Below are 72,089 nucleotides of genomic sequence, written 5' to 3' on the forward strand. Positions count from 1 at the left end.
AGACAACCAGGGGAGGGGGGGAAATTAAATAAATAAATAAATCTTTAAAAAAAAAAAAAAAACAAAGCATACATGCATGACATCATACAGGGGTCCCATACATCAACCCACCACCACCACCCTGCACTGTTGACACATTTGTTACAAATTATGAAAGAGTATCTTCAAAATCTTACTACTAACTATAGTCCTTACCTTATATTTGTTGTATTTTTCCCCCAACCTACCTTATTTTTTAAATACATTTTTATGACAAGTTGTAATCTTACAAAACAATCATGCACATGTGCAGAATTCCCATACAACACCCTTCTATCAATAGACCACACTGTGGTGGCACATTTGTTACAGATTATCAGATAATATCAGATTATTACCAGATCCATAGCATATGTTTGGCACACTTTTTCCATACTCCCCCATTATCAACACAGTACATCTTTGGCTTAGATAAATGAATATTATGTTATTACTGTTAACCACAGTTCCTAGGTCACTACAGTTGTATTTTTCCCATGCTTCACCACATTCCCACCACCCTGCAATAGTGATGTACATCTACTCTAGCTCACAAAGGCCTCTCTTGCATCTGTACCATCAACCGCAATTCTCATCCGCCTCTGGGTTTACTGTTACTCAGTCCCTAGATTATTCTCTAGCTTTCTGTGAATTGGCATTTACATCCCTAGACTACCTTTTCAGCCAGATTCCCATTTATAAACTTGCTGTTACTCACTATAATGTGTTACCATCAGCTCTATACATTTCTACATTTATACAGTAAAGTTAATTAAAACTTCTACATATATTAAACATCTGTAGTCCATTTCAGTCCTCCTCTTATCTCCTTTAAGTATCTACCACCTACCACCCAGTCTTGAAGATATTTTCCTACATTTTCTTCTAGAAGCTTTATGGTTCTTTTATATTTAGGTTTTTTTTGTTCCATTTTGAATTGATTTTTGTATAAGGTGTGAGATAGGGGTCCTCTTCTTTTGGCTATGGATATCCAGTTCTCCCAGCATGATTAGTTGAATGAATTCTTCTGCCTAAGCTGGATGGGTTTGACAGACTTGTCAAAAATCTCTTGACCCTAGATGGGAGGATCTGTTTCTGAACTATCAATTCAGTTCCATTGGTCTATGTTTCTTTTCTTTATGCCAGTACCATGCTGTTTTTACTACTATAGCTAGGTAATATGATTTAAAGTCTGAAAGTGAGGATCCTCCAACTTCGCTTTTCCTTTATAAGATGTTTCTGGCTATTTGGGCCCCTTACCCTTCCAAGTAAATCTGATAATTGTGTTTTCCATTTATTTTTAAAATGCTTGTGGAATTTTTATCAGAATTGCACTGGATCTGTATATAAATTTGAGTAGAATTGACACCATAATGATAATTAGCCTACCAATCCGTGAGCATGGAATGTTCTTCCAATTATTTAGGTCTTTTTAAAATTTCTTTTAACAGTGCCTTACATCATTGGTAAATTTATTCCTAAATATTTGGGTTTTATCTGTCACTTTATTTTCACCACTCTTTTGAGACTTTGTTACTTTTACAATATCTTCATTTCTAGGCTTGCTTCTAAGCCTCTCTCCCCTGTTTTTTTTCTTTTCAGGCTGTAGCACATCCTTTAGTATTTCCTGTAAAGCCAGTCTCTTGGTTATAAGCTCTCTCAATTTCCATTTATCTGTGACTATTCTAAACTCGCATTTATTTATTTATTTATTCCCTCTCCCTCCATTGTCTGCTCTCTTGTGTCCATTCACTATGTGTTCTTCTGTGTCTGCTTGTATTCTCATTAGGTGGATCTGGGAACCAATCCTGGGACCTTCTGGAGTGGGAGACAGGTGATCATTCTCTCATGCCACCTTGGCTCCCTGATCTGCTTCATCTCTTATTATCTCTCCTCTGTGTTTCTTTTTGTTCCGTCATCTTGCTGTGCCAGCTCTTCTCAGCGGGGGAGCACTCCTGTGCAGGGCAACACTCCCCACCGGCAGATCTCCACATGGGCCAGCACTCTGCATGGGCTAGCTTGCCATACGGGCTAGATTGCCCTCATCAGGAGGCCCTGGGTATTGAACCCCGGACCTCCTATATGATAGATGGGAGCCCAGTTGCTTGAGCCACATCTGCTTCTCTTGTCCTCATTTTTGAAAGACAATCTTGCTAGATATAAGATTCTTGGCTGGAAGTTTTTCTCTTGCAGTATCTCAGATATATCATACCACTGTTTTCTTGCCTCTCTGGTTTCTGATAGGTAATCAGCACTTAATCTTATTGGGTATCCCTTATATGTTATACGTTGCTTTTCTCTCGCACTCAGAATTCTTTTTGTCTTTGGCATTTGACATTCTGATTCATATGCATCTCAGAGTTGGTCTATCTGGATTTATTCAGAAGGCAGTACATTGTGCTTCTTGGATATGGATATCCATGTCCTTCAATAAGGTTGGGAAATTTTCTACCACTGTTTCTTTAAGTAGTCCTTCTGCCCCTTTTCCCTTCTCCTATGGGGCACCCATGACACATATATTTGCACATCTCTTGCTATCATTTAGTTCCCTGAGATTTTGTTCAATTTTTTCCATTCTTTTCTCCATCTGTTCTTTTGTATATTTGCTTTCAGAAGCCATTTCTTCAAGCTCACCAATCCTTTCTTCTGCCTCCTCAAATCCATTACATGATTTCAGTGTATTTTTAATTTCATTTATTTTGCCTTTCATCCCAATAAGGTCTGCTATTTTCTATGTATGCTTTCAAATTCTTCTTTGTGCTCACCTAAGGTCTTAATATCCTTAATCTCTTTAGCCATCTCATTGAATTCATTAAGGAGAATTGTTTGAACATCTGTGATTAGTTGTCTCAACTCCTTTTTGTCATCTGGAGGCTTATCTTGTTCCTTTAACTGGGCCTTATTTCCTATTTCTTGGTGTGGATTATAATTTTTGTTGGGATCTTGGCATCTGGCTTATTAGATTTATTTACTCGGTGCATTTTCTCTATTTTAGGGCTTTCTTGTCTTTTCTCCCTTGCTGGTTGTGTAGTATGAGCCAAGGATATAGTTGGTGTTGCAAGCTGTGGAGGCTCAAGATGCCCTCATTTCCCCAGGGACAGATGAAGCTTCTCCCAACTTTCTCCCTTGACAGGGAAGGGACAGAACCACAGCTGTGTGTAATAATCTAATAAGTCGTACAGGTCTAGATTGTAGTTGCCCAGAATGATTCATGAAGCTTCAAGGCCCTCTCCCCTCCTAGGGCAGGGATGGAGCTGTAGGTGTGGGCAGAAATCTATGCTGTGCGGGTCCAAAATGACCACAGCTGCCCCGGTAGAGTTCCGACTATTCAGTCTGCCTACCAGATGTACCTGTAATTACCGGGAGAGGCTGGCACAGAGTCCACCACCTTCCTTCCTGCTAGAGGTGGGACTGAAGCTTAGGCTAGGGCTGCAGGCCAGTCTCGGTGAAAGAAGCCAGTCTCTACCAGAACTGTGATTTTCAGTCAGCTGGACTGCCCCATCATGCTGGGGGTGGAGTAAAAATGGCGGCTACTGGCCTCTTTCTGACTTGGACAAGTTCAAACTTTAGATGTTCTTAGGGTTATACTTTAGCCAGCTGAATTTACTAATCAGTAGCTGAAGTCAATGACCAACTGACTCTTCCTCCTCTGTTTTTGGGAAATGGAGTTTCCAGGTCCAGCCACAGAAAATCTCCTGAGGAGTCTTGCATAGCCAGAGTAGGATGCACCAGCCTCCGTGGCATGGCCTTTATTTCCCTGGAGAGGCTGGTGCAGGTCCCCCTGCTGGAGGTGGGACTGGAGCTTATGCTAGAGCTGCAGTGTGATCTGGATGAAAAGAAGCTCGCCCCTACCAGCATTGTGATTTTCATTCTGTCCCACTTCTCCTCTGCCGTGGGTGGAGTTAAAATGGCGGCTACTGGCCTCTTTCTGATTTGAACAGGTTCAAACTTTAGCTGTTTTTAGGATTATACTTAAACCCAAATTTACTAACCAGTAGCTTAAGTTGGTGTCCAATCGTCTCTTCCTCGCCCGTTTTTGGTAAGTAGGGCTTCCAATTCTAGCCACAGAATAGCTGCTTAGGCGGCTTGTGCCTCCAGTGGAGGATGGGACTGTCTCCTCTGTGGCATGGAGCACTCTACTTACGAAGTCTTCTCTGCAGATGGGCAGTCTCCTCCTTCCATTCTTTCAAGGATGCCCTGCTGGTCTCCTGGAGCTCCCAAACAGGTGCTTTATCTCTGACGTTTTGTGCCACTCCCATCTGTTTTATCTTACTAACTCAGCTTCTGTCATACATGCCTTCTTTCTGATACTGAAATTGCCCAAGCTTATCCCTGCTTTAGTCTCTTTGCACTAGCTGTGCCTTCTGCTTGGACTGCTCATCTCCAGCCTGGCTTCTTTACATTTGATTCTCTGCTTAAGTGTCTATCATTTCTGCAGAGGGACCTGATTATCCTATCTAAAATAACTACCCAATCACTTCACATTATTCTAATATTTTGCAGAGTAGTTATCACTTAACCACTCCACCCCACTTATTTGCCCCAACTCCTGGGATGGAAGTTCCATGTTAAGGGAAATTTCATCTGTTTTGTTTATTGCTATAAAGTTCCTAGAACAGTTCTGGTACCCAGGAGACATTTAAATGTAGGCCCTTAAATAAGAGAATGAACAAAATTTTTCACAGCCACAGTAAGGGAAGGGTCTACATAATGACAAAGATGTGTCAGGAAATGTACAAGTGCACTTAGAGTTGTGGGGCTTATGTTATTGAGATGTTTGCCCTTCAAGAATCAGATGAAATTGCCTTAAACTACATCTCATATGTGGTTGGACAAACACCTCCCTCCACACACACACACACTCTCTAGGGATTTAAGGGAAATTTGTTAATCTTGAGATGATCATTGAGGCCAGTAGAACAGATGCAGCAGAAAGTATATAGAGAAAAACAAAGGATGGAGGACTGATTCTGGGATGTGGGCCACAATGAAGTCCCAAATAAGGAACAAGGAAAGATAGTTTCAATGTATTGGGAGGAAACCTAGGAAAAAGCGGTGTTTCAAAAAGGAGGATAGAAATTTTGGAGGAAAAGTTGGTGAAGGTAACCTTGAGAATAGGTAGCTATTGTCTTTTATTAAAAGGAGTAGTTATTAATGAGGCTACATTTTATCATTGAAAAACATTGAAATAGTGATGTGGGCTATGGGTGGGAGGCTCTTCATCTCTTTGTAGATAACCTAAGCTGTCTGTGACTTGTGGGTGTGGGACGAAAGAGGCTGCAGTCCTGCCCTTGGTGACCATGGCAATGACTGCAGTCCCAGGAAACAGTTTAACAATGCAAACTCTATAAACTTTAAATATTCAGGGAAAATGCAAACCAAATGTGCTAAAAGCTTATCTAGAATGTATAAGGTCCATGCTAAACGCTTACCTAGGATGTGGATGATATATGCCAATTAAAGCCTATTGAGCACTGAAAAAAAAAAACCCAACAATTTAACCCTTCCTCTCTGTATAAAAGGAACTCAAAATTCTTGTTCAGGGCTTGGGTTTGAAACAGAAAGCTCCCGAGTCCGGCCAGCCGTCAATAAATCATTTTTCCTTCTCAAACTCAATCTTGAGTCCTGGCCTTTCTATATGGAAATAATTGAACCTCTCTCAACTTCTACAAAAGTAGGAGTCAGAAGACCTGGGCTTGATTGCTGTAGATTCTGTATTACAAAGTAGCTATAGGGTACTGGGCAAGTTAATTCATCCTCTCTTGAGCTTTAGTTTTCTCATCTGTATTGTAGAAATAATAACAACCTGCTTTGCCAACTGTAGAGTGTTGTTATGAGGGTTGTTGAAGATGGGTTACGATGGATGGGTATTGCAAACTCTTTAAGTTTTATTCAAATAAAATCGTTAAACTTGGGGTTAGATGAAGGAACTAGATTATGTGGAGAATATACCATAAATTCTAGGAAATGGCGGAAGAGAGGTGGAAACAAAATAATTGAAAGGGTGGTTTGACGGTTAAAAGGAAAACTAGTGAAAAGCAATGTTTTGCCCACTGTAATTATTGCTTGTTTGGCCATTCAGCTTAGTTTATCACTGCATTCAATTCTTCCTTATCTTTTTTCTTTTTTTTTTTTAAAGATTTATTTATTTATTTAATTTCCCCCCCTCCCCTGGTTGTCTGTTCTCTGTGTCTATTTGCTGCGTCTTGTTTCTTTGTCTGCTTCTGTTGTCGTCAGCGGCACGGGAAGTGTGGGTGGCGCCATTCCTGGGCAGGCTGCTCTTTCTTTTCGCGCTGGGCGGCTTTCCTCACGGGCACACTCCTTGCGCATGGGGCTCCCCCACGGGGGGGACACCCTTGCGTGGCACGGCACTCCTTGCGCGCATCAGCACTGCGCATGGGCCAGCTCCACACGGGTCAAGGAGGCCCGGCGTTTGAACCACGGACCTCCCATATGGTAGACAGACGCCCTAACCACTGGGCCAAAGTCCGTTTCCCAATTCTTCCTTATCTTAAAACTTTCTTGAACCCACCCATAATCTTAATTTCCCATCTTAATTACCTAGCCTTTCTCTCTCCCCAGCCTATCCACAAAAGAGCTCTTAGCAGAGTCAAATTCAGATTTTCAGCGCCCTGGGAGTTGCAGGTGCTGAGTAAAATATTGACAATATTCTCGTTTTCTGGGATCCTCCCCTGGATACTCATACATCTTTCCTACCTAAAGGATCATCGGTTAGGGGAATTTAATAACAAAATGTGTAAAGGTGCCTTGGAAAAGGCGCGCTACTAAATAAACTAATGCGTACTGCTGCCCCATAAGAAAACTGGGGCCCTCCACGGTTGGCAGATTCACTCAAAATCACAGCGCTAGTTAAAGGATAAATTCTGCAAGTCCCCCAAGGAACATAGGTTCAGGCACACAACCTTTACCACCACAGGTAGTTCCCGGGAAAAACCCGACTGCTCCAAATCTCGCACTGCTCGGGCTGAAGGAGGCGGGGAGCGCGAAAGATCGCGAGATGACAGCTTTTTCCCGCGAAGGAGAAGCGCGCGTTTTTCTCTGACTGGAGGTTTGCGGAGAAGGCTAGGGCGGGCTTCCGCTGTGAGGAGTTAGCGCGCGGCCGTTGCAGGTGCTGAGAAAGGGGTCTGTTCCCGCGTGTGTGTCCAGCCATGCCAGCGGAGCCTCCCGCGAGTAGTGGCGGTGAGTGAGAAGAGCCTTCCGGCGCTGTGGCGGCATCCCGAGCAGGGGCCAGCATGCAGGCTGCAGCAGAGCTTGGGGGAGGGAACCGACCCTGGCACGGGCTGAGGAGGGAAGGAAGGGAAAGCAGCAGTGGAGAGGTGAGTGGAGAGCACCCCAGATTCGCACATATTTGTATGACCGAGAAGATTTTCCACGGGGGGTGGTCTCCGTTTTCTCAAGCATCCCGAGTTTAAAGTGGGGCAAGGCAACTTGTTGGCATTGCCAAGACCTCGGACATCTTCTGAAAGGTGATGCTGGGCGTCCCCGTGCATCTTCAACTTTTAGTCCAAATATATTTGGGTAGGGGAGGGAGATGTTTAATGCAATAGTTTAGTAACTGATAGTCTTTTTAAACTACAAATTTAAAAGCCTTTTGCCCTCGTAGGGTCCCTCGCTCCAGGTATGGTTGAGCAGCTGGAGACTGCCGTGATTACCCCAGCCATGCTAGAAGAGGAAGAGCAGCTTGAGGCTGCTGGACTTGAGAAGGAGAGGAAGATGCTGGAAAAGGTAGTTTGGGAGTAAGGCTTTTCATAAACTTCACAACGGCTTTGTTACTTATTTGTGTGTTTACAGATACTGGTATTGAACACCTTTACACATGCTTTGAATGATATCTTTGAGAATCTTGGTGTACTATAAAATGGTCTTATCTCTACTGTAAGAGAGCATTTGAAATTACTTGCTTTGCCATCATAATTGCTTCCGAAGTCTGTAGTGTATTCTGTCATCCTTATTTCCTTTAATTAATACCTTAAATACAAGCCTGATGGTAAACATTAATCTCTAAAACCTGTAGTGATAATGTGCTAGACTGAGAGTAGAAGTTAGCCTCAGTCAAAGTCTGGGCTGGAATCCAGGTCTGCTGACTTCAGTTTAGTGCTGGATCCCTCTAGATAAGTTGCCCTTTTTTTAAAGCTGCTTTTGGACTGTCTTATTGTTAAATAAGATTCTTTATCTAAAAATGCGGGGTACTTTTTCATTTATAAGTATGTGCTTCTGGTTTTCTTGAAGAGTACCAGCTTGCTAAAAGCAATGTTAGCCTCTGGCAGATTGAGTTCCTGTTAGTTATATTCGGAAGCCCCACCCTGCTGCCTAATTGTTGGATATGCAGGGGGAGAAAATGATAGCCAGCTCCTACGTACTGCCTATTCAGTGATATACTTGTATTAATTTGCTTAGCCTTTTCAATATTGTAATTATCTTCATTTACAAGTGAAGAAACTGAGACAGTCGGGATGACACTTCGGTGTCCAAATCCAGATTTGAATTTAGGATTTAAGTCACATTAACCTCATTTGCTTCAGGGAAGTTATGAATTAATAGAATTGACAGTCTGCCCTGAACCACTTTTCCTCGTTCTTGTATATTCCCATAGTTCTTTGTTCATTACACAGTATTGTGATTACTTCTTTGATTCTCTCTCACTGAGCTATAATGTTCTGGAGGGCAGCACTTACTTACTGTTTTGCTTTTATAGGCTGAGTACCTAGCAGATAGTAGGCAACCAGTACATGCTTATTGAATAACTATAATAAAAGAATATTCGTTATGTAATAGATATAATGTTATGTATTATATAACATGCTTATTGGATATATTAAACATAATAAATATATTTACTAGCCATGTAACAGGTAAATTGTGAAGTACATATCCTGGGGTAAGTTCACAGAATAGAATCAACTTCAAAGGTTCTAAGAGCGATCTTGAGTAGTGCATCTTCGGTTTTACTGTTTCTTCCTTTTGTTGGGTAGCAAAATACCATTTGAAGAGCGGTATCCCTGAGGTACAATGGGAGTACATTTCCAAAATACATTACTTAAAGGGAAGAAATGTCCTTTCCACCTACAAAAGATCTGTCAGAAGATCTTTATAGTACCACATATATTTGCTGATAAAATTTGGGGTCAAAATGACTTCTGTCAGCGAAACATTTAAGCTTATGAGCAAACATCTTGCAGTCCTAAAATTTATTATAATTGTTATGTTGAGGAATAGATGTAGTACTGCTAGTTTTTCTTTAGCAATTGGGCATCTAGAACCTATAATAGCACTTAACAATTCTGTATAAAAGGGTATAGTTCTTTTTAATCCTTCTGCTAACTGCAAGGGTATAATTAAAACGTAGTGGTGTTGGTGGTCCATTTTTATTACATAATCTTTTCATGTACAGGTATTGAAAGAATTTGATTAATTTTTACAAAAAGTTATTCCCTATTTGAGATTAAAATATATGGTAATGTCTTTGGCAGTCATGAAACTCACTATACAAAAGTAAAGGTTTCTTTTCTTTTTGGAGAATATAGTATTTATGTGCATTATATAGAGGTACTTAATGAAGAAAGAGCTAGCTTAATTCCCTTAATGGAAGCAATTACCTTGCCTTAGGAGATTCTGAGGTTGTCAAGAACCCAGAGAATTGACTTTGACATTCATTTGCTGGAGTTGTTTTCTTTGAATTTTCACCTGCATTTCCTTTTGAAAGCAGTCATTGTTAGTCTGGAAGACTTAAGCAGTGCTTTAGTGTGGTATGTAATGGGGGGTGGGGAGCAATCTGAATTAGGGGATTTCTTAGAGGTAAAAAGGAAAATGGTTCATATCATGTAGACTAAAATATAATGAATTATGAATTGAATGATGTTTTCCAGTCCTAGAAGAGGAAAATATTCTTTTTCCTCAAAATATCTTAGTTTTGGGAGAGAGAAGCCAGTAGACAGTGGGGAATTTCTGTTCTGTGTCCATTGGTATCCTCTTTCACCCTAGCCACTTGATGGTCCTTGCCAAGCAACTCAGTTCTTTCTACAAATGGAACTGTAATTTATCTGATTGTAACAAATAATAAATTGCTAAATCAAGAAGGAGTAATGGTAGGAAGATTTACTGCAAACTTATTTTGAAATATGGGAGACTGGCTTTTAAAACTAACCACTGGTATTGAATTGTTCTAATTTTATTAATTATAAAATTAATTATAAATTATTCCATGATGACATCTTAAAGTGCTAACTACTTTAAAAATATAAATGCCAACTTATTCCCAGCAGGATTTAAGGTAGCAGCGATGTCTAAATTAAACCCAGAATATTTTAACTAACTTTTAAACAAATTAAAAAGTGAAAATTTAAGAATTATTTTTTTAAGTAATTTCCCTGTTTATAATACCAAACAACTTTGCTCATTGACTGCCTGTTGTAATCACTTTGTTATACTGGTAATGGAGAAAGAAAGGCTTTCCTGAAAATAGTTTGAGAAGCTTTTAAGAGGGATTATCTGTGTGGGTGGGATTATGGGATTTATGGGTTTTTTTTTAATATTTAATTTTTCTGTAATAAACATGTATTTTGTTAGATTTTTTCTTGATCTATTATTGTCATTGCTTTTTTAATAGGGAAATTTATTTTGAAAGATAGCTGTAGAGAGATAATATCTAAGAAAATAAAAATCAATATACAGTGATATTTAATTTTATGAGGTCATGGGATAACCACTACATTAAAGTTAATTAGGTTATGCCAATCCCAGAGATATATCGTGACAAGCTGGAGTATCAAATTACTGGGGCATTATTTAGGATATAAAAATGAACTGGTAGCCCCCCTTGCAAACCTGCTTTTAATTCCCAGCTGCTTTTATCTAAATTGAAACCACCAATATGGGGTGGTGGTTAGGTTTTTTGTTGTATTGTTTTTGTTTTCCCATTTATATTGGTTGAAAAGTAGGTGGCTTGGTTTACTAGAATATGCAAAATACTAAATATGTCAGTAAATAGCTGTATAAGTTGACTAAGTCAGGAGTTTCTCTCTCCTGTGTAAAATGAGGGAAATGTACTACTTAATCTATAAGGGTCCTTTTAGTTCTAAATGTACTTAACTATGATTCTTAGTGCTCTTGCCAAGACCAGTGTAGTTTAATGCATGGACTGTTTATTACAGTAACTGGCTGAACCCTGAGTCTTTTGCTCTTTCATTCTTTCATACAGCTTATTACTTTCTGAAATCTCTGACTTCTCCAACCTTAGTGATTCTTTGAGTTTTTCAGAATTTACAGTTTATACCACACAGTTTAGTGCTAACTTGTATACGTGTCTTTTAATGCTTGTCATTTTCGGGTATTTTAGTGTTAACCTCATCTGTGGAATAAGTGGACAACCAAAGTGTTTGTGTACTTCCCACAGTAATTTTATGTAATGCATTGTAGATGAATTGCTCGATGTGTTTATGAATTGACTAGGCTGAACTGGTGTTAAGGAATTTGTATTAAAGAGATAATCTTGGCTAAACATCTGTCTTGAATGTCAGGCAGTATAAATTGTGTTTGACAGTGTTTTCCAAAATGTTACATCCAAATATTCTCTAAAGTATTTGTCAGTCCTGGCTGCCTATTAGAATTTCCTTGGAGCTTTTAAAACGTACTGGTTCCTTTCTCCTCTGTGGCCTGGACATGAGTGTGGGCTTGCTTTCTCCCTCACACTACTTGCTAAGAAGTGGAAATGCTGATTGTTAAGGTTTGCGTATGTTTAGCTTTAGTAGATGAATTCACTTGACTCACTTCGGCTCACTGGAATGCTTTTTTTTTTTTTAATATTTCAAATTATATTATTGCCTATCCTAAGTTGGCAAATTGATGACCAGATTTGGCCTGTACCTATTTATATAAATAAAGCTTTATTGGAATAAAGCCACACCTACTTATTTTTGTATTATTTATTACTTCTCTTTTGGCAGAGTTGAGTAGTTGCAAGAGACTGTATGGTACTAAAATATTCACTATTTGACCCTTACCAGGGAGTTATTTGTACCTTTATGTTATTCTGTCTTAAACCCTCTGGTATTGTTCTGTATATAACTTTTCTTGTCATTGTAAATTGAGAGAGGGCTTCTTTCTAGCTACTAAAATATTGTAGACTCTTAGAAGACACTCAATGAAATGTCCTGGAGGAGTGGATGTATATCAAGTGGTTGGGCACCTGCTTCCCACGTGTGAGCTCCTGGGTTCAATCGTCAGAATCTCAAAAAAATAAATAAATAAAATGTTCTTTAAAACAAACAGAGTATGGCACACAAAGGTTTTTAATTGCAAGGTTATAGAAATGAAAGGTAAAACTGTGGGAGTAAAGGAGAACTAAGGGATATAAGGACAAAACTTAGGGGAGAAGACGCCTGTAGGGGATCACCAGTAGACATGTTGAAATACTTCGACAATACAGTTTTAAAATTGTAAAATTGTAGATTTTCTAGTCCCTAGCCAGTGAGATTTTAAAAATTTTAAATTTCTCAAGTAAAATGTACATGAAGACTTTCTTTCTTACAGCATTTGATTGTTTAAAAACTTATATCCAACTTTAATTATTTTCCTTATTTCAAGTGTTTTTTAAATGGACCTACCTCAATTCAGTAGATGCTAGTAACCATGTGTCTGGTTTCTGAAATTTCAGTATTTTGGAATGTATGCTACATCTGTCAAGTTGCCTCTTGAATCCAAGAATAAATATTTTTCAGCTGTTTGTTCCAGTTTTTGGTATAGAAAAATACACTATCATTAATAAATGGATTTAATCCTGTAAAAAAATTTTTTTTTTTTTAATTTACAGACAACATTAAACCAGAAGAGTATTCGTATGTCCATTTTCTTTAAACCTTATGCAAAAGAAAAACCCAATGTATATCTAAACCTTTAGTAATTACGGAAATTTTCTTTTGATAGGCTCGCATGTCTTTGGATAGAGAGTCCATGGAAATTCGGTACCGGAGACTACAACATTTGCTTGAAAAAAGCAATATCTATTCCAAATTTTTGTTGACTAAAATGGAACAACAACAATTAGAGGTAAGTATGTGTGATTAACTATAGCTAATAGCTTAAAAATGTTTTTCAAAACAGGTTTTTTTTTTTGAGGCACAAAATTAATAGAAAAAAATACATATGTTTTAATTGTATAATTTGAATTTTGACAATTTATACACCTGTGTAACTATCAGCACAATGAAGATAAAGAACATTTCCATTACCCCAAAAAGTTACCTTGAGTCAGTGATCCCCATACCTGGCCCCAGGTAACTATTGATCTGTTTTCTGTCACTGTAGATTATTATTGCCTTTTCTAGAATATTATATAAATGGAATCTTGTGGTGTGTATTCTTTTGTGTCTTTTTTTGCTCAACATATTTTTGAGATTCATCCATGTTTTGTGTTTATCATTGGGTCATTCCTTTTATTCCCAAGAGGTATGCCGTTATACATTGATCCATTAATGTGCTGAGTGGTGTTTTTTTTTTTGCTTGTTTTTTGTTTTTAAGATTTATTTATTTATTTTCCCCTTCCCCTCCACCCACCCTGCTGTTTTTGTTGTCTGTGTCCAATTGCTTTGTGATCTTCTGTATCTGTTTCTCTTTTTGTCTTCTCTTTTTCACTTTTTCTCCTCTAGGATTCACCAGGATTTGATCCTGGGGACCTCTGATGTTTAAGAGGTTCCCTGTCAGCTGCACCACCTCAGTTCCTCGTTTCTGCTGTGCTTCATCTTAACTCTCCCCTTCGTCTCTTGTGTCTTCTTGCTGCATGACTCACTTGGTGGGCACTGGCACCCTGTGTAGGCATACTTTCTCTTCTTTTTCACCAGGAGGCTCCAGGGATCGAAAGCAGGTCCTCCCATATGGTAGGTGAAAGCCCTATCACTTGAGCCACATCTGCTTCCCCGCTAAGTGGTTTTGTTTTTGTTTTTAGGAGGAACTGGGGATTGAACCTGGGACCTCGTACATGGGAGGCAGGCACACAGCCACTGAGCTACATCTGTTTCTTCTGCTGACTGTTTTGTGTTTTTTTTTTTTAGCTTTAGTTTATTCCCCCCTTCCCCCCCCTTGTTGTTTATGCTCTCTATCTGCTCTCTGTGTCCATTCACTGTGTGCTCTCTGTGTCTGCTTATCAATTTAGGAGGCACCGGGAAGCGGGCCTGGGACCTCTCATGTAGGAGAGAGGCGCTCAGTTGCTTAAGCCACCTCTGCTGCCTGCTTTGTTGTCTTTCTTGTTGTGTTTCCTATTTTTGTCTCTTGTTGCGCCAGCTTGCTGTCTTGCTCATTTTCTCCAGGAACCAAACTCAGGACCTCCCATGTAGGAGGCAGGAGCTCAGTCACTTGAGCCACATCCTTTTCCCTGCTGACTGTTTTTTTTCCCTGCTTATAGGTTTATGCTTCTCCTCATGTCTAGTAATTATTTCGGAGGCTGAAAATTATGTATTTTATGTTGCAACCAGGTTTATTGAGGTAGAATTGACTGCACACATTTAAAATGAACAATTTTTAAAAGTTTCGACAACTCCTGAAGCCACTGCAAATTAAGATAGTGAATATAACAACACCTATCATCCTCAAAAGGTTCCTCCTACCTCTTTTTTTTTTTTTTAATTTACTTATTTATTTTAGGGCTTTCTATTTGCACTTACTTTACCTTAATTCCAAACAACCCCAAGAAATAGCTACTATTATCCTCCCATCTTAGAGGTGAGCAAACAGTCCTGGAGAAGCAAAGAAATTTGGCCAAGGTCACAAGCCAGGAAGTGGAGGAGCTGGGATTCTAGTCAGGTTGCCTGAATTCCACTGTGGCATTGCTACTTACTCCTCTTGGAATAATTTGAGAGATTTCATTTGTCTTTGCTTTCTTACTTGCTCTGAAAATTTTAAAGTAGGTGGAGAAACAGTAGGAGCTCTAGAAATAACATGTCTGTATATTTTTAAATGACTAAAGCCAGAAAATTTATCGTGGCACCAGGCCACTTGTTTCGTGCCAGCAAAGGGAATGCAGACCATCACAGTGAGTGGTGTCTGGAGCAGTGTTCACTGGTGACAGATGCGCCAAGTGAAGGCCAATCCAAACTACAGTAAGAGAAGGACAACGAGGGAGCCGGCTGTGTAGGACTGGCCAGAGATTCTTGAAGCCAACACTCATCTGGTTGGAAAAGCCACAAGTCAGGTTGCAACTACTGCGGGGAGGGTGTTGTGTAGGAAGGCAACATTTTAAGTTCAGGGTGAAGGCTGGCTGGACTGACCAACTTGTTAAAGCTGAAGAGGGAGGGGATGGTATCCTTAGAGGAAATCTGAAAAACAAACACTCAAGCTCTATTACCAAGTAAGAGGGTGTGAAAACAGGAACACGAGGAAGACACGAGGTACTGAAGGGTTCTAGGAGCCACCACCGTTCAAGGCAACCACTGGATGCTGCCCTTGGCTATCCCTTCTTAAAAATTGGGCCGCAGGCATACTTAAATCAGAAAGGAGGGACATTTCCACGTGGGGAAAGACGGAGAGGATTCAAAAGAGCAGGAGGCCTGAGAAATCATGCTCCACACAGGCCTGGGAAGAAACTCGGTATAGACCCTTAATCACACACCCTGCTCTGGGTCCCTGCAAGGCCAGCAGAGCAGGGAGGTCACTGGCCTACAGCCGCAGGAGGGCCTCCCTCGCTGCCCACAGATGGGCCCACTCTCCTGCCTCTTTTTAATTCCCTCCTACCCTTTCCTGCTTGTCTCCCATCTTCAGGTAACCACTGATCATTTTGTCACTGTAGATTAGTTTGCGTTTTCTAGAATTGTAAATAAATGGCAATATTATACTATATACTCTTATTTTGTTTGACTTCTTTCATTAGGTGTAATTTTGAGATTTATCTATGTTTTTGCACATACTAATAGTCTGGCCTTATTTCTGAGTATTTCATTGCTTGGATAAATCACAATATGTTCAGCCATTCACCTGTAGATTATCATTTATAGTCCCAGTTTGGTCTATAGCATATAAAGCTGCTATGAAGATTTCAGGTACAAGTCTTTGTATAGACATGTGCTTTTATCTAGAGGGGATTTAAAGTGGTTTTACCATTTTGTATTCCCACTTTCAGTGTGTGAGAGTCCCAGCTCTCAACATCCCTACCAACATTTGGTTCGGTCGGTCTAATTTTAGCCATTCTAATAGATGTATGGTGGTTTATTAATGTGGTTTCCATTTTTATTTTCTTTATACCTAATGCTATTGAACATTCTACCTGTGCTTATCTGCCATCAATATATCTTTGATTAAGTGTCTTTTGCCCATTTTTAATCGTTTTCTTATTTTTGAGGTTTGAGAATTCTTTATAGATTCTGAATACAAATCTTTTTTTAGATATGTAATTTGCAAATATTTCCTTCCAATCTATAGCTTGTCCTTCATTCTGTTAATTGTGTAATTATTTTGAAGAACAACTGTTCTTATATTTGTTGAGGTCCAGTTAATCAGTTTTATTTTCTGTGGATTGTATTTTAGTGTCATAATCTATCTGCCTGGCTCAAGACCCAGTGATTTTCGTCTGATTGGGATTATGTTGAATAATAGGGGGGAAGTGGCATTTTAACAATGTTATTTAATTTCAATCTCTGATTATACATTTCTATAATACAGAAGTACAATTGATTTTTGTATGTTGATCTCATCATAATTAGTGGTAAACTTTCTGTAGAGGACTATATAGCAAATACTTTAGACTTCCTGGGCCTATTAGGGGCACAACCATTTAGGATTTTTTTTTTTTTTCTTTTTAAGATTTATTTATTTATTTCTCCTCCCCCCCACCCCGGTTGTCTGTTCTCTCTATTTGCTGAATCTTCTTTGTCCGCTTCTGTTGTTGTCAGCGGCATGGGAATCTGTGTTTCTTTTTGTTGCGTCATCTTGTTGTGTCAGCTCTCCATGTGTGCGGCACCATTCCTGGGCGGGCTGCACTTTCTTTCGCGCTGGGCGGCTCTCCTTACGGGGCGAACTCGTTGCGCGTGGGGCTCCCCTACGCAGGGGACATCCCTGCGTGGCAGGGCACTCCTTGTGCACATCAGCACTGCGCATGGGCCAGCTCCACACGGGTCAAGGAGGCCGGGGATTTGAACCACGTACCTCCCATGTGGTAGACGGACGCCCTAACCACTGGGCCGAGTCCGCTGCCCATAGGATGTTTTCTCGATGAATGTGCCACTGTGTCATTATAAAAAACATCTTCTTTATCTCCAGTAATATTCTGTGCTCTGAAATCTAATTTGATAAAATAGCTACTACAGCTTCCTTTTGATTAATGCATACTGGGTCGTTTTCCATTCTTTTACTTTAATCTATTTGTATCTTGATATTCAAAATGGGTGTCTTGTTAAACAGCATATAGTTTGCTCTGGCTTTTTTATCTAATCCAAATGGCTCCTTTTCACGTTGTGTTTTGATCATTTGTATTTAATATTTACTTTATTATGGTTGAGTATAAATCTACCCTGTTGCTATTTGTATTTGAATTGTACTATTTGCTCTTTTTTCCTCTTTTACTGCCTTATTTTAAATTGCACATTTTCTGTGATTCTAATTTGACTGCATTGATTGTTAATTAGCTATAACTCTTTGTTACGTTATTTTAGTGATTGCTTTACGGTTTGTAGAATACATTCTTAACTTACTGCAGAATGACTCCAAGTAATATTTTGCTACTTCATGTGCAGTGTAAGAATGTTTTTATACTTTACATATATTTCTCCCCTTCTAGTCTTAGTGCTATTGTTGTGTAATGCCTTTTATTTAGCTTCTTTATATGTTAAATAATCCCCCCAAAATACCGTATTAGTTTTGCTTTAAGGTGGTTGATTATCTTTATAGAGAATTAAATAACTTAAAAATTCTAGTTACCATTTCTTATGATCTTCATTCCTTCATATAGATCCAAATTTCCATATAGTCTTATTTGTCTTCTGTTTGAAGAACTTTAATATTTCTTGTAGTGCAAGTCTGTTGGTGGTATATCCTTTCAGCTTTTATGTATCTGAAAGTTTTATTCTCCTTTATTTTTTAAATTATGTTTTCTGGTAAAATATACATAACTGAAAATTTACCGTTTTTTCTTTACCTATTTTACCTTACAGCTCTTTGTGACCTATTCTACTTTCTGTCTCTATGAATGTCAATATTCTAGATATCTCATATAAGTGGAATCAACACTATTTGCCCTTTTGTCTTCTAGCAATAAGCGCTTAGTATTGCTTCTATCTTTTGGTGATTGTGAATAATGCCTCTGTGCACATCAGTGTACAAATATCTGTTCGAGTCCCTGCTTTCAGTTCTTTAGGGTAGATACCTAAAAATACGATTGCCAAGTCATGGGGCAATTCTATACGTAACTGAGTAACAGCCAAACTTTTCCACAGTAGTTATACCATTTTACTTTTCTACCAACAGTGAATGAGTGTTCCTTTTTCTCTACATCCTCTCCAACACTTATTATTTTCTCTTTATTTAATAGCCATTCTAGTGGGTGTGAAATGGTATCTCGTTGTGGGTTTGAGTTGCATTTCCCTGATGGCTAATGATTTTGAGCATCTTTTCATTTGTTTTTTGGTCATCCATATGTCTTTGAGAAATTTTTCTTTATTATGAATGTAAGTTATTTGAAAGCTGAGATGTTTATTTTATACTTTGTATTTTCCTCTTGTGTCATTAAGAAAACATTTTCTTATAGGAACAGAAGAAGAAAGAGAAATTGGAGAGAAAAAAGGAATCTTTAAAAGTTACAAAGGTAACTAGCTAGAATTTTTATCACCTTAAATATTGAGAAAATTCAAATTCCTTTGTAGTCTTATAACTTTTTGATCATCTATTATTTGAACTTTATATGATAACCTACCTTCCTTTATGTTGCATGCTGCATAGAAGCATGTGAAATTTTTTCCTTGGTATTTTACATAGAGAAGGAAGGCCAAAGTATGATCCTTTCATACTTTCTTGCATGAAAGACTCTTGCAAATATTATACTTGGCAGCATTTTATTAGTAGCCAGCTCTTTTGAAGGCTGTAATGATGGCTACTTCTACTTTATGCCTCCACATCATCATGGCAGCAGCCTTTTGCATCCCTAAAAATATAATCTGAGTAAAACAGACTTGGCCCAGTGGTTAGGGCATCCGTCTACCACATGGGAGGCCTGCGGTTCAAACTCCAGGCCTCCTTGACCCGTGTGGAGCTGGCCCATGCGCAGTGCTGATGCGCGCAAGGAGTGCCACGCCATGCAGGGGTGTCCCCCGCGTAGGGGAGCCCCACGCGCAAGGAGTGCGCCCCATAAGGAGAGCCGCCCAGCACGAAAGAAAGTGCAGCCTGCCCAGGAATGGCACCACCCATACTTCCCATGCCGCTGATGACAACAGAAGCGGACAAAGAAACAAGACGCAGCAAATAGACACAGAGAACAGACAACCAGGGGAGGGGGGGAATTAAATAAATAAATAAAATTAAAAAATATATATATATATAAAATCTGAGTTTTTATCTTTCAGGTGCAGTGGTGGGGCCATAATGGAAGTTCTCTAGTACATATGCTAATATTTTAGATATTAGAGCATTCGTTTAAAGACAGCTTGAATTTTAGAATTAGATCTGTTCAGAGGCTGTATTTTGATATGAAGTTGTTTAATGCCTTATTGATAGGAATTGTCTAAAGAACAGTTGTGCTAATGAAAAGAGAAATAATAAAGAAAGTGTTTATTGACTACTTCCTATAGGTTGGATGTTCTGTGCTTTACCATGTGTTCTCTTAATTCTCAAAACACTTCTATTAGGTAGAGATACTGTTATGATCATCCCCATTTTATATATAAAGAAGCTGAGGTAAGAAGGTAAAAATAACTTGTTGAAAGGCACTTATCTGATAAATAGTATCTGGATTTGAACCTAGGATTTCTTTGAGAGCCCTCAATCAGCTTCTACACTAAGCTTCTACACTGAGCTGCTTTTATTAGGAAATGTCAAAATACCAAGAGGCAAAATGCTTAGGGTATCTTGATATCATTTGGATAAGTGTACTAAAATCTATTTAAATTCAGTTATTTGGTTCTTAGGCTGGTTAGTGATATAATTGAGTTGGGTTTTTTTTTTTTTAAGGTAAATTGCAAAATTCTTTATTAAAAACTGGTATTTTTGACTCGATTGCTATTTGATTTATCTGAAATGGTTGAAGAACATATTTATAAGAAAATTTTACAGGCTTAGCTATTTACTCCCTGCCCTTTAACTTCTTAATATCATGCATTCTTTCCTTTGTGCCAGCTGATTTTTTATATTGGGGTTTTGTTTTGTTTTCTCTAGTATTTTTTTATTGTCTTTTTCTTTTTTAAAGATAAATAGATCACACAAAACATTATGATAAAAAAATAAGAGGTTCCCATATCCCCACCCTTTGTTTTGTTTTGATTCCTGTTCTAAGTGTGCCAACCATTAAATTCTACTTATTCCATTTAAACAGCCCTTTTTGGGATTTTCAGGTTTTTTACTTAAAATTTTAATTTCTTATTTCTTTTATGATTTTTCCTATCTGTGTACCTATTTTCTAATTTTCATTTTGAAACTTTTTGACACTCTTTCTCCTTTCTCTTATCTCCCCACTCACTATATTTTTAAAATCATTATTCTCTTTCATTTCTACTTTCAGTTGTATTAAACTTACAGATTTTGCTGAAAATGGGTACTCCTTCTATACCACAGCCATATTCTTCAGCATAAATGTACTCTTGGAAGATGTGCATGGTAATTTCAAAATAAAAATAACTTCTACGTTTAAATTTTGAAATTTATCTTCCTGAATGGGGAAAAAAAACATTAAAGAAGGTAGAGCTTTTCGGAAAAAGAACAAAGGGAGATGATCAAGAACAAGTTATGGTAGAGAAATGTAGAAAAAGGTTACATGTAGGTAAATATATAGTGAAGAAATGTGGGTGTGGTGCAACTATAAAGAGCAAATCTCTCAAGTTAGTACGTTTTAATATGTAATTCATAAAGGTCTTTACAAAAATTTATATTCTAAATCCTTGTTTTTTAGGGTAAAAATTCAGTTGAGTCAAGTGAAAAAAATCCAGGTAAATTTCTTTGTTATAGTTTTGAATAATATGTGTTTATATTTGTTTTATTTGCTACAAAAAATAAAATGTGTTTTTTTAATAGATATGAGAAAGAAAAGAGGAAGAGAGGATGAATCGTATAATATTTCAGAGGTCATGTCAAAAGAGGTAAAAATAAAAGGGGGAGGACACATAAGAGTTGATGTTACATAAACCTGTTTTGGGTTTTGAACCACCTTAAAGCTGTAAGGGTTGCTGTTACTTGGTATTTCAGCCTTTTTTTTTTTTTTTTTTTTTTTTAGCTCATATACCATTTTTTAAAAGTCATTTTATTTTATTTTTTATATTCCCTACCCTCACCCCCAGATGGCTCCCACATCTGTCTGCTCATTGTCTGCTTGTCTTCTTTAGGATGCACCAGGAACCAAACTTGGAACCTGCCGTGTGGGAGGCGGGCACCCAATTAATTGCTTGAGCCACATCCATTCCCCCAGCCCATTTTAAATATTCCTTGCTCTCAGGATCGTTCCATAAAGAATAAAATTAATATTGAGAGTATTATTTTAAAATCAACCATAAATATATAGAATATATAAAGTTTTAGCTATAGTAATAAAGAGACTTATTTCATTTTTTAAAGGATCATTAAGAGATCTCTTAGTTAATCTGTTTTGTTTTTTTTTTTTAGATTAGTTTTTCATTTATTTCCCCCGCCCCCCAGTTGTCTGCTCTCTGTGTCCATTCACTGTGTTTTGCTGTGTCAGTTCTCCGTGTGTGTGGTGCCTCTGCTGGGCACGCTGTGCTTTTTTCGCATGGGACGGCACTTCTTGCAGGGCTCACTCCTTGCGCGTGGGGCTCCCCTATGCAGGGGATACCCCTGCGTGACACAACACTCCTTGTGCCGCATCAGCACTGCGCATGGGGCTGCTCACCACACGGGTCAGGAGGCCCTGGGTGTGAACCCTGGACCTCCCATATGGTAGACAGACGCTCTGTCAGTTGAGCCAAATCCGCTTCCCTTAATATTTTGTAGTTATCTCATCAAATATGTTTGTTTTTCCTATTTAATAGTGTATTTCCTCTATACGTGAAACTGCCAGAAAGTTTGAAGCTCTCTACCAATGTATAGTAGACTTTAATCTGCTGCTTGATGTCATCTTACTTTCATAGACTTTTCTGTTTGGTTTTTAAATGGCAGGTTTGTTTTTAGCTTTATTCTATACTGGTTTTCACCAATAATAGCTTTTACTTTACCAATTTTCATGTGTTTATTAAGCACCTTAGTGGACTCTTACAGTGTCAGGAACTCAGAAAAGAGGGCAGAGCCTTCTAATTGTGTGAACAATATGAGCAGAGGCATGGAGGTTAGATTTAGACATAGTATTGGGAAGCAGTAAGGGTACTATCTGACTAGAGCAGAGAAATGTTTTGGGGAAGAATATGGCACCAGCTGTTTAAGGAGTTTGACCTCATCAGAAATTATCATCATAATAGATCGTCTTGTAACCCCAGAACCTTGTTTTAAGAACTTTATTTATCATGTATTCCTTGTTGAAGACTTCTAGGGAACTAAAATCATTTCTAAAGCCAAGACATTTTTTTCTCTTCTCACCTCTTAGACCTCATAAAATAGGAATGAATCAAAGAGCATCTTCAGTTTTGACAAACCTTAAATGTCTTTAGGCATCTTTTTCATGTGTTACATTCTTAGAATTTAAAAATCTGAACTTTATTGCCCACTGCATTTTTCTTTTGTTTGAAATTCAAACTTTTTAGATCTTCAAAAAAGATTATGTTGTATATAATAACACTTGCCTTTACTCTAGGGATGCACTCAACTATTCTCCATTTTGTTTTATCTTTTAATTTAAAACTAAATGTCAGGACCCACTAAATTAATTATTGTACCCACATAACCTGTAATTTGAAAAACATTGCTAATGTGCTTTATTGAAGTATATAGCCAGTCACACAAACTGTTACTGTAATTCATCCAGTGCTTGTTGGGTATCTCCCTTGGGCAAATTTGGTCATATTGGGTGAGATTCTTTGGTAAACAAAGGTAAACACAGTCCTGGGACTTACCATCTACATCTAGTGAGAAATATTTAGACATAAACAGTCAATTATCTTTGGAAAATTAGGTGCTGTAGAGAGCCTATAGAGGGGCTCTTCACTCAGACTTGAGGTTCATGGGAGTTTGCATCTAGGAAGGGACATCTAAGTTGAGACCTGGGGGATAAAACGTTAAATACTTTAAAGGGGAATATGGGGAGTAGTAGAGTAATAAGATAATGGAAAGGTGTTAGAGGAAGAGATAATAGTCGTGAATAAATATCCAAAGGTATGGGAGAACATGGCAAGTTTACAACCTTAAAAGAAATTCAGTTGGCTTAGTTAGGTTTATGATAAGGGAAGAGTGGTGATGGATGAATCTAGAGGTAATGAGGGCGAATTAATGTGATCTGACTTGTTGTCCACAGTCTTGACTTTTTAAGACTATCAGAACAACAGGAAACCGTTAAAGGGTTTTAAGCATGTATTTTAGTACATGCTTCACTCTTGCGTTGAGATTTGTGGGCATACCTGTTATTCCTACCCTCTTTCCTAACAAATTCCTATCCATTCTTAAAAGTTTAACACAAATCTTACCTACTTGCTAAAAAAAATCTCTAAACTTATGAATGCATTTTATGTGTTGTACGACCCAATTGAGCATGCTGCCATGGTATATCTTGCTTTTTCAACTCATCTTTTCTATACCTTCATCATTTGGTCTTTGTCCTTGAATTATAAATTTGTTTTTGTATCTTAGGGGGTTAATTTTTTATTGTATTTCTAGATAACTGCCCTATTTTCTGGTTTATGTCCATGCTTTTTGAAAGAGTAACCTATACACATATTTCCTTCTCCCTCATTCACTGTACAATTCAAGTAGTTTTGTTTCTGTGCCCCGCCCCTTGGTATATTCTGACTGCATGGTCATATCCAAACCAGGAACTTCACCTAGATGCTATTTTGGATTTCCAAATTGTTATATAGCACCAAACCTCTCAAGCTAATGAGTCTTTTTCAAATTTTTTCTTTTTCATTTTTAATTATTTATAGGGTCACCCAAAACAAATTTAGAAGCTATCTGGATCTCTTTATATATCGAGTTTTTACTAATTTCTCTGAAACTTTTTCTCTGTTTTGATTACCACTACCCTGATGTTTATGCCCTTATTTATAGTATCCTCTACTTTTGGTTTCATAATTCTAGTTTAGCTCTTGGTTGTCAAGAGTGCCGAATTGATTTTTCTTAAATTAAAATAGAATTGTGTCCCTCTTGCCCCTAATTATTTTTTTAAAAGTTTCACAAGAAATTACATTTTTATTGTAGATTACTTGTTAAAAAAAAAAAAAAGAACAAACGATTGAAAACCTATTACATTTTAATGTAATATTATTACAAAGTCAATAAAAAAAAAACCTATTACACACAGATAATCACTATGAACGTTTTTGGTGTGTATATGGATTTCCCCCCATATTTTTATTGAAAACTCAAAACAAACATGGAGAATAGTATATTGAATGACCTGATGTCCAGCTTGAACAGTTTTTAACTCTTGACAACTCATTTATTCTATACCCTAGACTATTTTCAAGGAAAATACCAGCATCATATCATTACATGTGTATGTATTTCAGTATGTATTACTAGAAAGGGACTCCTTAAGAAAGCATAACCATAATACAGTTATCACACATTTTTAAAAAATGATGGTAATTCCTTAATATCAATATTGCTGATAGGCTCCTATCCAAATAAGGTACTTTTCCTTTGCAAATTATTCGTTGAAAAAATTAATTTGTTTATTTCATATAATTTCCCACATGGATTTTGCTTATTGCTTCCTTTGTTTTCTGTAAACTGATAGTTAGATATAGAATTTCAATATGATTTATGATTAAATTTTAGCAGAAATACTTCATAGATGATAGTTTTTTTGTTTTTATTTATTCCCAAATTGTCCTCCAAACTGGTTCAATTTAGGTAGTCATTTGAAAACATCCCTATATAAAATCCTTGCAGTTTGAGATGATGAATTTCTATACTTACATATACACATACGGATATGTATGTTAGCCAATTGCTAACATGTCCTGTCATTCTCTCCTGTGCCTCTTTAATTTGAGATAAGCTTAAAATTTCTTCTATTTCATCCTTTGTCCTGTGCACATGCTATTCTCTGCTTTAAATGTACTCTAAATTTGACCTTAATGGTTAAGCTCCAATGACAACTTTTTCAGATAAATTGATATAACAATATCTATCTTAAATCACCAGGTGAGACTCGGGTATTGCTTGTCTCCACATTCTTACCATCTAGTAGGTACTTAAAAATCAGAATACTTCTTATTTTGTATTTTCAATTTGTCCATACCCTTTGCCCAGGATTACAAACTTAGATGTCTGTTTACAGAGGGCTAAAGTGGACTGTAGTTGGGACTGCCTGGTACATTTGGAAGTAAATCCTTGAATAAAGGGGGTCATCACAATTTAACTATAGAGCAGGGCTTGGTAAACATTTTTCTACAAAGAGCCAGATAGTAAATTTTTTCAGCTTTAGATGCCATATGGTTTCTGTTGCAAGTATTTAAGCCATTGTAGACAAACTGTAAACAAATGGGCTTGACTTTGTTGCAATTATTTATTTATAAAAACTGGCTGCTAGCCCGATTGGCCCACAGGCTATAGTTTTGCCAACCTCAGTACTAGAGGAGTATTGCCATGAATTTGGAATTAGTCTAGTATAAACTTATTTTTCAAAAACTGGAATATCTTGGTATCTGTAGAAATATCCCAATGTTTAAATGTTGCCAAATTATTAAGAATTTTATTAAATAAAAAGTATAAAACAGACAAACATGGCTACAGGCTTGATTCTAACTGAAAGCCACCAGTTTGAGGCATTTGTATTTTAATTACCTGGAGAACATTATCCACATTTCCTAGCATAAAATCATCATAACATAAATATTTGTTGAATAAATAAATGAATAAACCTCATTTATGTTTGTTATTTTGTTTTATTTTCTTATTCTTTTAGGAAATTTTGTCTGCGGCTAAAAAAAGTAAAGTAAATGAGGTAAGAGATTTATAATAGAAATTAAGTTCGACAGTTTGCTTTCCTGATTATTGGCCCCTTTTTAATCACCAGTGTACATTTTTCTCACCATTTATCTTGCTTCTTTATCTTTTAAGCCAGTTCATTCATTTATTTCTTATGTACTAATTTTAATTATGGTGTTTTATGCATTTTGATGTACAAATATTAATGTGTGGGTTCCTATAAGTTTAATGATATAAGTACCTGCAACATTCTAGATGTATACATGGAGACATCTTCTCAAGGCTGTGAGGGGTGCCTTCCAAATTTTGTTTGGTTCTGTTTGGGAAGGCTTGATTTTCTTTTTAACTATTTTATATAGAGATGTTCTTTGTTAATCTGAGGAGTATTTGCTATCTAGGGACCTGTAATTACAAGACTGTATAGGGAAGCAAGAAAAATTATAAACACAAAAATATTCACTAATGGATTTGAACTTCTATTACTTAATTTATATAACAAGGTTAATAAACCCTTGGGAAAATTTGATATCATAAAATGAAAGCTTCTATTTGACATCATATAATTTTTTCTATAATTTACACTATAGAAGTGCCATGATTTTTATTCTTTGTTCAGTATAAGAGTTAGTTCATGGTTACAATTATAACATATTAAATATAAGATAAAGTAAGCTTATTTTTATAATATTTAGTTGCATTTTAAAGATAAAAGTCCCAATCCAGTCTTCTCCCACTATATGGAATTTGGCCTCGTTATGTCATTTATCCTTAAATAATAAAGGTCCTTGTATATTTTCAAAGCTCTTGGGCTTTCTTCCATTCATCTTTTGTTTCATATCCTAAACTTTGCACACTTTTTACTGAATGAATTTAGTTGTTACTTTTTTCTTTGTACTATTTTTAAAAGTTTTTTTAAAATTGAGGTTTGATCTCCATGCAATAAAATTCACAGTTAAGTGTTCATTTAGAAGAATTTTGACAACTGTAACACCTGTGTAAACACCGCCCATATCAAGATTTAGAATATTTCCGTTATTGTAGGAGATTCCCTTGTATCCCCTTCCAGTCATTCTCTACTCTGACATTCAGAGGGAACCACTTTCTGATATCTTTGATTAGTTTTGCCTCTTCTAGCTTTCATACAAGTGAGATATATTAGAATTTTTTCTTTTATTTCCACTTCTTCCAATCAACATAATGTCTGTTAAAATTCATTTATGTTAAGTGTATTATAGTTGGTTTCTTTTTATAAAATAAAGTGTAGATCTTTTTCCAAAAGTGATCTTACCATTTTGCTCTGACCAGCAGTACAGGAAAGTTCCATTCACATTATTGTCTCCATTTGATGTTGCCAGTTGTATTAATTTTAGCTACTCTAATGAGTGTGAAATGGTATTTCATAGAGATTTTACATTTTCTTAATTACTAATAATAAGTATATTTACATGTTCTTAATGGCTGTAAGTTTTCTTTAGTTAAGTATCTATTCCTGTCTTTTGCCCATTTTCTTCATTGGATTTGTCTTTATTGTTGATATGAGCTCTTTTTTATAATTGGATATAGTTCTTTACCTGATTTATTTCTGTAAGCAGAAATTTTATTATTAGCTAATCTTTTCTCTCATGGTAAGTGCTTTTTGTGTCTTATACAAGGAATCTTTGCCTATCTCAAAGTAATCCAGATACTCTCTTCTTTTTTCTTCTAAAAGTTTTATGGTTTTGGATTTTATGTTTAGGTCTTCTGATTTATCACAAATAAATTTTTATGTGTGGAGTGATAGGGCCCAAGGTTCAGATTTTTTTCCCACTTGGATAGCCTGTTGTTCCAGCATCGGTTGAATTGACTTAATTGCAGTTTGTACATTCTTAAACTGTGCCCTCAATACGACCGTTCTTCATAAATTGGTACTGTGTCAAAACAAGTAAATTGACACTGTTTAAGTATGTTGTAGAAGTTTTTCCAGTTTTATATAATTTACTTGTTTGCCTGCAATGAAATAACAAGATAAAAGTAAATATTTTTATGTTCCCTAAATGGGAATTTTTTTTCTTTCCTTTTAATGGAAAATACTGAAATTATGCTGTGAGTCAAGGAGATTTTAAGAAAATAATTAAACAAATTCTTGGGTAGCACATTCTAGTTGAATAGTTGGATAAGGGCAATTTTTTCTCCATATCATAAACTTTATTTTATTATTATTATTTTTGTTAGAAGGTACCAGGATTGAACCCAGGCCCTTGTACATGGGAAGCAGGTGTTCAATCACTGAGCTACATCTGCTCCATATTAAACTCTATTATTAAAGAGGTTTTAGATTACAGAAAAGTTACATCAAAAGTATATGGGATTCATGCATACCCCACCCCATCCCACCTCTTCCCCTTTAATAACATCTCACAAGAATGTGTTACATTTGTTAAAATTGATGAATAAATATTGTCGCATTGCTAATAACCAAGGTCTATAGTTTGCATTGTGGTTTACTCTTAATTCTCATGCCCTAAATATGCCCTGTGTTCCACCTATTCTTCCCTCTAAGAATCTCCAGTAAACACTCTATGTCAGTGTTACATGTTCTTCCATAACTACAATTTTTTTTTCCTTATTTCTACTCGGCTGCCCCACCCCCCACCCTTGTCTGCTCTCTGTGTCCATTCACTGTGTGTTGTTCTGTGTCTGTTGTATTCTCCTTAGGTGGCTCTGGTAATCCATCCTGGGACCTTCTGGAGTGGGAGAGAAGTTTTCTTTCTCTTGTTCCACCTCAGTTCCTTAGTTTGCTGTGTCTCACATTGTCTCTTCTCTGTGTCTTTTTTTGTTGTGTCATCTTGCTGCATCAGCTTTCTGTGTGGGCAGCTCCACTCCTGGGCAGTCTGCCCTCCTGCATGGGGTTGTATTCCTCATGTGGGAGCACCCTTGTGTGGGGCAACACTCCACATGGGCCAGCTTGCCATGTGGGCCAGGAGTCCTTGGGTATCGAACCCTAGACTTCCTATATGGTAGGCGGAAGTTCTATCCATTGAGCCATATCTGCTTCCCTGCTACAGTTTTAATAAGTTTACTTTGTCCGTGGTTGCGTTCTCCACTTGTTTATTCATTCCTCAACTTTGAGGATTTTGGAATGGTGATGCCTCTTCTGCTGCAGGTCGAGAAGGGGTTTAGATCTTATGGGGCAGATGGAAGGAACTGTTATGCTTGCAGTTATAGATACTCTCTGTTTTTTGGGGAATGGGGTTGTCCATCATCATTTGGTTCGTTGTCCTGGGCAATCCAGGGAACTGGAGAGTTGTTAGCTGCAACTCTGCTGAGATTCTGGGCTCAACAGGCATATGCAAGATTTAAGTCTCTGAGACACATAGTTAATGAATATAGTACTAATTATAGGCTCAAATAAAAGGGGCAGAGGAATCATGTGTAGAGAAATTATAAGAGAAAATCCTAAAGCTCTTTTCACAAGTGTGTGCCTAGTCCTGCTCTTAATATGTAAGGTTTATTAGAAGTTGTTTTAATTATTTGTTTTTAAATAGCTTTTCATTTGTAGGGCAATGGGAGGGATAACTCTTAATGGTTTTTAGTTAATATGTAGTCTTATTTCTCCATACCTAGTGATTGTAGAACTTGGAAATTTTGGTTAGTAAATATATTTTCTGATAAATAGGGGAGAAAGCATTATGTACAAAATTTAGACTTTTTTCTTTACAGGATGAAAACTCTTCTAATCTCTGTGTAGAAGATCTTCAAAAAAATAAAGACTCAAACAGTATAATTAAGGATAGATTGTCTCAAACTGTTAGGCAGAATACTAAGTTCTTTTTTGACCCAGTTCGGAAGTGTAATGGACAGCCTGTACCTTTTCAACAACCAAAGCACTTCACAGGAGGAGTAATGCGATGGTACCAAGTAGAAGGCATGGAATGGCTCCGGGTAATGAATTGTTGTTTTTAATATAAGACATTGGTTTATCTGTAATAGTCTGTTGATGTGATGTCCCACAGCTTTACCTGTTCCTTTTATGTTTCACTATTAAATTTTAAGCAAGCATTTTTGTATAAATACCTTTTTATTTTCTGATTTGTTTACTCTGAATAAATTTTAGCAGTAAAAAATTACCTTGTTAAAGGCTACCAGTATTTTTTATGGCTTTGATAATGGAATTAATGTTATTGTAACATTATTTTACTGGAAATATTTCACCAGTCAGATGATAATTGTCATCTTTTGGTTTTGTTTTTTTTTTGTAAAGAAGTAAGCCATTGCTAATTCAATAGGTAATTATATCACATTTTGAATACAGTGTATTATTTTGTCTAGATGCTTTGGGAAAATGGTATTAATGGCATTTTAGCAGATGAAATGGGATTGGGAAAGACAGTTCAGTGCATTGCTACAATTGCATTGATGATTCAGAGAGGAGTACCTGGACCTTTTCTTGTCTGTGGCCCTCTGTCTACACTTCCTAACTGGATGGCTGAATTCAAAAGATTTACACCAGAGGTAAGGCATGTTCTTTGTGTTAAAATATTTCATGTTTTATTCTGTTCTTGTTGTTAGAATTAAAAAATAGATCTCCTACTATAATTATACTGATTTCTGCTTAAGCATTACATGTATTTTGATTACTTTTCAATCTAAGCAATGCCCAACTTCAAGTATAAATAGAACAGACAGTGGTAATCTTGGACATTTTGCCTAAAATCTCTCCAGGTGATTTTCAGTACATGAAGATGTTTGATTCATCTGAGGCAGAGCTAGGTAGAATTATTATAGGAAAATACAATTGAGATTAAGTTAAATTGTTTATCTTTATCTCTCAAAAAAGGGAATCTTTCTTTTTTTCTCCAAATAGTTGATCTGTTCTAAAGTTTGTTATAAATCAATATCAAATCTTTTAGATTCCTACAATGTTATATCATGGAACTCAGCAGGAACGTCGACAACTTGTAAAGAATATTCACAAACGGAAAGGAACATTGCAGATTCATCCTGTAGTAGTTACATCATTTGAAATAGCCATGAGAGACCGAAATGCATTACAGGTACATATGACCTTGATTGGTTTCTTTGTAATTGATAACTCATATTTTTCTTAATTCATACGAGTTTCTCACCATTCATCACCATTTGTTTAATATTTTTAATAGACGTATTCCTTTAGTAACTAGAGATTTATATAGGTAACAGAAAGATGGGGATAAAGGCTTTAGTGTCTAACAGTAAAACTAAAGCCTGTACCACTTTATGCTATGGTTATAGTATCATTTTAATTTTTAGAATCATCTAGACATGGACCTAATCTGAGTATTTTACAGATATGTTTATGATATGGTTTTAATATATATAATTTACATGTTATTTCACTTAATCAAATAAGGATAGGATATTTTAAAAGTATTTTGAGATTATCACATGGCATTATGGGCTAATATTTTCATATCTTTGTTTTTCTCATTTATTATACTTGGTGTTTAGTCTTCTTTTTTAAGCAAATCAATTTTAATGATAAATATTAATAAAATATACAGTTCACCCAAAGTGTACAATCAGTGGTATTTGGTATAATCATATAGTTATTTTCTTTATTTTTATTTGATATTGTACTTTTTCTTGATAATGTATTTTTACTGATAACCATATTTTTCTTAATCCTCAAGTTATTATAATGCGATAGGAAAATTGACTTTTCTCTCTACCCGGTGCTTTTATAAATTCATTTATTGGTGTTTTGAACTTTTTCTTTCCTCCCTTTTCCATCTGTTTCATTAAGAATTGTTTACTGCTTCATTTTTTTTTCTTTCTCTAGCTATGTAATGTTTACTACATTTTTTCCTGCTTAAATGGGACCAGGAAAATAAATAATGAAATCAATGTAAAATTAAAACACATAAGTCATAAGTAGAGTAAATATGGCTTGGATAATAATCACCAGTATTTATCAGATTTTACTTGTGTGCTGGTGGAACTTTGAAATGATTTCAGAAATCTTAACTCAGGCATTAACAGTTTGTGAATAGGTGTAGCAGTAAAAAGTATTAAAACCATTTAGTTACAGTAAAAGTAATATACTTGTGGAAAAATACAGTGACCAGAAAGATTAAAATTGTACCTGTGATTCTCCCTCTGAGAAAGAACTATAGTTAAAATATAGGTATAATTTATACATAAGGCCATAGTATACTTTTTTCTTGTAACTCTGGTTTTCTACTCAATTATTTTATATGAAGAAAACCTTTCAAATTATTTAACTCTCTCCATCCAGCCCATATTAAAACAGATAAGCTTCCTTGACTATTCCATTTGCCATTGGCTAGAAATTTTTTAGTTTGCCTCCTCCCTCTCCCCCCATGGCTTCCTCATCTGTTTGCTCATTGTTTGTACTTGTCTGCTTGTTTTTTCTCTTTAGGAGGCACTGGGAACTGAATCTGGGACCTCCCCTATGGGAGGCGGGTGCCCAACTGCTTGAACCACATCCTCTTCCCTATTTTGCCTTTTGCTGCGCTTATGGTTTCATTTCAAGGACCTTAGCGTTATTGGGGTGGTAAGAGTGAGGGTGCAGAGCTCTTATTCCTGAGTGGCAGAAGAGTATGGGAGCTCACTTCCTAATTTGTTTCTCAGATTGTTTATCATTTCTGTTTCCTAGGATTTTCTCTTTCATTTGTAAAGGATGTTTTATATTTTATTTGATCTTTCTAGGTAGGTGTGTGTTAATAAGGGATTATTCAGGTTATCTGGTTTGCATACTGCCAGAAAAGTAAGTTCCTTTCAAGTGGTTTTTAATTATAAAAATGATACATATTGTAAAACATGTAAAGTAAATTGCAAAAAAAAGATGCCCTATATCATACCCTTCCCCAGTTCGCCAATTGCATTACCCAATGGTACCTACTGATGTCAATTTTGTATTTATTTTCAGAAGTGCTGTATATTTATATATTTTTACATGATAAAATTTTTTAAACTATATGCTTGGTCAAGATAAAAGAGCAGAAATACTCAAAATAAATTAAAATGACAACTTTATGGAAGTAAATGTTGGTTTTCAGTGAAAATACAAATTATTATCTTCGCTCTAGAAAAAAAGGGAAAAACTTAAACCAATATCTGTAAGAAATTTTAAAAGTCAGTAAATTAAAAAACCTGCTAGTTTCAAATGGAGGCTTCAAGAATGAAAATTCTAATTTATTTAATGCTTCAGAACATATGGAGCTAATATAACATTTACATTCTAGTTTAGGAAGCTAATAGAACACTAATATCAAAACTTGACAAGGTCCTAGAAAGGAAAATTACAGACTGCTTTGAATGTGAATGGAAAAATCTCAAATACTTAATAACAGGTGAACTCCAAGTAATATTTCATGACCTAGTGAGGTCTGTTCCAGGAAATGTATTAATTTATCCCATTGATGAATCAAAAGAAAACATAGTATGGTCATTTGACATATGATAAATCAACGTGCAGTGCTAATAAAAGAAAGAAATTTTATTTCTAGAATTATTTTTAGGTGAAATTGTGGGATCAGTATTTTAAATTTTCTCCCAATTCATTTTCTAGAATTGCTATTGGAAATACTTAATTGTAGATGAAGGACACAGGATTAAGAACATGAAGTGCCGTCTTATCAGGGAATTAAAACGTTTCAATGCCGATAACAAACTTCTTTTGACTGGTACTCCTTTGCAAAATAATTTATCAGAACTTTGGTCATTGCTAAACTTTTTGTTACCAGATGTATTTGATGACTTGAAAAGGTAAGCCAGTTATTTAACTGTCCTCTGTATTTTCCTAACCTTCTCAAAACCTGTGCTCTTAGAATTAAATCCTTTCATTCTGGGTAACTAAATTAAAATGATAGATTTTGGCAAGATTTTTGTGGCGCATATTATATATTCTGCTTTTGACACAAATTATATGACAGCATACATAAGGTTGTTATTCTTATGAACTAATTAAAAGAAAAATGTTGATTAGTACCTTAAGAAAATACCTTGATAATACGGCTTTGCTTTTCTTAACTTTGTAAAGAAAACACTTTCAAGTGGATTTTTCTCATTTTACACTTATAAAAACACAGATAGATAAATAAGTTAAAGATATATCTACTCTCTCCTTATAAGGAACCCGAGGTATAAGTTTATTACTAAATATAACTGTTTAGTGCCAAAATATAAAAATGGTTTTCAGAAAATAGTAATGTGCTTAGAGTAGAAGGGGAGATCATCCTAGCAAAAGTTAAAAATAATTCAGATAGAAATTTTTCACAAAATCAGAGGTCAGAAGATACGCTTTATACTTATTTTGGCATCAATGAAGTTAGAAAGTGAAATGATTTTGAAATTATAATTTTATCTATTGAGAATGTATTCTAATTTTGGTTCCCAAATACTGGCCCAAGGCCAGGCTGTCACTGGGGGGGGCTCTTATTAAAGACAAGATTTCCAGGTACTCACCCAGTTTTACTGAGTTAGAACCTCAGGAAAGGAACTAGGAATTGTTTTTGTTGTTTTGTTTTGTTTTAAACTTGTCAGGGGATTCTGAGGTACTGCCAAGGTCGGTAATAACTGGATTAACTACTACATAAAGATTATTAACATGTTTTGCAATTGGATTGACAATCTGATGTTTTCTACTATAAGTTAAAAATAGCTACATGCTTGTATTTGGTTCCCTTTTTTTTTTTTAAAGGAGGTACTGGAGATTGAACCTAGGCCCTAGTACATGGGAAACAGGAGCAGGTGTTCAACCTTTTGAGCTACATCTGCTCCACCAGAGAGTTATTTTCTATAATTCTATTAAAATGTTTAATAAAATACGTACCTAGTGCTTATTTTTATACTATTGGCTATTTTAATAAATTTGTAATTCAGAAAAGTGTCCCTTTTAAGATCATAGTTTTTGATGTTGGTTCATAATCACTTTGAATATGGTTGTTGTTTTTTTGTTTTTTGTTTTCATTCTAACCAGAGAATTGAAATTGAGAAATTAGGTTAAACAATATCCATGCATCATAATGTACAGAGTAATATAACTTTAAAATGTTAAACTTGTACCATGCTAAATAAATTGAGTTAATGTGAAAGGTTAACTTATAATCATTTTTCTTTTCTAGCTTTGAATCTTGGTTTGACATTACTAGTCTTTCTGAAACTGCTGAGGATATTATCGCTAAAGAAAGAGAACAGAACGTATTACATATGCTGCACCAGGTTTTCACTTTTTTCTTATTCTTTTACCTACTGTACATTCATAGAGTCAAAAGGAATTCTAGAGCTCACCTTTATAGTAGAGGTATGGGGACTCCCCAGATTTAACTGATTCCTCAATTACTTCCCCATTCCAGAGTCACATGGGTTTTGGGCTGAATTGTAGTGTTTACCCACATTTTGCTCTTTTTGTGTATATTCTTTTTTTTTCTGTAAGGTTACAAATATGTTTTTCAACCAAAAAATAGAAATGTTTGGTTTTTATTCAGTGTTTGCCAGTGATATTTGTATAATTTACTTTCTTTCATGGCCTTTGTCTAAATCTTTATTGGCTTCTTGCTTCCTTCCTGCAGTCCCTACCCCATGCTACTTATCTTTACTTTAGACAGACATAATCTTTGAAAATCTCTTAACCATTTTTATGTGGACCTGAACACCTTCTCCACTGTTCTCTGACAATTTTAGTCATTGTTTTCTTAATTTTCCCCCCTTCCCAATATTATTCCCTAGCGGTATGTACTGAATGATGATATTTTGTTTTTCATCATCATATCTTTTTTTTTTTTCCTCTCCCCTTCCCCCCCACCCCGGTTGTCTGTTCTCTGTTTCTATTTGCTGCATCTTCTTTGTCCACTTCTGTTGTTGTCAGCGGCACGGGAATCTGTGTTTCTTTTTGTTGCATCATCTTGTGTCAGCTCTCCGTGTGTGTGGCGCCATTCCTGGGCAGGCTGCACTTTCTTTCGCACTGGGCGGCTCTCCTTACAGGGCGCACTCCTTGCGCGTGGGGCTTCCCTACGTGGGCGACACCCCTGCGTGTCACGGCACTCCTTGCGCGCATCAGCACTGTGCGTGGGCCAGCTCCACACGGGTCAAGGAGGCCCAGGGTTTGAACCATGGACCTCCCATGTGGTAGACGATCGCCCTCACCAGTGGGCCAAGTCCACCGCCCATCATCATATCTTTTCAGGCTCTTTTCTGTCTCTGTAATCACATATGTATTTTATCTATATTTTATGAGGTACAAAAACTTTAAAAAATAAAATTGTTCCTTAATGTAGTCTTTTTTAAAAATCCCATTAATATATCAGAAAATTATTTTCCTCTTAATACATGTAGATTTAACTAATCATGCCAATAGTTTTTGTTTAAGGAGGTACTGGGAACTGAACCCAGGACCCCATACATGGGAAGCAGTTGCTCAATCACTGAGTTACATCCACTCCCCAATGAGAGTTGTTTTTTTTTTTTTTTTCGCTTGTTTTTTAGGAGGTACTGGGGATCAAATCTGAGACCTTGTACATGGGAAGCAGGCAGTCAACCACTTGAGCTTCATCTGTTTCTCTAATAGTTTTTAATAGCTGTTTGGTATCCCATTGTCTTGTCATGCTATAACTTTATCTCTTGTTTAAAAACTTTTCTCTACATTAAACAGAGCTGAGTATCTTAACTACAGCTTCACCCATTTCTGGTTATACCTTAGGATTAAATTCTTGGAAATAGAGTTTCTGTTCAAGAGTTTGTACAGGGAAGGCTTTTGACACATAGCCAAATTTTCCTTCAGAAAAGATTTATATACCATTTTATATTGCCTCAAAAAAAGTATGAAAAGAACTTATCTGCCCAGTATTCATACCAACTTTGAAGATGAGAAGTCCTTCAAAATGTGTTATATCAGAGGTGAAAGAGGACATGAGTTTATAATAACTATGTTAAAGATAAGGCATTGGTCCTTATCTGCAAATGTTTCCTTTCCCCTTTACTTTGTTTGGGTAAGTTTTTTGTATGAGTATGTGTAGAAATCTTTATACTTCCAAGTACCAGTAATTGTTAGAGAGGTTTTTAAGTGACCCACATTGTGAATCATTGGAAGGAAACTATTTATTAAAGAAGAGTAGATGTGGTTTGGAATGAGATATCATTATCATCACTAGATAAATACATGTAGTTTAAGCACAGTTTAAGGGCTTTCATAATAAGTTTCTGTCCTTAAGAAACTTAATTATAAGTCAAGACAATGAGAACTTACAGAATTTGGCATTTACCAGGGGACTTGATAGGCCATCCAGTAAAGCCTTCTTTCTTATACAGGAATCTTTGTAAAGATATTCCTAAAAAATGATCATTGTCTGATTGAATATTTGTACTAACCATTATAGTTAAATATTTCATAAGGAAGCTTCATTATATTTTTTTTAATGAAAAATTTCAAATTTACATGAATAATTAGATTGAAAGATGATAATGAGCTTTCATATATCTGTTATCCAAATTCAATAATTTATCAAAAATGGTTGCATTTTTAGAGAGCACTAACCAGAACATTCTATGTAATGTTATGCTTAAATTTTTTTTTGTAACTTTTATGCATTGGTCCTAATTCTGCTTTATAGAATTTCTAGGGAAAAAAGTCTTTATTGAACATGAATTCAGATTACTTGGACACAGTTTTAAATCCCTAATATATTTTCTTTATGAAGTTTAATTAATTTCCCTGGTTTCCTAATTATTTTCTATATGAAAGTGTTTCCAAATCTTTTAATACCCTTTAATGTCTTCTAACCTGCTAGTTTGTCAGTGATCCTTTTCTTTTTTTTCATTTTGGAAAGTTTACTGAAGTATGTCATTTGTATATGAACATACATAAACAGTAGTGTATACTGAAAGTTGAAAACTTACAAAACAAGCTTGTATAACATCATACATCCCACTACAAATATGTTGCATTGTTGTGAAATGTGTAATAAGTTATGAAATAGCATCATGAAAGTATTGGTAATAACTAGTCCATATCTTACATTAGTTGTATTTTCCCCCAACCCACCCTATTATCTTTTTATTCCATAAATCTTACATTTTATCTAAAATGTACTGTCATTGGCATTTGGTATAATCACCGATTTGCACATTCATCACTTCAATGAATATTAGAGCATGTTCATTACTCAGAACAACCAAAAAACCCATATCATACTCTTATGTTAGCACTACTAATTATAAATTCTATGATGTGCTTTCACCATTTCTATTCATTTCTAAGCACAGGTTAATCTTCTGCACAGATTAAACCTCAGTTTTCCATTCTCTAATCACATTCTTCTCCCTGGTACCTTATATTCTAGCTATTAACTCCATCAGTTTGCTCATTACATTTAGTTCATAATAGAGAAATCATACTATATTTGTCATTTTGTGCCTTGCTGGCTTCACTCAGCATATCCTGCAGGTTCATCCATTTTGTCCTATGCCTCATGACTTCATTTCTTCTTATAGCTGCATAATATTCTGTCATATGTATAAAACATAGTTTGTCTATTTATCAGTTGATGGACACCTGGGTTGTTTCCATCTTTTGGCAATTGTGAATAACATTGTTATGAATGTCGGTATCCAGGTATCTGTTCGTGTCACTGCTCAGTCTTCTAGGTATATACCTAGTAGTGGTCTTGCAGCATTATATGTTCTATATTTAACTTACTTAGGGACTGTCAAATAGTCCTCCACAGTGGCTGTACCATTCTACATTTCCACCAACAGTGAATAAGTGTTCCTATCTCTCCACATCTTCTTCAACACTTGTAGTTTTCTGTTTTGTTAATAGTGGTCTTTCTAGTAGGTAGAAAGTGATATTTCATTGTAGCTTTGATTTGCATTTCCCTAATAGCCAGCAATGTTGAACATTTTTCCATGAGTTTTTTTTTAGCCTTTGTAGTTCTTTAGAAAAATGTCTATGCAGGTCTTTTGCCCTTTTTTTTTTTTTAAGGAGGTACCAGGGATTGAACCTGGGACCTCATATGTGGGAGGCAGGTACTCACCAATTGAAATATATCTGCTCCCATTTGCCCATTTTTTAATTGGGTTGTTTCCCTTTTTATTGTGAGTTGCAGGATCTCTTTATATGTCATGGATATTAGGCCCTTGTTAAATGTGTGCTTTCCAAATATATTCTTCCTTTGAGTATGTTGCCCTTTTTCCCTCTTCACAAAATCCTTTAAGGTGTGGAAGTGCTTAATTTTTAGATGGTCTGGACCCTATTATGTATTTTTTTCTTTGTTGTTCATGCTTAGAGTGTAAGGTTTAAGATTCTAGCTTTTACATTTAGGTCTTTGATCCATTTGAGTTGATTCTTGTATAGAGAATTAGATAGGGGTCATCTTTCATTCTTTTGATTATGGGAATCCAGTTCTCCCAGCACCATTAATTGAAGAGACTGTTCTGTCCCAGAAAAGTAGACTTGTTAGGCTTATCAAAAATCAGTTGACTATGGAGGGTGAGGGTCTATTTCTGAACTCTCAGTTAGATTCCATTGATCAGTGTGTTTATATCTCAATACCACGCTGTTTTGACCACTGTAGCAGTATAATACACTTCAAAGTTAGGAAGCATGAGTCCTCTGACTTTATTCTTTTTAAAGGATGTTTTTGGCAATTTGGGTGCCCTTTCCTTTCCAAATAAATTTGGTAATTGGCTTACCTGTTTCTAGTAAGTCATCTGTTGGAATTTTGATTGGTATTGAATTGAATCTGTAAATCAGTTTGGGTAGAATTGACCTTGTCATGATGTTTAAGTCTTCTAATTCATGAACATGGAATTTCCTTCCATTTGTTTAGGTCTCCTTTGGTTTCCTTTAGCAGTGTTACGTATTTTCTGAATCTATATCCTTTACATCCTGGTTAAATTAATTCCTAGATATTTGAGTTTTTTTGTTGCTCTTATAAATGGATTTTTCCCCTTGATTTCCTCCTTAGCTTGCTCATTACTAGTGTATAGAAACACCACTAATTTTTGACTGTTGATCTTGTATCCTTCCATTTTACTGAATTTATTAGCTTTAATAGCTTTGTTGTAGATATTTCAGATTTTCTAAATACAGAATCATGTCATCTACAAATACTGTGAGTTTTACTACCCTTTTTTCAATTTGGATACCTTATATTTCTCTTTCTTTCCTAAATACTCTAGCTGGAAGTTCTAGCATAATGTTGAATAACAATGATGACAATGGGCTTCCTTGTCTTGTTCCCGATCTTAGAGGGGAAGCTTTCAACCTCTTCACATTGAGTATGATGTTGATTGAGATTTTCATATATGCTTTATTGTGTGAGGAACTTTTCTTCTATACCTATATTCTGGAGTATTTTTATCAAAAAAGATGCTAGATTTTGTCAAATACCGTTTCTGCATCAATTGTAATGATCGTGTGTTTTTTCCTTTGATTTATTAATGTGGTTTATTACATTGACTTTCTTATGTTGAACCACCCTTGTATGCAAGGAATAAAACCTACTTGATCATGATGTATTATGCTGTTGGATTCAATTTGCAAGTATTGTGTTGAGAATATTGCATCTGTATTCATTAGAGAGATTGGTCTGTAATTTTCTTGTAGTAATTTTCTTTATAGACAGTGTAGGGGGAAGTGGATGTGGCTCAAGTGATAAGGCCTCTGCCCACCATATGGGAGGACCCAGATTCGATCTCCGGGATCTCCTGGTGAAAAAGAAGAGAAAGTGTGCCTGTGTAGGGAGCCAGTGCCCACACGGTGAGCCAAGTGCCCACGTGGGTCCTGTGTGGTGAGCCATGCCCACACAGCAAGCCAGGTGCCCATGCAGTGAGCCAGTGCCCGCACAAGTGAGTCACATGGCAAGATGATGATGCAAAAAAAGAGAGACGAAGGGGAGAGTCAAGGTGAAGTGCAGCAGAGATCAGGAACTGAGGTGACACAATTGACAGGGAACCTCTCTCCACACCAGAGGTCCCCAGGATCAAATCCTGGTAAATGTTAGAGGAAAAAGATAAGAAGACAAAAAAGAGAAATAGATACAGAAGATCACACAGCGAATGGACACAGACAGCAAAAACAGCAGGGTCGGGGGAGGAGAATAAATAAATCGTTTTTTTTTAAAAAAAAAAAAACTAAAATTTTTTAAAAAGTCCATGTAGGTTTTATGCCTCAATTATATTTTTAATCTCACTTATTGGGTCTTTCATTCCCACAAGCTTTGTTATTTTTCTGTCCTGCTTTCAAATTTTTCTTGGTGCTCACTCAGTGTTGTCTTTATTTTGTTTTTTGTTTGTTTTGTTTTTTTGTTTGTTTTGTTTTAGGAGGGACCAGTGATTGAGCCCAGGACCTCATACATACTAAGCAGGTACTCGCCCATTGAGCTATACCTGCTCCCCTCAGTGTCTTAATATATTTTATTTATTTAGCTATGTTGTCCTTCAACTCCATGATTGGATTTAGGAGATCCGTATGAACCTCATTAATGAGCTGTTTCAAGTCTTGTGCCTCATCTGGAGCTTTCATTTTTTCCTTTGCCTGTGTTATAGCTTCTTTTTTTGTAAGGCTTGTAAATTTTTTGCTGATGTCTAGGCAGCTGATTCTAATGCTGAATTTATTTCGATATTCAGTTTCTCTTGTCTAGGGATTTACTGTTAAGTAACTATGTGCTACTACTACTACCCCTGTTCTTTGGCTCTTGGTTCAACTTTATTTATTTTTTTATTCCTTAAGGATTTTATTTATTTATTTTTTAAATTTTATTTATTCATTTTTTAAAAAATACTACCTTAAAAAAATGCGAAGGTCCCCATTCACCCCCACCGCCCCCACCCGGTTCAACTTGTTTTAGATATTTAGGATAGCTCCTGCTTTACTGTTCAAACAAAGGCTAAGAGCCCAGTAATAGGATGCAGACCAGTTTCTAAGGGCCATTGAGAAGGGGACAGTAAAGGCACCTGCTTGCCTCCTTCACTTATTTTTCCCTTTTTGTGCACTTTTCTAGTCTGGCCAGCAGATGACGATCATTGGCAGACCTCTCATTTCAGACTCCCAAGTGCTAGGGGAGAGGTGCATTCAGTGTAACACTGCTGTGGGTGGTACAGAAGCAGTGTCCTCAGTGCTGACCAAACTTCACAAACAAACTTTCTCTGAAGCTGTTCTTCTGCCTTGGGTGACCACATCCTCCCTCTCTCTGCCTCCTTAGCAACCCAGCCAGGGGCAGTGGGAAGGGTGTTTGAGGAGCTAGATTATTTTTAGCTCCCTGCAGGCTCTCAGTGCAAACAATGCCATAACCCTACCTGGCCTGGAAGTGTGAGACCCTTTCAATGTATGAGACCAAGTTTGCTGGCCAAAGTCTGAATTTGCTGTAGGCTGTGTCCTTTCCTCTCCCCTTTCTTATGTAAGAGGACCCCTTCAGACACCTCAGTCCACAGACTGTTGTTCACTCTAAGTGGGGGAAGGGCATCCGCAAGTGGGGGGATGGGCATCCACAGCTGCTTCTGCTGCTTTACTAAAGGAGCCAGCTGATACTTCTTTCCTTTGCCCCTCTCTCTTCTGGGTTATGTCTCACCTTCCCCTGGTGTTCTGAGCCCCAGAGCAGTACTCCAACAGTCTCCATCTATTTTTTTCTGGGAGAGCAGTGATCCCTCTGCCTCTCTAATCCTCTGTCTTCCAAGAAGTCCCCTGCTGACCAGTCAGGCAGTGTAAGCTGGATTACTACAGACATGGTTATGAACTTTACAGATGTAGGGATCTTCCTTGTGATGGACAATAGAACAAAAATCTCCTATCCATATTGCATTTTAAAATCAGTTACATCAAAGGACGCTAACGTTTTTTTTTTAATTTAACACATTTTTTATAGATATAGTCCAATTTTATAATTCAAAAACACCCTCATTTTTAGAATGTTAGACTTAGTTTTCCCATAAATAAAAACTTTAAAATTTTGATGCTCTTATAATCTGCTTACTAATTGTTAATCCATTTTCAGTCTTAAAATCTGCTTTCACTTAATCTTTTTATGATTAACCTTCAAAAATTTTATCCCATTTACAGAAATATAACCTTTAAAATCTAGGTTGTCTAGTATAATTGGCATTAAAATTTGTATTCTGCCCAGTATGTTTTTTTAAAAAAACAAATGAATTTTATTGCTATATATTAATAAAACATGCATTTATCCAAAGTGCACAACAGTGGTATTTGGTATAATCACATAGTTGTATATTCATTACTTAAGTCATTATCAGCATTTTCCTTATTTCAATATTAATAATAATAAGCAAAAAACAGATAAGTAAGCAAAAAAATTCTTCTCAATCTCTCTGTTTCCCTTGCTGTACATAGTTTCTATTTCTGGCTATTCTTGCATAATTATTTATTAAGCAGTTTTATTGAGATATATTCACAGACTATACAATCAATCCAAAGGGTATAATCAATGGCTTTTAGCATAATTAAAATGTACATTAATCACCACCAAAAATTTTAGAACCATTTCATTACTCCAAAAGGAAAAACTCCACTTCTAATCATGCCTTCCTCAGCCCTACGTAACCAGGAATCTAATTTCATCTTTATTAAATGGAATCATCCAATATGTAGTATTTTGTGTGTGGTATCCAGTATGCATTTAAAAAAAAAGAAATTTTAGTGCATCTATGACAAACCTGGAGCAGTTAAATGTCTGCTTGTAGGTTTCCACTATAGATGGAAGAAAAAGAAGGTCCTCGTGCTTTCTGTCCGGTTGTGGCAGCCAAGATTGAATGGGGAAATACAGGGAATTCTAAAAATGGGGAAGGGGAAATAATCTTTGCAACTCAGAAATAAACAAAAACAAAATAAAAGGCAAAAATTAAATATAATTTAACTTTGCACATTAATATGCATATTACAAGTGTCTTCAAGAAATTTTTTGACAAGCCCTCTCTAAAGTACTGTGTTCCCATTTCCCCAGCATTAAATATTTTTTAGCTGAAAATAATATATGTACATGGTAAAAAGTTTTTGTAAGTATGAAAATTAGGAAATGAAAAGTGAAAATTTCTATTCCTTTCCCTCTTCCAAAATGTAAGTTTCTTACTATCCTTCTAGAAAGCTTGTGTGTGCACACCAGCAAATCTATTTACAAATACCTGTGTATAAGTCCTGCAACAATGTAGGAGTGCCTCCTTCCCCACACATTTTCTGTTTCTAGATAACATTAAACTTTTAAAATATTTGTTAGTATAATTGGTGGCAAGATATATCTCATTGTTTTAATGTTCTTTAAAGATATGAACATCTCTAATATTATTTATGGAATATTTATTTTCATTTATGTCCTCATAATTGCCTATAGTCGTACTTGTTTCTGGGTTGATGTCTCCCAATATATTTTCCTCTGATTATCGGTAATGTTTTTTTTCTGGTGTCGTCTCTCTGCTTAACCCTATACTTTTGGGGTATTCTAAGTACAGAACCCTAGCGGTGAGGTTTATGTGTAAACCCATTGTCAACTCCTATTTGAAAATAGAGCTGTTAAGAGCATAAAATAATTTTAAATATGTTTTTATGTTCTTTTAAAGGCCCAAGCGATTTAATAATGGTGTAGCCATCTATTACTTCTTTGTTTTATTTGGAAATGTTGTGATCACTTTCCATTACTCCAGCTAATGACAGAGTTATTTTAAGCATAAAGTTCTCTAACTTCTATAAGGAAACTTTCATGTCTACAACTCTGGGTTGGTTGGTTATTTTTTCAGTAGTCTAAAATCTGTAAAAGTAGTGAGCTATAACTGAAAATTTTTCCCTTTGACCCTAAAAAGTAAAATTGCTATCTTTTTATTTTTTAAGCTATTCAAGATGTATCCTTGGAGTTTTTTTAAAAGTTAGTCAATTGTGAAATACTATGGAAAATCACTAAATTTGTCATGTGTTTTCTGATCTAGGAAAATTTTAAAGAGGTAATATTTTATCTCACCTTTGCAGATTTGGTGATATTTATATAGGTAGAGAAAGAAACAAAAGGGGTTATGGGAGAGTATTCTTAAAAAATAGGAATGCTTACTATTTATATATTTATGTTTAAATTTTAGATCCTCACACCTTTCTTACTGAGAAGATTGAAATCTGATGTTGCTCTTGAAGTTCCTCCTAAAAGAGAAGTAGTGGTTTATGCACCACTTTCGAAGAAACAAGAAATCTTTTATACAGCCATTGTGAACCGTACAATTGCAAACATGTTTGGATTCAATGAGGTAAAAAGAGAAGTGGGGGGAGCAGATGTAGCTCAGTGGCTGAGTGCCTGGTTCCCATATTCGAGGTCCTTAGTTCATTCCCCTGTACTTCCTAAAAAATAAAATTTTAAAAAAGAGAAGTGGACTTGAAATATACTGTAAATGGAACTTTGATAGTGTATTTCATGCTTGATTTCAGTCTTCTGTTCATCACCTGTTTTCAGGACTTGTCAAGGGTGAATTGCTAACCAGAGAATAAGACCAATGGCAAAAAGTGTGTTGTACTGCTAGTAATTCTTTGGTCCTTCTAAAATTCAAGCTGTGTATGGTCCATGCTTCAACTGCTTTACTATCATCTGGAATGTTTGTTAAAAATGTAGGTTATTAGTCCATATTTACCCTTAGCATCCTGCTAAAATGGAAATGTATTTATAATTCTTTTACAGGAGGTTATTGTTGGCCAAAAGGATTAATAGAGTATTCCATCTGAAAGAAATATCTGCTTTAGTTATCCAGCATATTACAAGAGTTGAAGCTGGGGTGTGATTATCTTTATTTTGTAACCAACATTAGAAGACCATTAAATTGTGTTTGTATGTCCAGATTGTTGACTATATACTATGAGCCTGTATATTTTCAAAATACTTAGCATTATGCATTTTTAAGTATAATCATTAGTTTCTCTTTCTCCCTTTTAATAGTAATAGACTGAAGGCAGTCTGTCTTTTTGTCTGTGAGGAATTTAGGGTAGTTGACTACTGTGAGGAATTCCATTGTGATATCACACTAATCCAAAGAAATACTCTCTACAGATTTCTGCAGCCTTTTTCAGTCCTAAATGATTAAATACGTTTATACAAGTTCAAAACCGTTTTGTTCATCCTTTTAATAATAAATTCTCCATGAGATATGAAGCCACTTACGTTAACTCTGATATTGTTGTCACTGTTAAAAACAATTAAATTTCACACATTTCCATTTGACTATATAGATTATATATCCCTGATATTGTGCTGTTGGAAGTTCATAAATTTAATGAGCATAATGACCTAAACTATTTTCTTCTTTGTATCTTAAAGTAGTCATTTTGTATATAAAAATACACTACTATATTTACAGTTTAAGGGCATAGCTTTTTAAAACATATTCTTTTGATTTGCTCTTTTAGAAAAAGACAGTTGAACTAAGTCCTACTGGACGACCAAAACGGCGAACTAGAAAATTAATAAATTATAGCCAGATAGATGATTTCCCTAATGAATTGGAAAAATTGATCAGTCAAATCCAACCAGAGGTGGATCGAGAAAGGTATTAGTTTAAAAATTAAGTATCTTTCCAACTGTGGTATTATTCACATTTCTCATATTCATGGCTTTTTTATTTTTGGTAGAGCTATTGTGGAAGTGAATATCCCTGTAGAATCTGAAGTTAACCTTAAGCTGCAGAATATAATGATGCTACTTCGTAAATGCTGTAACCATCCATATTTGATTGAGTACCCTATAGACCCTGTCACACAAGAGTTTAAAGTAAGTACCATTAATAATTTACTCTTTTGGTTTCGATAACTTTTTTCATATTAGAGAAAAGTATTTTCTTTGGTTTGATTATTATTTAAAGTAAATATTGTACTATTTTCTATGTGAAGATTATGATCCTTTCTCCATTAAATTGAAATGGTGTTCTCCCCCAAAATTCAAAAATCTTACGAGGTTTAGAATGAAGATCAGTTTCTGTGTGTAGCCCAATAACAAATATTTTTATTTACATAGTATATAAATACCTCCTAAATATAAGTGGAATTGATAAAAACTTTTTTAGTAAAGCCATTGATTTCTACTCTACATTTTATTTGATGTCTGTTTTAGAGGTAGTTTTACCTTTCCAGTATTCCTTTCAGTTACTATTTATATTATGAGAAGGGCAATCAATTTCCAGCTTGTCAAAATAAACCTTGCTGCTTATTGCTTAAGTTTCAACAAAGAGCCACAGAAGAAAATGGAGAAGTTGGGGACTTTTAGGTTAAGTGAATTCAATGCCTTCTTGGACAGTTGATGGAAAAAGCATAGAAGTAAAAGAAATCAGTTCATACTTCTTTCATATAACTTTAAAGCAAGACTTACCACCACCATGAATATTCACATTTGGACCAGATAATTCTTTACTGTCCAAGTGCTGACCTATGTACTCTAGTGGCTTCTCCTCTCCCTAGATGTGATAGCCAAAAATGTCTCCAGACACTGCCAAATATAGTCCCCTGCAGGGACAAACCGGTTTAGTCTTTCATTCAAGTAAAGAAGATAGAATTTTCCTACTCAAATTAAAAAGTACTTCATTAACACCTCTGTGGTAAGGTAATAATGTTTTGCCAGGCCCTCAACATCACTTACTTTGCTCTAGATAAGCTCCTATATTATTTAATTTCTAAGAATTCTAAACTAACTTTCATATATATTTTGTTGGAAATGTTCTCAATTATAAAGAATAAGCCTCAACATTATGCAGAATAATTTTGAAACTATACCCTTATACAGTCCTTTGGGAGAGGGGTGAGGAAGATAATTACTTTTGTATTCTAGAATATGTTTTTGTTGGAGAAATAATTATCTTATAATAGAAAGATTGAATAAAAATGTCCATATTTAAAACTTAAAAGTTTTATACTGACTTACTGAAAGTTGACCTGTTCATGTGGATTTTATTTTAACAGAGCAAATAATTGGTAATTATTTTTAATTATTAAAAATAATAAAGATTATGGTAATTTTTTCTCTTTCCACCCTCTCCCCTTTTCTCCCTTTTAAGGTTGATGAAGAATTGGTTACAAATTCTGGGAAATTCTTAATATTGGATCGTATGCTGCCAGAACTAAAAAATAGGGGCCACAAGGTGGTATTTTTTATCAGAATTTTGATTGTTCAATTATTCATTATTAATCATCATAGATACTAAGATATACTTAAATTTCAGGTACTGCTTTTTTCACAAATGACAAGGATGTTGGACATTTTGATGGATTACTGCCATCTTAGAAATTTCAACTTTAGCAGGCTTGATGGTTCCATGTCTTATTCAGAGAGAGAACAAAATGTAAGACTACTTATCTCATATACACCAAATTATTTTTTTGTGACTTCTATCTCATAGTGTTGAAAGTAGACCCATAAATTTATAGAAAGATAAGAAAGACCAAAGACCCAGGACCTTGTATGTCGGAAGCTGGCGCTCAACCACTGAGCCACATCAGCTCCTGAGTACTAATAACTTTTTTTCTCTCTCTCCCCTTCCCTGCTGCACCCCCACATTTTTCTGTTCTCTGTGTCCATTCGCTGTGTGTTCTTCTGTGTCCCCTTGTATTCTTTTCAGCGGCACCAAGAATCTGTGTCTCTTTTTGTTATGTCATCTTGCTGTGTCAGCTCTCTGTGTGTGCAGCACCACTCCTGGGCAGGCTGAACTTTTTTCACGCTGGGCGGCTCTCCTTATGGGGCACAAGCCTTGTGTGGGGGGCTCCCCTTATTGGCACAGCACTCCTTGAGTGCATCAGCACTGCGCATGGGCCAGCTTGCCACATGGGCCAGGAGGCCCAGGGTTTGAACCCTGGACCTCCCGTGTGGGAGGCGGACACTCTGTCCGTTGAGCCAAATCCACTTCCCACCAATAACTCTTGATGTTTGAATCTCAGATTTATAAAATGGGCACAACCTCATATAATAACATCCTACTTAACCATCACTATCAGAATATTGAAATAACAGGAATTTTTTCCCCTGGCTTTGGCTTCTCCCACCCCCAACATTTTATTCTTAAAAATTTCAAATATACAGTAAAGTTGAAAGAAATTTACAATGACCATCCATATATCCATCATTAGAATCTGCCATTAACATTTTATTATACCTGTTTATAGCAAATATCTGCCCATTAATCCATTCTTGTATCCATTCAACATTCTACTTTTTGATGCATTTCAAAAGAAATTACAGTTGATAGTACCCTACTCCCTTAATATATCTGCATTTTTGTTTTCAGTATTACTTGTTTTTGGGGGTAATTTTACATAACCTGAAGTATTTAAAATAAAGTATACATTTGCTACATTTTGACAAATGCATATGCCCAAACCCCTTTCAAGATACAAAACATTACCATCAGGCTAGAAAATTCCCTCATACCTCTTCCCACCCACCCCACCTATCAGACAACCACTATTAATTTTTTTCACTATTTTTGGGGGTCTTGAATTATTATTTTTTATTAAATATATTCTTTATTAGAGAAGTTGTGTGTTTACAGAACAATCATGCATAAAATTCAGGATTCTCACACATCATCCCTCCACCAACACCTCACCTTGGTGTGTAACACTTGGGTACAGTAAATGAAATTTTTTGAATTTTAGTTATTCTTCCTTAAACTGTCCTTGCAATGTATGGTTTTGACAAAGTCAAGCTCACCTTAATAAAACAGGTGCTTTGACAATAAATGAAATTAACATGAGCAGAGATTTTATTAGTAAGTGTATTTTTATAGATTCATGTTATTGGTTAGTTCTCCCTTGGATAGCTGTTAGCAATTGCATTAAAAACAAGTTTTTCCCCAGTCTTGTTGGTCAAAGTTAGTTTTTTCTCTCTTAATTTCTTGTGTTTACACATCATTTTTTTTTAGATGCACAGCTTCAACACAGATCCAGAAGTATTTATCTTCTTAGTGAGTACTCGAGCTGGTGGTCTGGGCATTAACTTGACTGCAGCAGACACAGTTATCATTTATGATAGTGATTGGGTAAGTTGGAAGTAAAGTATAGTAGAATACTAGCAATTAATTCACAATTTGTTGATAGTTCCAATCTGGATTTTTAATCTTTTGTTGTACAACTTAGCAATTTCATGCATCTATTTCTGGAAGTGTTTCCATTTTCATTTAAGAATCATTTCTTTATCAAGTTTTCTACATATAAAAACATGTTTTCTTTTAGGTATTTAAGGTATTTTTGTTTGCTTTTAAGGTTTGCCAAGGGTGCATGGGATCATTTTATCTACAAGTCTTAAGATGCAGCAACATTAAAAAGTTGACTTTACCTGTGGGTTTAGATTAATTTTAACCTAATATTGTTATAATGTTCTTTTCCTTTTTAACTTTTAAGAATCCCCAGTCTGATCTTCAAGCCCAGGATAGATGTCATAGAATTGGTCAAACAAAGCCAGTTGTTGTATATCGCCTTGTTACAGCAAATACTATCGATCAGAAAATTGTGGAAAGAGCAGCTGCTAAAAGAAGATTGGAAAAGTTGATCATCCACAAAAGTAAATTAACATATATGTAGTACTTCTTTGCTTCATTTGTCTATTGTGTGTCATGAATTTTTATTGTTGTTTTCTTTATAAAGTGACTTAATATTGCAGGATCTAAATAGCCACTGGGGATTTTGTACCTCCTAAAGGCCTACACTAAGTTGGTGACCATATAACACCTTACCAAAAAAGAAGAAAATTTATGAGTGTCTCTATGAGTAGCAAAGGGGAAGAGAAAGAGATCAAGGATTTTTAGGTGCCATTTCCCTCTCAGGAACATTTAATGTGGTGTTAATGTGTAGTCTTGATAAGAGATTTGCTAGCTTAAAACCCTCAGGGAAACTTTATTCTGGCAAGTTCAATCTTATACATGTTAGAATATAAAAAGTATATTGAAGTAGCACTATAAAGAAACCTGTTTAATGCACTTTTCACCAAACCATTTGACTGCAGCATTCTTTTTCATATTTTGGTATATTGTGCTTGAAAATACAGTGTTTTTCAGTCTAGAAAAGATTCTAAGGAGAGAGGGAGATGAAGAGGATAAGGCTTTTTAATGTTCTGTTCCCTAAGATTCCTTGGAGAAGTTCTTTTATTCGTTCTACATAAAATTTTATTTGGGTAAATGGGTTAGTGACTATTTTAAGAAAAGCTAGAAATTTCTCTATCATAGAGAAATGGGAGCATCTTAATTATGATAAAAATCACTACCAGTTTTATGCTCCTTTTCTGCTTGCAAATACTTTTTCCAGGTTATCTGGTTTTGAGGAAATGTAGATTTGGTTTTAGACGTACACATTTTACTTTGCGAAATATTCAGACTATAGTTGGAATTTGCATTGTCAGACCATAAACCTTGGAACTAAGGGTCTTAAAACAATTTTAAGTCTTATGGGGGGTGAAGAAAGCTTTGTCCTAGTAAGGTTTTGTATAAGTTTCAAAATGTTTACCAGTACTGCTTTAGGAATTTGAATGATTAAATTATGTATTTTTTAAAATAATTGAATGTAGTCTAAGTTTAAATAAGGTTTATCTGTAGTTTTATTTTCCTAAGTTCTATTTTCAGTATTTAAAAGGTTAATTTGACAAAAAAATTTGAAAACAATCTTTTAAATGCTTACATATTGGAGTATACTATACATACATAAAATGCACAGATCTTATATAGCATTATGAATTTTAACAAATATGTATACTCATGCAACTATCATCCAGGTGAAGATAGTGAATATTTCCATCATCCAAGAAAGTTTCCTCCTGTACCCTTTCCAGTTATTTCCCCCATGCTGACCCCCTTATCCCACTGCAACCACTATTTAATTCTATCCCATAGATTAGTTTTTTCTTAACTTCGCATGTGGTTTCATTTTGTAGTTGTATATTTTTGTCTGGATATTTCCATGTATCTTGAGATTCACTGTGTTGTGTATCAGAAGCTTGACTTTTTTATTGCTTAGTAATTGGTTTATCCATTCTCCTGTTGATAGATGTTTGGGTCATTTCTAGTTTTTGGTTTATTATGAATAAACTTCTGAACATTCTTGTCCAAAGTCTTTGTGGATATATGCATTTATTTGATCATAGGTGGGTGTATGGTCCACTATAGCATTATACCAAACCTTTTCTCAGGTGGGCATACTATTTATTTTATTTTATATTTCTACTACCAAGTATGAGAGTTTCAGGTTTTCATTCTTGCCAGCATGTGGTTTTAGCTTTTTCCTGTAAGCCATTCTGATATGTCATATTGTGGTTTTAAAAGTAATTTTAATGTTTTGAATTTCTTGAAAATCTTTTCTAGATCATTTCAAAGGTGGTAAATCTGGATTAAGTCCATCTAAGACTTTCTTAGATCCTAAGGAATTAATGGAATTATTAAAATCTAGAGATTATGAAAGGTAAATCTTTTTTAATTTTGGAAAAATTAATTCATAGCTTTGATTTATTCATATAAACCTAAATGTTTTATTTTCTAAAGGGAAGTAAAAGGATCAAGAGAGAAGGTCATTAGTGATAAAGATCTAGAGTTGTTGTTAGATCGAAGTGATCTCATTGGTAAGTATCTGTCATGCTTTATTTTTTTATGGAAAACTTGAAATATACACATAAAATAGTATAATAAACCCATATATTTTTTCAGTTATTCAGCCTTAGAAGTTTACAACATTTAAGCTATCTTATTTCTTTGCCATTCTTCCTCATAACATTTTACCTTTAAATACTTTATTATGTATCTTTTACTGAGAAGAATATGCTTTCAGATATAATCACTATGTCATTATTACATTTAAGGGTATTAGTACAAATTCCTTAATGTCGTTCATTCATATTCACATTTTCTTGATTGTCTCTCAATTCCTTACAGTTTGGATCACGATCCAAATTTCATTGATTTTTATGTCTTTTTTCTTCTATAACCATTCCCTTCTGTTTTGTTTTTCCATGTCATTGATTTATTAGAGAAACTGGATTATTTGTCATGTAAAATGACTTGTATTCTGGAATTGGTTATTTTTCTTGTGGCATCCTTTAATTTTTTCCTCAATCTATATATTTCTTGTAAAGTAGTATATCACTCTGCAGGTTTAAATTCAGGTTCCATATCTTACCTAAGAATACCAGTGCTTTGTTCTCTTCTTTAACATCATACCGAGATCACATGCTGTCTAGTATTTCTTCTTGTGAACCAAGATTGGTTAGTAGGATGAAGCTGATCTTAATATTTTAAAATCACCTGTAAACCTTTGTTTAACCAGATTCCTAATTATAATTTATGTCCATTATTTCCTTAAGGTTTACAAAATTGTGATTTTTTTTGTTGTTGTTCTATTTAGTCATTAGCTGGCATTCATCTATTAAGAAAAACTTTCTCTTATCAATTCTTTGGTTACCCTGAAATAAAATCCATAAAGGAAAGGCAGGGTAAATGCTCAATTGCTTCCTTTATCAATTTTTAGAATAATTAATCTCATTAACCTACAATGTTGACTAAAGAGATATAACCAAATGCAGTGTATGTGCTTTATTTAGGTCCTGTTTTAAAAAGGTAAAAAGAGCTATAGGAATTCTTCTTTGGAAAAATAATCAAATTTGAATATAGGTGATATTATGGAATTAATATATTGTCACATTTTTTCGGTGCAATAACTATTGTGGTTATGAGGGTAAGTATACTCAGTCTTACATGAATGCTGAAGTATTTAACAATAGCGAGTCACTTGGTGAACACAGCCATTTTTAAAATTGGCTGTTTAATTTTAAATTCTAAATTATGTAAACTTAGTTACATTAATTATTTTAAAAAGGTAAAAACTCATGTCATAATTATTTAACAACATATTGCTATTATCTAAGCTCTTGAGATTATTTATGTCTTATATGTGTGCAGTAGAAATGCCGTATAATGGTGCACACTGCTCATCTTTTCCCTATTCTCCTTTCAATGTCTTTGTACTGGTAACTTGACATTCATGATGGTAGGAATATTTAATACTGTGGAAAGGCAAATCAGGTCCTGGATTTTTTTGTTTGTTTAGCTTCAGTTTTAAATTGGGTTCTTTTGTTTTCTCATTGAGTGAAGTGGTCTAGATACAAGTCTTCTACCAGAAAATTGCTTTGCAAATACTTTTTCCCTGTCTGGCTTGTTCTTTCACTTTCTTCATAGGTATGTTTTGATGAAGTCTAGTCTTTGTGCATTTATTCCTTTTATCACTTATGCTTTGGTATTGCATCTGAAAAAAAAAAAACCCTTTGCACCTAGCCTAAGGTTAAGGTCATAATGCTTTCTTTTAAGGGTTTTATAGTATTAGCTCTTATATTTAGGTCTATCATCTATTTTTATTAAATTTTGGTGTAGAATATGATATAAGGATCTAAATTCATCTTTTCGCTTCTCTCTGTCCAATTGTTCAGCCCCATTTGTTGAAATGGCACTGAGTTGCCTTGGCATCTTTGTTGATAAATCAGTTAACCATAAATTTCCAGGTTTATTTCTGTACTTTTTAATTCTGTTCCATTGATCAGTATGTCGATTTTTTTTTTTCCGAAGATTTATTTACCCCTTTCCCCCCACTCCATTGTCTGCTCTCTGTGTCCATTTGCTGTGCATTCTTCTGTGTCTGCTTGTCTTCTCTTTAGGTGGCACCAGAAATGGATCCTGGGAACTTCCAGAGTGGGAGAGAAGTGCTCAATCTCTTCCTTCACCTCAGCTCCCTGGTCTGTTGCATTTCTTATTGTCTCTCCTCTGTGTCTTTTTCTGTTGCATCATCTTGCTATGCCAGCTCTCCACTTGAGTCAGCACTTCATGTGGGCCAGCTTTCCACTTGGGCCAGCTCCCTGTGCGGTCCAGCTTGCCTTTACCAGGAAGCCCTTGGAATCAAACCCAGGACCTCCCCCATATGGTAGATGGGAGCCCAGTTGCTTGAGCCACATCTGCTTCCTTGTCTGTCGGTTCTTATGCTAATACCCTACTGTCTTGATTACTGTAGCTTTGTGGTAGATTTTAAAATTGGAAAGTATGAGTCCTCCAACTTTGTTCTTTTTCAATATTGTTTTAGCTGTTCCCTTTTTTTATGTGAATTTTAACTTCAAAAATTAAGAAAAAAAAAGAGAAAGCATTGCTAAATCATAAATACATTATCAAATCAAAATCATCAGTATAAAAAAATCATCAGTATATAAGGATAGTGAATATTAATTCACATTAATTAAAGAAAGGAGAACTAGATGATCACCACATTAGATATGCCCCCAAAAATCACTTGAATAACAGTCCTCTTAATTCTTAAAATTAGATATAGAGAAGAGTGCTTTTACCTGTTAAAGAGTATCCACCTAGGGATTTATTAATAAAATCAAGAGCAATCACGGATAGTAGCTTTTACTCCCACTTTAGAGTGTACAATACAATACAAGGGTCCTAATTAGGGCTATATGATTATAAAAATAAGAGGGAAGCAGACTTGGCCCAATGGATAGGGAGCCTGCCTACCACATGGGAGGTCAATGATTGAAACCCTGGGCCTCCTTGACACATGTGGAGCTGGCCCATGCGCAGTGCTGATGCGCGCAAGGAGTGCTGTGCCATGCAGGGGTGTCCCCCGCGTACGGGAGCCCCATGCACAAGGAGTGCGCCCCGTAAGGAGAATTGCCCAGCACAAAAGAAAGTGCAGCCTGCCCAAAAATGGCAGCGCACACACAGAGAGCTGACGCAACAAAAAGAAACACAGATTCCCAGTGCTGCTGATAAGGATAGAAGTGGTCATAGAAGAATACACAGCAAACGGACACAGCAGACAACTGGGGGGAGGGAAGAGAAATAAATAAATCTTTAAAAAAAGTAAAAGTGAGCAAGAGTCAAAATTAACACTCTGTCTTGTTTTTTTATTTGAATTGAATTTTTTTACCGAAGTTTATCATTCATACATGAACATCTATAAACAATAAGTATATAATAAAGTTGTAAATTTAAAAAACAAACATGCGTATCATCATACAGGGCTTCCATACATTACCCCACCACCAACACCTTGCATTGTTGTAAAGCAGTTGTTACAAACTATGAAAGAATAATGTCAGAACATTACTACTAACCAAAACCAATATCTTATATTTGGTGTATTTTTACCTCAACCCACGCATTAGTGACACCCTGCATTAATGTTTATACTTGTTATATTTCATGAGGGAATGTTTTCATATTTGTTCTTTTAACCACAGTCCATATTCCACCTAGGATTCTTTGTGATATACAGTCCCATGCTTTGTACAATCCATTCAAAGAATTCACTCAGTGGCTCTCATATACATCATAAAGTTGAACAGTCATTACCTCAGTCAATTTTAGAATGTTTTCGTTAAAACAAAATTATAAAATAGGCTTCTAATTTTATCTTAAGGCATTTTATAAGAATAATATATCCTAGAAACTACTATGTGGCTTCAGTCCTAACACTCCTCTCCAAGCTCCATTTCACTAACCTGTTTCATTTTTGTCACTACATTAATGTCAATCACAAGTTTTTATGTTTCTTTATCTTCGCTTTATTTTTTAAAAAACATAAATTTTAAAAGCAAAACTTTTAAATTTATAAAGATAGGAAAATATATTTATGACTTTAGGAAAGGATAGGAATTCTTCAACAGGAAACAACATAGAAGAAAAAAAAAGATAGTTTTATCATGTTAATATTAAAGATTTGTACATAATAGAAGACACCAAAAACAAAGGACAAAAGTTAAATCATAAACATAGTAGACAGGAATAGTGTTTGTAATATGTAAATAAAGAATAATCAGTAAAATGGATAGATAAAGTTTTGCCAGGAGAGAAAAAAATGGCTAATAAACATACAGAGATGCTTCAGCTTCCCTAGAAATTAGAGCAAATATGGATGAGTTCTTTTTTTTTTTAATCATGAGAACATAATTCAAGCTGGTATCGTTATGTTCCTTGCTATATAAATTGCGTGTCTCCACTTGAATTCAAGGGAAGAGTTTTTTGTTGTTGTTTTTGTTTATTTGATTGTTTTTAAGGTGCGGGGGTCAGGGATTGAACCCAGGACCTCATATGTGGGAAGCCGGTGTTCAATCACTGAGCCACATAGGCTTCTGAGTTGGTTTTTTTGTTTGTTTGCTTGTTCTTGGTTTTGTTTTTAGGGTACACTGGGAATTGAACCTAGGACCTCCCATGTGGGAAGCAAGCACTCAATTGCTTGAGCCACACCTGCTCCCCAAGAGAAGAGATTTTGACTAGAAGGCTGATGATTCAAATCATGCTCCCTAGAATCTGATTCTAGTTTTATTTTATTTTTTTAAGATTTATTTATTTACTTATTTCTCTCCCGTTCCCCCCCACCCCGGTTGTCTGTTCTCTGTGTCTGTTTGCTGCCCTGCATCTTCTTTGTCTGCTTCTGTTGTCGTCAGCGGCACGGGAATCTGTGTTTCTTTTTTTGTTGTTGTTGCGTCATCTTGCTGTGTCAGCTCTCCGTGTGTGCGGCACCATTCCTGGGCAGGCTGTACTTTCTTTTGTGCTGGGCGGCTCTCCTTACAGGGCGCACTCCTTGCGCATGGGGCTCCCCTATGCAGGGGACACCCCTGTGTGGCAGGGCACTCCTGGCGCACATCAGCACCGCAGATGGGCCAGCTCCACACAAGTCAAGGAGGCCCGGGGTTTGAACTGCGGACCTCCCATGTGGTAGACGGACGCCCTAACCACTGGGCCAAGTCCGCTGCCCCTGATTCTAGTTTTAGTGATAAGAGGAGTTACCCACTACTCTTATCTTTTCGCTTTTGCCACTATTACCTTTTATTAAGGAATAGAGTGACCCCACATGTCTGTGTTTTAAAATTTTTTGACAGATGTTTTACAAAGAGTTAAAATGTCCTTTTCCAGGTTCTTAATCTTTTAAAAAATCTATTTTAATATTTTTCTTTTAGATCAAATGAATGCTTCAAGACCAATTAAAGAGAAGATGGGGATTTTCAAGATATTAGAAAATTCTGAAGATTCCAGTCCTGAATGCTTGTTTTAAAAAGGAGCTAAAGAATGGTTTTTTAAAGTTCTTGTTTACACTAGTGATTTACATATATTGGTTTTGAAATGCAGATTGACCACTTTACTTTTTTTATTATTTTTATCAGTTTATATAATATATCTAGCACCATTGCATACTTAATACATGGTAATTTTCTGAGCCTTATTAAGAACAAATAAGTATTCACATTAAGTTTAGGTTTCCAGTTAATTTTTGAGACTCGGTAGTACTTTTGGGTACTTTACTACTGCCAGGTTTATACAGTCTTCCTGTGGAAGTTCAGTAACTATTTCCCCCCTTTCTTTTAGCAGTACAGTTCATGGGTTTTTGGTACTTCAGTTATGGAGTAGGCTTTTGATGGGGGAGATTGGGATTATGCTTTATGTTGTTTAAATAAGAAATTGTATGATTTTAGAGTCTTTAGAGTCTTTCTATAAGATAGTTTACCAAATAAATGTTTGTTATAAGGTGAGCTCATCAAATTGTTTTTTCAGTAAAGGTGAAATGATGATGGTAAAACGCTTGACTGGCAATGGGATTTAACATTATTTTGCTGACTTGGTCGCATTCATTAATATTCTACATATAGTCTAAAATGCTGGCTTTAAAATGTCCCTCTTCCAGTGAAAAGCCTAACCATGCAGACATCTTGCTCATAAACTTACAGTATGTTTCAGAAGTGGAAATAATTAGTGACCGAACAGAAACCCCTCCTCCCCTAGCTTCACTCAATGTTAGTAAGCTTGCCAGCAAAGCATGGACAGAGAAGGAGGAGAAGCTGAGCCAGGCTTATGCCATCAGTGCTGGTGTCTCCCTAGAGGGCCAGCAGCTCTTCCAGACCACTGACAAGATCATTAAAGACTGTAAATCGCAAGAAAAAAAAAATTTGTAGTCATGGAAGAAGTTGTTATTGCACCCCCCATTTTAAGTGGAAAACTGTAAAGGCAAAGAAGGGAGTGCACTGAGCCATGTACGCAAAATAGTTGAAAAACATTTTAGAGACGTGGAAAGCCAAAAGATACTGCAGCGTTCACAAGCCCAGCAACCACAGAAGGAAGCTGCCCTGTCATCCTGAGTCCATATACACAGAGGACTCTTCCAGCATCCAGCCAAGGACGTGACAATGGCTTCAGCGGAGGCAGGCCGGGGGAGGGAAGGGATCCTATATTTCCTGTTGGCTCTTGTTAAAAAAGGGTCAGCATTTCCAAATCTTAGACTTGAACAAACAAAACAACAAAAAAGAACAAGAGAATAATTTAAGAAAAAGAAATTCTACATATATGCCATATTAAGATTTCAACTGTACATTGACTTAACACAAAGAAGGTCTTAGGGTCTTGACAAAAGACCAGAAATTGGAAGTGGTAGTAAATCATGTAAAACAAGAGTAGAACAATAGAGATGCTGGTAATTAGTCATAAGAGGGATAAATAGGACCAGAAAGAAAACGAGATTTAGGAAGTGTAAGTAATGCAAAATCTGTCTTAGAGGAACATAAAGGCCAAAAGAGAACATTTTAGGCCTTGAATATTAGACTGAAGAAGAGCAACCCTGAACGTATACCCTGAGAGAAAGGAAATGCTCCCCGAAACATAATTTATGGGAAAATGTTATTTTTGCCGTGTTTATTCAAGTGTATGTAAAATTTTCTGTACCTTAAAATAAGAGAACGAGGATGCAAAGAAAAATATTTTTTGAGAGGATGTTCAGTGAAAAAACAGTACAGAGCAGGTTTTTTAAAATGTGAAAATGTTTGCCAATCGCGTAACCATGCAACCTAGTCTCCCTTGAAATTCACAATCATGACCTCAGATTGCTTAATGCCACTCAGTACTTGTACTAAATTTTCCTTGTCTCCTCTCTCACACTGATTGTTTTATAACATTATCTCTTTCCCTTGTGTTTCCAGTATCTCCTCCCTCTCACCTTGCTCTTTCACTGAGACAATAGAAACAATCAGGAAAAAAAAGCTTTTAAAAGTTGATGCCACTGCATCTATAAACCAACCAGAATCTGTGTCCATGTACCTTCCTTTCCCATGACTATGGGTATATTGTCTGTTGCTGGAGCCAACTGAAAAGCCTAATTTCTTTTGCAGCAAAACTCCTTGAAAAAGTTGTAATTATTCACTGTCTTCAGTTACTTGAAACGCTTCCATTTTTTTCCTGCTGTTCTTATTAAGGTCTACATGATGTCATTTTACTTGATCTGTCAGGGTCATTTCATACAATTGCTTACTTTTCTCCAAATAAACATTTCTTTAGTTGGCTTTTTGTATACATATTTGCCTGGTTTTTCTTCCTGCTTTTCTGTTTCCTCTTTTTCGGTCTCTTTGCTGGTTCTTCTCTATCTGGCCCCTAAATATTGGGATGTCCCAAGCCGAGCTGGAGAATCCCTTAGTGATTTCATATTTTTGTTGTAAATACCAGAACCCTTCTGTTGAACTCCAAACTCAGATATCCAGCTGCCTGCTTGACGAAATCTGAACTTCTGATCTTCTTCAACCCAAATTTGCTTCTCTTGTATTTTTTTTTCATATCAATAAAATGACAGCTCCAGTTTTCCAGTGGTTTAGATCAGAAACTTTATTAGTCATTCTTGATTCCTTCCTTCACATTTAACTTCTAATTCTTGATAAATAAGTCCAGAAACAAACCCCATCCCACTACTTACCATCCTTTATTGCAGTGTCTTTTTAATTGATTTCACCTTTGCCTTCTTCCAGTGTATTCTCAGTCTAGGAGCCAAAATTATAATTGTATTAACAATACAAGATTATTGTCACTCCTTGTTTCAAAACATTCTGAAGTCTTCCTATCCCACTCAAAAGCCAAAATGCTATAGGTTCTCTACATCTTTTCATTTGTTGAACCAGTGGTCATTGTTCTTAGGACCATGTAAATATTCTCTAGGTCCACATAAATATTCTCCATCAAATGTGCTATGATTATATTTTCTTGCTATTTTCTCTTGTGTACTATGGTTTTCCCACTGAAGTTAATACTTCTTGAATCTAATGATTTATATCCAAATTAGAAAGTGTTAAATCTCTTAGTACATTCAAACAAATCAGGTGACTCAACAGTAATTTTTCCAGTTCTCCCTTAAAGATAGACCACTCCCAAAGCACCAGGCACCATTCTAGTTGGGATTACAGAAGAGATTCTATCTGGAATCTTAACTTTACTATCCTAGGGATTCCAGTTGGCTTTTGTTTTGGAACTACTATTTATTGGATCCCATCCAGATTTTTCTCTTCCTTGGTTTACCCTCTCAATTTGGTGGTGTATATTCTAGTAGCTTTCCATTTGGGGAAATATTCTTGAATGATATCTTTGAGAATTACCTTTCTGGATGCTTGGTAGTGAGTTTTGAGTATTCATTGTTTAATGTCTTATATTTTGGATGTTTTTCAAATGTCTTGGAATTGCTGGCTGTTCTTCAGATTTAAGAGTGAGTAACTAAAAGCTGGATAGAATCTCTAAGCTGCATGGATCGGGCTTGTCACCAGGTTTTACTGTGCTGATTTGGCTAGCCATATATTTTGACCATACTGTCTCCTTCAAAGGACTGAAAAGAGATTAGCATCTGTAAGTCTTACCTGAGAGAGGAAATCCTTCAGTCTCTTATTCTGGGTGAGTATAGACTTGGCTACTGTTTTGCTGGGGGCAGGGTGAAGAGATTTGGAGCTCTTACCATTAAGAATGTAGACTTACCCAGTTTCTAATAAGGTACTGCAACCTTGGCTGTAGGTGGTTTCCCCAATTCCATAGACCCTCTGATTCACTTGCCAGGGGGAATAACCCTTCGGTTTTCTCCTGGGGAATTGGTAATCACTCACCTTTTCAACTAGTTTTCCTGTTTTTTTGTTGGTTTTAGTTGTTATTTTTTAGTGACACCCTATAGCTAGAACTAAGACTTCCAGTTCTCCAGTTTTAGTTTCTAGGTTTTAGCAAAGTCAAAGAGAAACAGATGTTTTCATTCTATGATACTGAAACAAATGCTCCCTGCTGTGCCTTAAATAAAGAAATTATTCTCAAACTAGGCCTTGTTTTCTGTAACCTGATAATTGCAATGAAAATAATAGGCTTTGTTCCGTGAGTCAGCCTTCCATATTAATAGCCAGTTCCTGAATATTATGAATATATGACACAGTGGTACTTAACATCATTGCTATAAATTCACCAAAAATTTCTAAGCAAACATATTTGGTTGAGTCTTTCAGTAATGCCTTAGCAATAGTATATATATATTTTTAGTTTTAAAAGTTTGAGATAATACTTAAAAAGGCTATAAAGCAATAATGTTTTTATTTGAAATGTTAAGTGCTTTTATTGACTTTAATTCCATAGTCTTTCTTTCACAGACTTATTTTGAACTTTTTTAAAGTAAACTTTATTTCAGCTTCAAAAAACAATAACACAAAAGACAGCTTAACAAGTTATGAAAGCATTACTTTAAAAAATTCTGTCCAGGCACCTTTATCCCATTTAATCCTAAAAAACAAACTCAATTGTTTCTCCATTGTTTAGAAAGAAATATAATATGAGCTTAGATTGGTTAAATTGATATGACCATGGTCTCCTTGTTAATGAAGAAAATGGAGGAAAAAATGCTTGATCATATTCTTACCTCATAAAACTAAATCCCATATTTTTTTAACCTTTAGCATGGGATATAGTATGTTCTTTGCCTTGGCTACACAAATGTTATTACAGTATTACTATAGTCTATAGGTTAGATTAGTTGTATTTTTCCTACATATCATCATATTCTTAACACCTTGTAATAGAGGAATGTTCTTGTATTTGTGTTTTTAGCCACAATCCTCATCTTTCACCAAATTCACTGTGTCCCTATATTATTCTCCTCCCTTATTTTTGAATAAATTCCCTTACATTTTTATGAACTCTTTGGGCCTCATTTCTTTGCAACCATGATTATCTATCCCTTGGTTTGCCACTGCTTCTTTTAGAAGAGATGTGGTTTTTCTCTTCAAAGAAATCTAATGAAGTTTTTCTCTTCATTTAAATAAGATGAAAAATCTATGATGGGGGCCACAAATGTGGGTCAAGCAGAGTGCCTGCTTCCCTTAAGGGAGGTCCTGGGTTTGGTCCTTAGTGCCTTCTAAAAAACAAACAGCAAACAAACGGAAAAAAACAACTCAGGGGAGCCAATATGGCTCAGTGTTTGAGTTCCAGCTTCCACATACTTCCACATAAGAGGTTTTGGTTCAGTCCCCAGCCCCGGCACCATATATATATGGAACTGATGTAGCTCAAGTGATTGAGGCCCTGCTTCCCATGTGTAAGGTCCTGGGTTCAATCCCTGGTACCTCCTAAAAGAAAAATCTTTATACATATCTTATATCTATTTTACTAATGATTTTAAACAGTTTGATTAAAATTGTATATGGTTTTAAAATGAATTATAAAATGCTTACATGTACTCAGAATTTTATATTTTTTACTTAAAATTGGCAAACTAAGATTAAAATATGACATAATGTAATGTGGTCCTATTGTACAGAACTATGACAACACTGCCCAGCTACTGGCAGCCTGACAATAAAAATGTTCTCTTACTTGATACCAGCTTAATTTGAAAATAAGAGGACTTAATTATAAGTAGCTATATTGATTATAGGGTAACTGGTCAACCACATGATCCAGAATGTACCTATATAAATTTTATTTGGGTTTGGTAGAAGTGGATATACTATGAAAAACTCAAGTTCCTGAGCTATGTCTGTGGGCTCCAGTTTGGGAAAGCTCAGGCCTAAAGTTTAAGGTAAATTTTGCATAATTTTTCCTAACCTTCCTTTCATAAATCCCCTATCCCTTCTAGCCTCTTTAATCTATACATCAGCTTCTCCAAATCACATCTCTGGATCTTTTTTGCTTACTACTTTTTAAGTTCTTCACTGCCTTGCTTAAATGTCACCATGTAAAAAGACGTCTTTTATAAGGTATCTTAGAACAGAAAATAATGCATGCCTGGCTCCCTTCATGGATGCTCCGTCCACCATTATCCATCCAATTAGTATGGCCTAATAAAGGTTTCTTTCATATCTTTTGAACTTTAAAACACCATTTAAAGAAGTATTGTAAAAAATAATATAGTCAGTACACATAAATGGCTTTTTTTTTTTTAATTAGGTATAACTTAAACTCATGATCGTGTACAAATCTTAAAGTTTGGGAAAAATTGAATTAATTTAAAAGGCCATTTCTGGTAGTACAGATATGAAATAAATGTTAAGAACCCCTGGTGAGAACAGATCAGTTATATGTATATCTTGCCTTTTTCTTTTTTATTATGTACCAGTTAGTACCTGGGTTTTGTTTGTTTTTTTAAGGAGGTACTGATGATTGAACCTAGGAACCTCGTAATGGAAAGCAGGTGCTCCCCTAGTACTAGGCTTTGAGTAGAGAGTGATGACTGCTGCTGCCAACACTTAAGTTTATTTTCTCTGGGTAACTGAATGGTTTAGGGTGAATCCCTTTTTAACATTTTATCGAAAGTAAATTTCTCTGGCATGATTGTCTTGTGCTGGGAAATGAGACTCATTTGGGAACCTTCAATGGCAGGCAGTTTTCCTTACCCTAGTCATCTGACCACTAATGCTGTGTTTGTGTCCCTACTAGTTTCTCAGTTTTTATGGGATCCCCTTCCTATGCCACGTTCATTTAGGCATTCATCCTACTGTTCATGAGACTTCAACATAATACCACCTTTTTATAAGCAAATGTTTTAAAATAGCCCTTTCAGGGAAGCGGACTTGGCCGTACGGATAGGGCATCTGCCTACCACATGGGAGGTCCAAGGTTCAAACCCGGGCCTCCTCTGCCCATGTGGAGCTGGCCCATGTGCAGTGCTGATGTGTGCAAGGAGTGCCGTGCCATGCAGCGGTGTCCCCTGCGCACAAGGAATGCGCCCCGGAAGGAGAGCCACCCAGCGTGAAAGAAAGTTCTGTCTGCCCAGGAGTGGTGGCTGCACACACGGAGAGCTGACGCGGCAAGGTAACACAACAAGAACAGACAGATCCCTGGTGCCACTGACAACAATACAACAATGGAAGCAGACAAAGAAGAACAGCGAATAGAACAGAGCAGCCAACTGGGGTGAGGGGAGGGAAGGGGAGAAAAAGAAAAGATCTTTTAAAAAAAAAATAGTCCTTTCAATCCTTTCTCTATTACATAAATGTGTAAAGATAAAGCAAGTGTTCCTTATATAACATTCTAGAACAGTTTGCCTAAAAGAGTTTTGACCAAACTTTACAGCATGGCATTGTAGAAAGGACGGGTTTGTTGCTAAGACACCTTTGGGCTAAAATCTAAGTTTTTCAGTTTACTGTTCTAATCTATAAAGTGGATCTTGCAGAGTATATGGACTGGCCTCTGTCTCAGCAATCCTCCTTCATTCATGCTAGGACTAGGCCTATGAATTAACATTTTAAAAAAAGTTTTCATAGAAGACTGATGCACAGGACAGCATAGAGAGATAATTATTTGGAAGGAGAGTAGTTGAGCTCAGACTGACACCCTGGCCTGGGAGAATATTCCCTTCAACTCATCTGGAATGGCATAAGCTAAGGGGGGCCTAGACTTACTCTTCTCTTTCCACCCTCAACATTGCCAGCCATGATTTTCTCAGGGTGAGGATGTGCTCATAGCCCCCACTACTGAGCACATCTGAAGAGCACTTATTTTTTTAGTGAGTATTTACATGAATAAAAAATAAATGGGGAAGTCCCATTCAAGATAGTGGAATGAGATGCTTCAAGGCTCCACCCCCATAAAAGCATTGAACAATGAACAGGAACTGGCAGAAATCTCTTAAGACAAATCAATGACAAAAGATTCAGTAAACAGGATGAGTGCCAAATCGAGAAAAGTGGTAGATGGCAGACTAGAAAAAAAAAGTAAGAGGACAGGCAGAAATGGCCTGTGAAAAAATTTAGGGTTAGGACACCAGGGCAAGCTGAACTTAGCCCAGAAAAGAGAGGCAAAGGAAAAAAATGGGGATGGTAAACAGTTAAAAGCCCTAACTGCAAATTGCAGCATCCTCCCCCACCCTATGTACACTTGAATTCTCAGGCCTCAGGGCCTTTGGCTATGGACAAAGGGGGCTCCAGGGGTCCACCTCCCCAGGAAAGGAGAGTGCAAGGGACACAGGCTAAGACCGACTCAGCTTTTGATCCATAAATTTGATTTCCTGTATCCCAGGCTAGGTGGGGGCCACGACATTGCCTTGGGAGCCAGCACTGTACTACCAACTAGAACTGGTTTTCAAGGACACAGGTGAGGAATTTTACCTATTTGGGAAAAGGTTGGAAAACTGCCCCTGAGAAAGGTTGAATCTCAAGGCTCTTAGCCTCCAGGAAGGAACCTGTCTCACATTGTTCAGGTCTCTTGTTGCAACAAGCACCTTCCAACCAGGCATTGAACTGAGAGCTGCCAAAGTTTGCCATCTGCTGGCAGGCCAGGAAGCGCATATGAGGAAATTAAAAGTAAGAGGCTCTATCCAGCCTTTACAACCTCCTTCCCCAAGGCCTTGGGAAGCAGTCTGCATCCCATTACTGGGTCCAGGGCCCAGAGATGTGCAACTAACAGGGACAATCCTAAAGACCCAAAGCAGATTGAACCAAGAATCAAAGAATGGCAGTACACACAGCTTCCTACCGACTAAATCCCTATGAAAGTGAGAAATCAAGTATCTTGAGTAAACTCACCACTCCAATCAGATGCCTAGACATCAGGAAAAAAATTACAAGCCATACAGAGAAAATGGAAGAAATGGCCCAAGAAAAGGAATATATCAAAGCCCCAAGAGAGACGCAGGATTTCAGACAACTACCAAGGTGGAGACAAATTTCCTAAATCAAATTAATGAGTTGATTATGTCTAAACAGATAAAGGACATCAAGAAAACAATGAGTGAGCACAAATAAAAATCTGAAAACCTGAATGAAAAAATAACAGAGCTCATGGGAGTGAAAGAGAGAATACGTGAGATAAAAAATACATTAGAGGGTGGCGGACTTGGCCCAGTGGTTAGGGTGTCTGTCTACCAATTGGGAGGTCTGCGGTTCAAACCCTGGGCCTCCTTGACCCATGTAGAGCTGGCCCACGTGATGTGCTGATGCACGCAAGGAGTGCTGTGCCATGCAGGGGTGTCCCCCGCGACACGCAAGGAGTGCGCCCTGTAAGGAGAGCCACCCAGCGCGAAAGAAAGTGCAGCCTGCCAGGAATGGTGCCGTATACACAGAGAACTGACACAACAAGATGATGCAACAAAAAGAAACACAGATTCCCGTGCTGCTGACAACAACAGAAGCAGACAAAGAAGGCGCAGCAAATAGAGAACAGACAACCGGGGGTGGGGGAGGGGGAGAGTAATAAATAAATAAATCTTTAAAAAAAAATACATTAGAGGCATACAACACCAGGCTTGAAGTGATAAAAGAAAAGTGATACCGAAGACAGAATAGGTGAAGGGAGAAAGGAATGGAAAAAATTGAGCAGAGGTTCAGGAAATTGAATGACAACACAAAATGCAACAACATATGTGTAATGGAAGTTCCAGAAAGAGAAGAGAAGGGAAAAGTGGCAAGGGTATTTGAGGAAATAATAGCTGAGAATTTCCCAACTCTCACAAAAGAAATTAACTTACATGCCCAAGAAGTACAGTGTACCCCAATCAAAATGAAGAGACCTACTCCAAGACACATACTACTTGAGAAAATTTGAAGAGCAGCGAGGGAGAAGCAAACCATCAAATACAAGCAATGCCCAGTAAGACTTAATGTGACTTCTAATCAGAAACCATGGAGGAGAGAAGAAAGTGGTATGATACAATTAGGATACTGAGAGAAAAATTGCAAGCCAAGAATTCTTTATCTGGCAAAATTTTTCTTCAAAATATGAAGGTGAACTTATTTTCTAAAGATATATTTATTCCTCCCCACCCCCTCAATTGTTTGCACTTGCTATGTCAGGAGGCACTGGGAACCAAACCCGGGACCTCTGATATAGGAGAAGACACCTAATCGCTTGAGCCACCTCCGTTCCCTGCTTTGTTGTCTCTCATTGTGTCTTTCTTCTTGTTTCTGTTGCATCAGCTTGCCACACCTACCCTTTACACCCACTCACTGTTTCTTTTTGAGGCACCAAACTAGGGCCTCCCATGTGGTAGGTGGGAACTCAGTGGCTTGAGCCAGATCTGCTTCCCTGAAGGTGAATTTAAAATATTCACAAAAGCGGCGGACTCTTTTATGTCTCACTTATTTCACTCAACATGATGTCTTCAAGGTCCATGTTGTTGAAAGTCACTTTTTAAAGTGTCTATTTTAAGAAAAAATTATTCTAGGATTTGATAAATTTTTACAGAATAAATATTTTTTTAAAATATGCAAGGCCTAGATTACACTGATTGTCCTCAAAGTCAGAAATTCCCAACTGGTCTTCAGTCTAAGAATCCAGAATGTTGAATTTTTGTTGGTTTGAATTAAATCATTTTCTTCAGTGGTTCTCAATGCTGGCTATATATTGGAATCACATTTTATTTCTTTCTTTGTTTAATTACCAATGACTAGGACCCACTCCAAAACAATTGTCAGAAATCCAGGTTAGGAACATGGAAAGAAAGAAAGACTAAAGTATCTTGATTAGTATACGTTATTATTTTTTCCAGTGGGCCGAAGTCTACTGAGTAGGAACTGAGAAAAGGACTAGGCTGACTAATCCCTTTACACATGAAAGAGTGACAATTTGAATGAGCAGGGAGTGCTATAAAAGCTTTGGATTGCATGTTCACAGTTACCTTAGTGAGAAGAAAAGGCTCCTATGGATGCATTTGTGGTCCATGGGCTCTTCCTCTCCTGTTTGCTTCTCCTTTCCCTCTGGAAGCAGAGTTATGGGGAAGGCAAGCTCCCGCCTGGCCCCACACCTCTCCCAATTTTTGGAAATATCCTATGATAAATATCAAGGACATCAGAAAACCCTTAGGCAGTGTGAGTAGGCTTCATGTTCCCCCAGTGTCGTATAAAGGGTAAGTAAATTAACTCGTCCTTTTAAATAAAATATACTCCTGCATGTGAAGTATTGAAATAGATCTTTGCAAAGACGTTTTTGTTGTTACTCGTCATGTCAGAAATAGTGGGATGAAGTAATGCATTTTTGGAGAAGAGAAACATTTAAGGTCTTTGTAAGGTAGAATCAAAATAATCAAGTCGCCAAGCCACAAAAGTAGGGTCTGCCCTCCATTGTTTCCCTGTGTGTTTTGTTCAGACGAGTCATGAAAAACTAAACTCTAAAGAAGCAACTAGGCCCGATGTCAAGGAAATAGCTAGGTGAGCTCAGGACCAGCAAGAATGATGGAAGTAGAGAACTAATCTAATCAGTCAGGGGCACTGGGTGGGAATGGAATCCTTTTGGATGCTGCAAGAAGCTGCTGCCTGTGGCCTATGATGCTTCAGGGTGGAAGAAATTGTTCCTCCAGGACATGCTGCATGTTCCGGCACAGCCCCTGCGGAGAACACTCTCTTCTCTGTTAGCAAAACCAGCAGGACTCTAAAGGGCCAGACTTAGAATCATCAGGGTGGGGTTTTTTGTTTTTTTAATATAGATTTCTAATCTTCGTCACAGAGCTACTGAACAGAATCCCATGGGAAGAGGGCCCCAGGTGATTCCGACGTGTTCCGCTGCATATCCGTCCAAAGGAGGGCGTTGGGGTCTGATAAATTGACCAGGCGTCAGAGGTCAAATTTGGTTCTTCTATTCATTAGCTGATGGACACTGAAATTTAAATTCTCTGAGACTTGGTTTTTTTATCTGTAAATAAACATGATCAAGGTGTGAATGTGGGAATTAGTGGTAATATTATTTGTACCTAGTGACAGACCAATTGCTAGCACATCAAAGACCCCCCCATAAATCATCATCCTCTTTACATAGAAAATTCAGAAATATTTGAAGCTGTTTGTGGCAGAATAAAAATATGGAAAATGCAATGATAATATCAGTCTGAATCATGTGTTTGGAATAGACCAAACAGTCACTTTGCTAATATCCACACCTCCTTTCATTTCCCAGCTCTCTGAAGCTGTGGCCCTGTGTTCACCCGGCATTTGGACACGAGGCCCACTGCGCGGCTGCGAGGATATGAGGCAGGGAAGGAAGCTGTGGTTGAGCGGGGAGAGGAGGTTTCTGGCAGAGGAAGTTTCCCAGTGATTGCTAAAGCTAATCGCGGATTTGGTAGGTGGCTGTGTGCATTGTTGGGCAGCGGCGATGAGGCGAGGAAGTGGAGGAGGAGAACAGACTTCAAGCCTTTGGGTAGCTGGGCCCGTAGCATGTGGCCCGTGTCATCGTCCTCTCCCTTGTCTGGCATCACCCTCTTAATTTCCGTTTCCCTCCTGGAATGAATTGTTTTCAGCAAGGGGAAGAGAAGGAGGCAGGCCCGGTGCTTCTCCCTCATGACCTGCGTGTTTCCTGGAAGGGGAAGAGGAGCTGCGGGAACCGCTGCGGGGTGGAGGCGTGGAGAAAAACCAAGGGTGGGTGAGGCTTCACGCTGCGTCGCAACCCACCGCCCTCCTCTCTAATGACGTCCTTGGAGACATTTCAGGGGCGGCCAGAGCTTTCCTGCGGGAAGTGGTATCAGCCCCCAGGAGGAGGAGGGCGCTTTTGTGAATCTGTGCTAATTGTGTGTGCATGATGCGCCGGCGGTGGGGGTTAAGAGCCCGTTTATGCCTGTACTGGCGTGAGCTTTGTTCGCTTGTGTTCCGATTGGAACATCATGGCAACAGAAGGATTTGAGTCTCATTTTCTTAAAGAGTTAGAAAGGAATGCTTTCCCCGTAGCATCATTGTGGGTAACTTACTCTAGAACATTTCGCTGGTGAACATTTGCCAAATGGACGTAGTGGTCGTGACCGCATCAGTCCCCTGTGGAGCGTGAAGCAGGTAATTTGCTTTTCCTTAGTGGGACTGTTTGTGTCTGGTCAGCCGCACTGGCATGTCCGCGGGTTCTTTCCAAGGCCGGCCTGCGGTTTAGGTGAGTCGTGAAGCTTAGCTGAGGCTTAATTGCCCAGGCATCTCTTAATTGCCCAGGCAACTCCCCTCTACTGTCTACTGTGAATTCTCTGTAAAAACAAGTACTGTTTTAAATCAATCAGCATGAATTATTAAATTTTACTCACTGTATTGATTTATATATTTAAGGAATATATGCTTTGGCATAATTCTGCAAAATACACAAATGCCAGGTTATAAAATGACCTATTTAACTAGATTTCAACTATTATTAATAACTCCCCATTGTCTCTGTTTTCAGTTCCACTTATCTTTCTTCCTCCTCTTTACTGGATTTTGGATTAGTACTTTTATGGTATTTATTTATCCTCCACTGCCAGCTCTACTGACACAGGAAGTGCTTGTCACAATTACTTTGACTTTCAGTTTGGATTCCAAATTATTCTGGTTTTTAATTCTCTCTCCCAAATGAAATGAAAAGAAGGAACGAAAACCAGATTTTTGCTCTGAATCTCTCTCACACACAGGCACACAAAGAAAACCCCAAACTTTCCCAAATTACCCTCTACTTCCCTAGCTAAATTAAACTTTTCCTAGAATGTTTCAGCTGACAAAAATCCTGGAATATAGAAGATAACTCAACAGATTTCCTATCATTCAGTGCCCTATCATTTCTTTGCAACACCTTTTTTTTTACAGCATTCTTTTTTTTTTTTTACCCCCTCCCCTTCCTGACCACCCTGCTGTTTTTGCTCTCTGGGTCCATTGCTGTGTGATCTCATTCTT

The 72,089-nt window shown here is 36.4% G+C and overlaps 1 protein-coding gene, 1 non-coding gene and 1 pseudogene across 3 annotated transcripts; all 3 read left to right on the forward strand.

Annotated features, from left to right (window-relative positions):
• The first annotated feature begins 7,033 nt into the window (after positions 1 to 7,033).
• Positions 7,034 to 58,792, forward strand: HELLS (helicase, lymphoid specific). 2 transcript variants are annotated; one of them, XM_058298801.2, is made up of 23 exons: positions 7,034 to 7,218; positions 7,643 to 7,764; positions 12,961 to 13,083; positions 18,764 to 18,820; positions 21,113 to 21,149; positions 21,235 to 21,299; positions 26,228 to 26,266; positions 29,950 to 30,171; positions 30,559 to 30,741; positions 31,140 to 31,283; positions 33,800 to 33,996; positions 35,355 to 35,451; positions 45,307 to 45,468; positions 46,616 to 46,755; positions 46,838 to 46,976; positions 48,253 to 48,336; positions 48,418 to 48,537; positions 50,113 to 50,229; positions 50,591 to 50,750; positions 52,540 to 52,636; positions 52,717 to 52,793; positions 54,876 to 54,953; positions 58,176 to 58,792. In XM_058298801.2, the coding sequence occupies exons 1-23, from the start codon at positions 7,188 to 7,190 to the stop codon at positions 58,268 to 58,270; spliced, it is 2,586 nt and encodes an 861-aa protein (XP_058154784.1). In that variant the 5' UTR covers positions 7,034 to 7,187; the 3' UTR covers positions 58,271 to 58,792. The 2 variants fall into 2 exon arrangements, with proteins under 2 accessions (XP_058154784.1, XP_058154785.1); XM_058298802.2 differs by lacking the exon at positions 54,876 to 54,953 and having other exon boundaries at positions 58,176 to 58,745.
• LOC111764852 (small nucleolar RNA SNORA31) lies at positions 43,883 to 44,011 on the forward strand. Its single transcript, XR_002797357.1, has one exon. It is a non-coding gene; the product is annotated as a small nucleolar RNA SNORA31 (small nucleolar RNA).
• Positions 58,778 to 59,375, forward strand: LOC101411024 (protein LSM12 pseudogene; annotated as a pseudogene).
• The last annotated feature ends 12,714 nt before the right edge of the window (positions 59,376 to 72,089 follow it).

This window comes from Dasypus novemcinctus, chromosome 6 (genome assembly GCF_030445035.2).
Source record: "Dasypus novemcinctus isolate mDasNov1 chromosome 6, mDasNov1.1.hap2, whole genome shotgun sequence".
In the NCBI taxonomy this organism is placed as follows: Eukaryota; Metazoa; Chordata; class Mammalia; order Cingulata; family Dasypodidae; genus Dasypus; species Dasypus novemcinctus.

What these genes read in the sequence shown, in the direction of transcription:
- HELLS (XM_058298801.2), top strand. Translation starts at nt 7,188, where the DNA reads ATGCCAGCGGAGCCTCCCGCGAGTAGTGGCG. An exon ending in GAGACCGAAATGCATTACAG is followed by an intron (nt 31,284 to 33,799) that starts GTACATATGACC and finishes TTCATTTTCTAG; the next exon opens with AATTGCTATTGGAAATACTT. An exon ending in TCCTTCACCTCAGCTCCCTG is followed by an intron (nt 54,954 to 58,175) that starts GTCTGTTGCATT and finishes TTTTTCTTTTAG; the next exon opens with ATCAAATGAATGCTTCAAGA.